This window comes from Gymnogyps californianus, chromosome 17, assembly GCF_018139145.2.
Source record: "Gymnogyps californianus isolate 813 chromosome 17, ASM1813914v2, whole genome shotgun sequence".
Taxonomy (NCBI): domain Eukaryota; kingdom Metazoa; phylum Chordata; class Aves; order Accipitriformes; family Cathartidae; genus Gymnogyps; species Gymnogyps californianus.
Window position 1 is genome coordinate 8,321,094 of NC_059487.1, and position 69,534 is coordinate 8,390,627.

The following is a 69,534-nucleotide window of genomic DNA, read 5'->3' on the forward strand; positions in this document are numbered from 1 at the left end:
GTACTGATCAAACACAAAGAAAATGTGGCTGGCAGCGGGCTAATGACCTACCCACTGCGAGACAGCCGGCTTAGACCTTTGAAAGTCCCTGCTCCTAGATGCCTCTTCCAGTCTCTAGACAAATTGCATCCTTAAAACATCCTGTCTCAAAGGACAGTAAAAAGTTATTTATTTTTCAAGGCACAGAAGTCCACAGAGATCAGATGGTGGGCAACGCTGCCCACCAGCGAAACCCAAACTCCCAGACAAAGCCAAGGTGGAGCCTTCATTTCTGAAGCTATACAAGCACAGAAAACGTTGTCTTGACATTGATTTCCCTCATAATTCTCAGAGTTAGAGGTTGCACTCCATCAAGTTCCTGCTAACATTTGTCACCTCCACAGAACTATTGGATAAACCCTTTTTCCAGCATTCCTCAGCCTGTGTTGGGAGCTCGTTTTCCCGAACAAAGACATTTCTCCCAGCCGCCTTCTTCCAGCCTTTGTATTGTCCTGCCCATTGCAAGGCAAGCTACAGACCTCGCTACACACATCCGCAGGAACCGCCCCAAGCTCTGCCACTGAACTGTTCTGTAACTTCAGCAAGTGACTGAAACTCTGCCTTGTTACCTCCATCATGCAACACTGACAATGCACCTTTTGCAGCTCTTGGGGTGATACGAAGCTTTGGTGGCCATAATTGAGATGAAGAGTTAGGTCAGTACAAATCCTAACTCGTGCTTCCTTACATTAGAGATAAAACCTTTCACTGACAGAGCTGGTATTTAACTCCTTGTGAAAACCCTACTAGTAAACCCACTTACCGGTAAGCACTCAACAGGATGGATAACACTGATACGACTTGCCTGCAGTCCATGACGGGCCCAGGAATATGAAACTCCAAAGCTACTGGCACAGTGATGTTTTAGTCAGGTCTGCCACAGGAAATTTTAAAGGAATATTGGCAGCTGCCAGGCAAAATCCATTCAGGACAATCAACAAAAAGATTCTGAAAGAAATTTACAGTCTTCAGTAAGCGATAGACCAGTAGCTCACAGAATTAAAGTATATTATAAGGAAAGGTCTATAAAAATAAGCAGTGATGAGTTAAGAGGATCATTTGTGAAGAAATAGAGCCCATGAAGGACAACTTGGGGATTATTTCAGCTAAAACCAGGGATCTACAAGTAGATTAATTTTAAATACAATGGAAAACACAGAACCAATCCACTAAATAGAAAGTGTGGAACTGAAGAGAGGGCTTTGGATTCTGCTTAAGGGCTGTTTTATGCCCCTTACAGAGAGGCTCACAAGGACTAAACACAGCAGAAACTTTGCAAGTCACTTCCCAGCTCCACTGCCGTGCATGAGCAGGGCGTCTTAGTGAAGCATTATCATCCCCACTTGGCAGAAAATTTGTGAAGACCAGTTGAGAGGTCTCCAAGCCAGCCAGCTGCAGCTAAAGTGTTGCATACTAACACTCTTGGCTTCCACTCAGACCACAAGAGCATTTAATTTCAGAGAGCAAACGGAGAGCAGAGAATAAAAGCACTGATTTCAATTGCGTTCATAAAGCAGACAGTGTCCTAAGCTTTAGAAAAGACAGAGCTACAACATAATCAACGAGGTCAAAGATATTTCCCTGAAAGCATGCTCCTAACATTTGACCTCAATAACAGCAGACTGAAAGATAAGTTCTCTTTCAAGATAGGCTTGGTCAGATTCATAAAGACAAAGAAAATCATCATAATAGGCACAGAAGAAAATTCTGAAGCAAAATTGCCTGAACGTAGAGTGAGGTTCTCTGTAAAGCCTCATGCCCTCTCTCAGTACCCCACAATTATATGGCTAGAGAGGGCATGTACCAAAACAGTCACAGTACATCATACTAATGAAATTAATCTGGAAAGCATTACTTCCAGTTCCGTTGCTCTTCCTTTTGGTGAATCATGTCATCTCACTGGGCCTGTTTCCCCACCTGCAAACAGCATTAATAGTATTTATTTCACACATAGTGTGGTATGAGATTCTGCTTATTACCTGTCTGGGCATGGCTCCGAAATCTGCACGCCATGAGTTTTTCAGCATGCCAGTCACGTTTTCTCCTTTGGTATCTCCCAGGCACATTTTGTACCTACTAATCCTACCCATCAGTCTGTTGTGCCTCGCTGTGTCAAGTGTCGTACAGATGTCTGTGTCCATCGCTTCCTGTGTGCAACTCTGCTCACTGCATCATCACCTTAAAAGGAGGGGGGAGAAACCCCACTACATTTGTCTGACAAGATTTAGCCACACTGGCTGATTTTCATCAACTCATACTTCTCCCACTGCTTTGTGTTCTCATCTCATTTTATCATCACTAGATTCTTACCTAGCCTGACTGAGGTCAGACTCCCTGGCCTACAATTTCCTGAGTACGCCTGTGCTGAAGGGGCAGCTCAGCATCTTTGCAAGTGGGTTTGGGACGGATTTGAAGGGTAACATTTTGTGAGAAACAACACTAGGTGATGGCATTCATTTAAGACAGAACTATGCTACAAGCTACATATGCTGTTGCCCAACTTCCTACCATCTGTACACCAAACTTTCAGCTTTATGTTAAATAGACATTAATCCCATGCTTGTATACTTAGATGGAGGCATGAGATAACACATATGTTGCTCTTGAGATGCACTTCCCCCCTCACAATTTGTGCTTGTGACTGTAATGGAAATATATATTAAAATATATGTTTCTGTTCTTGTATTTGGCTTTTCAATGCCACCCACAATTCCCAGTGCCTGCATATTCTGGCTTCTCACATCCCACTTGTCCGCTTTGCTTTGAATGCTGCCTGCCACTTAAAGTCCAGCTGGCCAGAGTTTAACCCTTAACTTTCAAGATCCTCTCCCAGGCTTTCTCTAAATCAGCCCCGTTCAGCTCCACAGCCCCAACAGGATACTGCAAAGCATCCCGGGAGCACTCTGGGCGCTGGATCCCACCCGATGCCAGCACCGCCAGGAGGAAACAGCCAGCACAGTAACCAGGGTGCTCCCTCTCCACCTTCCCCTGCCATGAAGAGCTCATCTCACCCCTTGCCATAGTTTCTCAGCAGTCAAACTTTAGTGAAGAGACTGAAGCAGAGGGGAGCAGGGCAAACATCTGTGGAGCAACAAGCTGAAGGTCCTGGAGCAGGCTCTGATGCTGGGAGTCAAGGGTCAGCACATGCCTTGGGGTTACTTTCCCAGGATCAGACCAAAGCCTGGAAAGTAAACAGTATAAAACCCAAATATAAGTAGGTAGCACTCAGACCAGCTAAGAACCATCCGCAGAGACTGTAGTTATCCCAGTCACAGCGGGGGATACCTGACAGTTGCCTTTAAACATCAGTACAGAGAAAACTCTTCCAGCTCGTGGCTATTTCACAGCAACGACAAGGGCTGAGCTGTGGGGATGGTGCAAAGGGTCTATGTGTTTCATGAAGTTATCTCAAAGGGAACAGATGTGCCGAGATCAAAGAGCACCTACTAGCTCAGCCATTCCTTGTGCCCTTCAACTGTGGTGTCTCCTTTATGCCACATACCTGCCTGCTTTTCCCAACAAAACTGAAAAGACTGGCACGCTTTTAGGCTCCTTTGATACATTGAACGCATTAGGCCTATAAGCCTCATTTTCTGCAAAATCTCTGCAAGTGTGCAGACAGATCCATTAACATTCACCATGTCTCACATTTGCATTGCAAAGCGGAACTGGTGCACCCAGCACTGGTAGACCAGCGCATGCCTCATAGCCTTCAAAACACACACACACACACACACAGAGGAGCAGAATCCTACTGGCAGTAAGGTGCATTGGTGCCAAGAATTTGGTTTTGGTCCAAGAACGGAAAAATTTAGTATTTTAAAATCCTCTTAGGTGTGTCACTTCACTAAACTATTCTGCAAGGCTCTGTGTTTCATTAACAACTCCAAAGTCTGATTTTCTCAATACTTTTAGCTCTTCCAGAGGTCACCAAGGGAGCATGGATCTCAGTTGCACAAGGATGCTGTACATTATCCTTCAGTTTGCAAACGCCACATGGCCATATGACATATCAAGTACATCCCAACTGTCCTGGTTTTGGCTGGGATAGAGTTAATTTTCTTCTTAGTAGCTGGTACAGCGTGTTTTGGATTTAGTGTGAGAATAACGTTGATAACACACTGCTGTTTTTGTTGTTGCTAAGTAGCGCTTATCCTAAGTTAAGGATTTTTCAGTTTCCCATGCTCTGCCAGCAAGCAGGAGCACAAGAAGCTGGGAGGGAGCATGGCCAGGGCAGCTGACCCAAACTAGCCCAAGGGATATTCCATACCATAGAACATCATGCTCAGCATATAAAGCTGGGGGAAGAAGGAGGAAGGGGGGGGCACATTCGGAGTGATGGCGTTTGTCTTCCCAAGTAACCATTACGTGTGACAGAGCCCTGCTTTCCTGGAGATGGCCGAACACCTGCCTGCCCATGGGAAGTAGTGAATTAATTCCTTAGTTTGCTTTGCTTGTGTGCACAGCTTTTGCTTTACCTATTAAACTGTCTTTATCTCAACCCACGAGTTTTCTCACTTTTACTCTTCCGATTCTCTCCCCCATCCCAACCGGGGGGAGTGAGCAAGCGGCTGTGTGGTGCTTAGCTGCCGGCTGGGGTTAAACCACAACACCAACATAAGCAAATGGAAGTGCATGGAAATCTGTGTTCTGTGGCTTTGTAAAAGTCTCCACATGTGCGAAATGACCTGACAAGAAATGTAACCTCTGTAGTGGTGAATAAGGCTTCATCCTTAGGAATTATGGACTAGATTCTCAACTGGCATAAATCAAACACAGCTCTAAGTGACACCAAAGGAACAATATATAGTAGCTGACAAAGAGTTGTAACATGAAATCAGAGACAGGCAAACACATAACCAGAAAACTGGTTACTGTTCAATCGCCCTCCTTCCCAGCCACATATCACACACAGATGCCCCAAATATTGTCTCCTCTCTTCTTTGAAAGCCACATACACCCGTTCTTCCCAGCCCTACCTGCTCCTCCCACAAAAACTGAACGTTAGCTACCAGTTTGACAAAAACACTGCAAGGTACCATTCTCCTTGGCACACAGCTTGTTCTAACTCATATCTTAATAAGCTACAAAAGAATCAGTATCTTGTTGCTCTAAACATCATGGAAAGACAGGAGAACTCACATCAACCCCTTGCAGCAAGAGCTCTGTGTGTTTCCTAGCCCTGAGAGCAGCGCTGCTGGGAAGGGCTGCAAGCCGAGCCCTCTGGCACAGACGAAGCCACCCAGCCCCACGCCAAGCAGCAGTATAGATTGGCCATTTCACAATCTGGAGTGAATTCCTTTGATTTTTGTTTTATTTTTTTCTAATGTTCAAAGTCTACTTTGAACACATGCAGACTTAGTATCTTACCAAGTTATTTTATTTTAGGACAACACATGGCAGATTAATTTCCATTAGAAATGCATCAATTTAAATAGATCTTTGGCTGGACTTTCAAATTGTTCCTAATTAATATCCCCTTTGAAATCTATCAACCTCCTTTGCCACTACCTCGCTTTTCTGCATTAGAATATAAAACCCTAGTATTTCAAGGAAAAGTCACTTTTGCATGTAGAGTCATTAGACATCACTTCGTTATCGGGCTCAATTTTTCAGCCAATTTTTTCTCCTCCTCTCTGAAGGACTGCCAGGCCAATAACTTTCTCCCCTTATCTTCCTACTCTTACCGCTCTTTGGCATTGGTGTCATTTCTTTCCCACATTTCTTTACTCCACAGCTTGATAGTTTTTAATGAGTCTTTCATGCCTGTGGTTTTATCTAGTATTAATTCTGTACCCTGAGTTCCTCTCCCTGTTGTACAGATCAGGTTGAACCACATTGTAACCAGTGGTCCTCCACTAGCGTAAAACCAGCAAAGATTATGGTGCCAGGCTTTGTTTTCAATATAAAACTGTGTCAGTCATGATTAAAAGACAGTGCCTTGGCAACTGGTGCATAAGCTAGCTCGGTGTCTCAATCAGGTTTCTAGCAGACCATTTTCCCTAATCACAAGCCCACTTAAAAACCTCTTTGTTTGCTGGCGATGGGAGAACTGTTGACTGAACGGAACTGGAAATCGGGCTCCCCTTCATGAAGCTGCTTCCGGGGCAAAGCTGCCGGGTGTCATGACATTAGTGCATCAGGGAAAAAAAAAACAAACAAACAAACAAAAAACCCAAAACTTTTCAGCTACAGCCCATCGAGGAGGTGGGTGAAATCTGGACATCCCCAGCAGCTGAGCTGGTGCTTTTCACAAGCACCATGTTCCAGGGAGTACAAATGGAGAAACTGGGACATGACTTTCAGTTTGACAGGGAAGGTGTCTACTGACAATGAATGAACCTCCCTGTGACTTCAAGCTTTGCTGGGGGAAAAAAAGACAAATTTTAAGTGCTGTGGAAATAAAAATACCCCATCACTTCATTTTATCCTGTCACTCTGAACAAATGCAGTGCTTGTTTTTAAGACTACTTTTCAGATGGCCATATGATTTCTGAACAGAAAATCCACAGTGCCGAGCACTGACAGAAAAATCACTGCCTCTAGCTATTATCTAGTCATATGGAAAATATTTGACTGAGGAAATAGTGTCCTTCATTGGAGAGCTTGAGTGATAAGCTGCAGGCAGAAAAAACAGAATCAAATCAGTGTCAAACCGACATTCACTCCCAAGACATGTGAGCATCCTACTTGAGCTCAGTAAAAGTCATTTTGCCAACAGGCTTTGAGCCTGTTGAAAAGAAGTAGGAAGTACAATGAAAGGAAAAAGGTTTTTTAAATCAAGCACTGAAAAGCACCAGAAGGTGCCTACAACCTGCCCTGAGACTACAAACTCAGGAACAGCCAAGAAGCAAAATACAGTGATTATACCCTAGGCTTGTACTACAAGAAGGAACATTTGGTTTTGATCATTCCTAGCAGGTAGAATTCTTGGTGGCAAAGTCCTGTAGGTTTTGAACTTCTGCAGCTATATGTTGCTTCCAAGGATCTCATCTTTCTTTCCCCCAAATCATGTTTATAGAACTCAGTGTTTTAATACATCTCAAAAATGACTTCGTGGAAAACAGGTTTTCTTCCTCAGCTTTCCATTGTATTGCAGCTAAACCCAAGTAGAATGATGGCTACACACCACGTCTTCATCTCTCAACCCCGCTTCTGCTTACCAAGTTCCCTGCAGAGCAAGACCAGACAGACACTAGGTTCTAAAGGTATCTAGACCATTGCAACATTTGACAGGCTGTATTTTAAGCAGTGAGCACTGAACCAGAAAGAAAGACTTTAACTCCAGCTGCAGGGAACAGAACTACACTAAAGACAAATTTGTGCTAAAAGTTTTAGGTGTGAGTTACTAGGATTTGAATACTGCGCCTTCCTTCTTTCATTATGAAAGGAAGTTCTTGGACAGGAGCATCATTTTATTAAGCAGCACATAATGCTCACTGCAGTATACACAGCAGCACAGTTGTCATGCTCTATCTCACAGCATTAAAATGAACTATTCTCCAAGCAGGAGAAATCTTCATATCAAAGGTTCAAACACCACAGGCTTCGATGCTGCCAGAAGAGATTCTTTTAATTTTTGATAGGCCTCTAAATATAGTCCAAGACTTTACGAGTCGCAATGGAAAGTGAATCAGACTTTGATTCCTGAAACAGGCAGAAGTCAGTAAAAGAGTCCAAGTGAATGGCAGTTTTGAAAACCTAGACATGGCAGACTTTTCACAGAGCCTGGCAGTGATCTGTGGAGTAGAGAATGCATTTCAAATGAATCGGTACTTCTCTACCTGAATATTGAAACGCAGCAGTAAGAAAGGGATTCCTGAGACTGACTGTGCATGTAAAGCACCTTTCAAATTTGAACAAACTCCGAAGATGTAAGACTCTCCCTGGTCGGACAAGGGCCACACACAGAGCAAACACCCCCTTCTACCCTTAAGTACTCACCCATTCTAAATCTTATTTCTATTACTGATTTACATGGAAAGGTTTTGTGCTCTCAAGCTGAAATGCTCCACTGAAGTCCTAGGAGTAGGAGACAGAGCCTAATGGCATCCTCTGCTCAGCTAACGCCTCCCCAGTTCTGCCCTGGAGCAGCGCCAGAATAGCCAAACCCCTGAGCAGCACAGGCACTGCAGCCCGTCCCTTTGGTACCGTAGGGCACCACAGCCTCCAGCACCAGTTCTTAGGGCATGGAAAGCCTGGGCAGACACTGAATAAAACATCCCCTTAAACAAGGTACAAAGTTTCCTTAAATCCTTATCAACACAAGACCCAAAATGCCGGATCATCTACATGGAAGCACTGTCTATAAAAATCTGTATAGCAGGAAAGAGTATTCCTGTAATATGATGCTGTTCTGCCACTAGGCTTCACCTTATTCCTTAAACGTAATTTCTACCCTTCCTACCCTTAACTATAGCCTCGCTCACACCGTGTGTTCGCTGCAGAAGCTATACATAAATCTTCTCTCAGAAGCTGGCGAAATTGATCTTGCTCTCCCAAGACAGAGTCTCACTGTGCTCTGTCCTCTCAGCATGAAAACAGCTAGGCACAAGCAGTAACCGATACCAGAGTGCCATCTATAGCTATTTCACATGACTTCGCAGCAAAGCAGAGTAGAAAAATGCACACACATGCTAATCCCCCTTCCTGGCATTAGGAATACCTCTCAGAGAAACTTCTGTCATTAAGGTCTGGAGAATAAGAGAATTTAATCATAGCAAAAGATGTAACAGTAGCTGCCCTAAGAGGGGCTTTACTTCTCCCAGAGTGAGAGGCAGAGTGTGGGGAATAAAGCTCCTCTCCCCACTCTCCCCTAAAAAGGACAGGCAGAGCATATGCATACAGCCCACTGATTTCTGCTGAGGTGGCCCAAAGCCAGCTTATAAAACAGGCTCGTTACAGCTATAAGAACACATCTTCTCATTTAATACTGTGTGAAAAGATGCTAGAACAGGTTTGCATTTTTAGGGCCAGGAACCAAGCATAAAGCAAAAAAAGAGATGGAAATGGCATTCTCCCCTCAGTGCACATCCCAGGACCGATAAATGAGCCAACCTCCACCAGCTCTTTCCAAGGGAAACTGAGTTCCTGGGGAGGCGTTTCACAGCGGCGCTGAGCTGATCCCTCCAGACAGAAAGGCTTACGGCTAACCCCAGCAATGCAGCCTGAGGAAACAGGTTTTGAACAGGCGATGTGGCAGATGGCATCCTTGTCCCCTTCTGCCACCGAGTCAACCCGTGCTAGCTGCGGCCAGTAAATCCATACAGCCACCCTCCTCCTTGGGCACACCCAAGCACTGGTGCTACCAGGCACAGAGAGAGCCATCAGCGGCACTCTGCTGATTCCCTCCACCATCCCCTTGGGATCACAACACAACCCTCTCCATGTGAGGAATTACAGGCTCCACTCCATGCTTGGCTGTAATGGAGAACATGTCCAAAAAACCTAGCCCAACAAAAATCCCATCACTTCAGAGTTAGACAACCCCATCTACACATCCCAACCAAGCCAGCAAAGTGCTGTCAGGTGTCTGCGGGCTTCTAGTGTCAGAAACTGCCGAAGAATAGTTATATAGCTATTTCCAGGGGTTGCATTCAGCATTCCCACCCAGCCATGCTCCACCTAGGAATGCAGAGGGAATCTTCGTGCCAGGACTCAGCTCTTCAGGAGATCCTCCGACCCTGTGCTAACATGGGTGTCTAACAGGATTCCTCTGTACCCTTTAAGGGACCACATAGATTCTTGTTATTAGTCAGTGAGCTTCTACCAGCCTCTGTGGCCCCACTGTGGGACCACACGCATGCCCACCGCTCCCGGTGGTGCAAGGGACACACACAGCAGACCACACAGGAGAGGAAGAGGCCTCTCCTCTCCATCACAGAGCTGCCTTGTGGGAAGGTTCACCACGAATATACTAGTTAGCATAAGTGCACTAAGACATGTAAACAGGCTGTTCCTTTTTAGACTTGCTGCTTGGTAGCATCTATTTTGATTAACAGTTCATTTATTAGGGTTTGGGGTTTACACATGCCACTGGCAAGGATCCACAACGGGGTCACTACAGCAGCTCAGTCTTGCCTAACTGGAAGGTGATGTGCAGAGCAGACACATGTGCAGTGATGGAGAGATGTGCGGAGATCACTGCTTCGGTGAAGACAGTTCACCAGTACTGGCTGTGCTTTAGAAAGGTGGTCTGCAAAAATTTCAGGTAAGGCAGTTAAATTAGAGCATGTTGCACACAAAGCTACAAAACAGATTTTACTTACTCTGGGGGAAAGCAACATTTTTTACTAAGGAGTTGATGAGCAGTTGTGGGTTGATTTTTCTTTTTCTTTTTTTAAAGCAGGTTGATGATGAAAAAATCTCAGAACAGTATGACTATCATGAGAATGATTTCTAAAGCAGGAAGCATGACAGCCCCACACCCACAACAGCAGAAGCAGCTGCCACACGCAAGTTGTCAGCCACACACTGCAGGTCTGATCCTGCACTACTTAAAGCTACTTGGAGCTTTGACATTGTCTTCAACGCAGTGAACTGCACAATGCAGAATTAACTAAAAGCCCAGTATAAGAGAGGAAAAACATATGGGTGGTATTACTCAAGTCAGAAGGTATTTCACATCCTCGTCTCAAAGCAGGAAGTGCTAGAGTCCTGCCTGAACAGAAGTACCAGGACCACTACCATTTACACTCAGGATCTGCAGCATTAAGAAAGGATCCCACCAATAAGAAATATCAGTAATTAAAACAAACTCTCAGCTCATCTGAGCTTCCCTGCAATATGACTTCAGTGCCTCCCAGATTCTGAATGCTAGAAGAGAAATTTCTTCTTGATGCTAAGGGGAAAAAAAAAAAAAAAAAAAAAAAATCAGAGCAGGTTGTTTCATTTTTATCTGGAACATTTCCACCTGCCCACCTCTTTTCTGCACAAAGCCTTTCCAAGTTCAGTGGAAGTCCATGCCTGGCTTTAAGCACAGGCAACATAGGAAGCTGCTGGGTGTCAGGAAGATTTCCATAGCCCCTTTGCCTCTGCTACTGCAGTGGAAAGCCAGACCCACTGCTGCCAGCTGAGAGAGGATCGGGAGTAGGGGCAGCTGATTGTAGTGGTGGACCAGCAGTCGCCATAGTCTCTGACCCTGCTGTTCCTCAGGGTAAGAAAACGGCAAACCCAGCTCTACGGGAAGGCATCTGTGGCAGCATGGCCCAGGTGGGGGAAGCATTTTGCCTGCATTTGAAAAAGCTTGGAGCAACTCTGGCTCACAAAATGGCAGAAACCAACTGGCAGCACCCCACTGTCCCTGAGCGAGGCAGTGCCTCCCCTGCTTGCAGGGACTCCTAAGGAGATGAGATCCTTTCTTTTGCAGAAGTCAGGGCAGCAAAGCAGCTGTTCCCAAAAAAGCAACAACTCATAGCAATGCCAGAGCTCCCATAGCCTGTCTCATACTGTAAAAGCAGCAAAAGCAGTGCAGGAGGGGAAAAATTATAAGGATTGCTCCACTTTGGGCACTGCTATGTGCCATAAATTCCTGGTTACAGGTCAATCATCCCCACAGCTCTACATGGACAGCCGGGTATTACAACTGCCTTTTCTGACTTCGGCACAGAGTCTGGCTGCAGGTAGCTGCCCATCAGCACACCGTCTACCTCTAGGGCTACACAGGTTACCTTGTCGCAGGGCTCTAGATTCCCGTCTGAACCAAGGACCCACTACACAGTATAAAATATGCTAAGATATTTTCAATGCAGAGAGCCTTGCTTTCCACACATTAGCACATTGAAATCGGTACAGCAAGCCTGTCAAACAAAGCAGCTGCTCTCTGGCTCTCCTACACCTCTCCTCAGATGGAAGAGCTTCAATTATGTGGCATGTCTGCAGGATTTTAGAGTTAAAATCGCTGCTGCCATATCACATACTTTAACCTTTTGCCTTCCTTTAGGCACTGCGTAAGAAGATCCGATGCACTAGTCTGTTCATTTTCATATGGTGGCTCAATGCAAAAGGTTGCCCTCAGAGTTTGTTCTTCACAGCAGGGGTGTAGAGTACAAAACCAGAAAGCTACTTAATTACTGATTCCCTGCCCCTACATTTTCAGACTGGCAAGACAAGTTAGAGAAAATATTTTCTAGGGGAATATGATCAACTGTAGGAAAAAAATAATTAAAAGTAACTGCAATGTCCAATTTTACTTAATTTTATACCAGAGCTCTAAGACATTTACATACTTACAATGTTTAGACAAACATGACCACACCCCATGATTTTCAGAAGGAAGCATGGAACATCCTTCACAAATAACAGTCAGGAATATTCGTAGCCCGACTCAGTTGCTGCGTAGATACCACAATAATGGCCATGCTAAAAGGCCTAATTAACTCCCACTGATTTCAGAGAAGTAACTAAATTAGAGCCAAAACAGGTACATCAACATGTTACCTTAACTTGCAGCCACCTCCTGCTTTTCTCTCGGTCACTCTGGCAACATACCAATTATCACGATGCTCAGATTAGCTCCTGTTTCTAAACAAATATTGGAAAGGTGAATCTTTTCCCCCAGAAAGATTCTACAGCATAATTAGCAACATGTACTAAATGCTTGTAATCCACAGTCATCTTCCAGAAAAAATAAATTTAAGGAGCTGTCGGTTCAAACCGTCAAATCTAAACTACTTGACAGTGTATTGAACCTTTAAACTTCTGTTGAGAGCAAAAGACACAGCAGACACACATATAGATCTGTAATCGGAAATGTCAGACAGTAAGACAGCATAAAGTCTTGTTTTATATGCACCAGAAATACATCAGCACAAGAAGCATAGCAGTGTAAGGTAAGATTTCCTGCAAGAATATTTTAGTTACCTTGAGTCTGAATTTTATAATCATCCCTGATACTTCCAGTAACCTCAACAGATCATAAGATTAGAGGACTTGTAAGCATTCACCTGACATGCTTTAACACAAAAAAACAAACGAAAAAAATAATCTAGTTTGGAACTTGAGACATTATCCTGCTCCAGAGCTAGCAGGATGAAAAAGGAGCCAGAAGGCCTAACTCAAGTGCCAAAAAGTACATCAGTAGTATCACACATCTTCTGTGAGACGCAGGTTACATCAGGAAGCTAGTTAGAAAAAGTGCGTATGACATCAAGAGTCAAGGCTGGAAATTAACGTAGGTTAGCTTCATATCGCACATGAAACCTGCTCTCTGCCCCACGTTAGTCTGTCTGCTGCAGATTGCTGACATATTGGCTTACATGCTCTTATGGAACAAACTGAGTCATGCTGCTAAGACTTGAAAATAAACGTTTTTTAAAAAGCTCTGCATTCTGCAGGCAGTACATCCAATTTCATAAAGCTGAGGCTCATGACACATACACTCTTGCCCATTTTGCCCCCAAGATTACCTTTGTGCGTAAACTCATTTCTGCATGCAAAACGCAGTTGTGAAACAGACAGCTACATGCACTCAACTTTAAGAAAAGTTAAGCCTTTTCTTAAAGGCCTCTTTATTTTTAAATTCCTTCAAAACATAAATTAATTTAAACAAATCAGATGCAAAACACCTGCATTTTAAATTAGCATATATTTTACTGTATCAATCACAGCAACCTCATACAGTAAGATACACAAAAATAGAGCATGGTATCACTTCAATTCAACACAGTTTTGTACTACAGTATTCCATGACATATATACACAGGACTTTTCTTTTTCAAAGCAAGTATAGTCCCTGCTATGTTCACCGTAAAAATTACGTGGCATCACAGTTTTAGTTATTCACTGTAGTGTGAGTAGCCATATGGAAATTGAACTAGTGAACTAGAAGATACACTGTATAGCAGCCAAACAGGCATGACACTTCAGAAGATGAACAAAAACAAAATAACCACCGAAATGAAAACCACCCTTAGACTGTATTTTAATAGTAAAATTGTTTTTAAATTCTTCACTATATACATAATGTATCTACATTTGTGTCATTTTTATATATATATATTTATAAAAAAACATACAAGATTTTGAAAACCTTAAAATCATTCACCTAAACAATATTCACCCCAACCTTCAGGGTCAGCAAGGCAATACTTGCCTATAACATTATGTTCAGTTGCAGTCGCTTGATTCAGAAATTTCCCTGATCGCTAAACACAGGCCATTTACTTTGTTTCTTAGTGCAAACTGTACAGCAACTTATTGTTCTCAGCCCTCTGTAAGACTCGGGTTTCATCTTATTTCCATAATACTTCTGACACCCATTTATGGCTAAAATTATTTTAGCTATTTTACAACGTTAGCCTATATAGTTTCCCCCTACCTACCTCAAGCCCTCCCCCCACCCAAAAAACATAAGACAAATGATCATTCATGCATGTTTCTGTCACACAGGGATCAATGGACATTTAAGTTTAGAAGCCTAGACTCTAACAGTGTTTAAAAAAACCCTAAGTGAATAATTTTAGTGCAAAATGGACTACATAGTTTACATCTCAGCTAGAGTTCTTTACAGATATTTTAAACACATTTAATTCTGCACATCAGATTAGGTTGCCTGATACTTTGTTCTAACTAGCTACTTGGAATAAGGAAGTTAGAAGGATTCTTGTGGGTTTCCTTTTAATAAAAAACCAAAGCCTATTCATAATCAGGTGTTGTTTGGGGGTCAAACTGTACAGAGCCTAGCACAACGGAGTCCTGGTTCTCGGCTAGGGTTCCTATGTGCTACAGTAATACAGATAAATATTATTATCTGATTCACATCCATAACTGACGGGTTTACTTTAACAGGGGTCACAAATGAGCTCTGATTTTTAATCAGGCCAGTGCTTTACTTGCTGGACTACACTACAGACTTCGCAGTGAATTTGGAAGCAAGCATAACATTTATACTTACAATTTCCATAACCACAAAGGAAAAGCGTGCACTGAGAACCAAAATCCTGCAATTCTTAGACAAGACTCCACTTAGACTAGTGGTAGCCTTATCAGAGGGAAAAAAAATGCCAGATTAAAAACCAAAAATTGATCAGAGCCAAGAACATCAGTCTGCCACAGTGACTATAATAAGCTATGAAACACAGTACAAGGAAAAACAGAAAGTCACCTGAACAAATAACCCAGAGAGACTTCATAGTTATAATGATTCTACCACTTTTAAGAACTCAACATATTAAATATTTATTAAAAATAAACTGTTTCCAAATTACCTATTTACAGTACAGAGAACAGTACTTAATACATGTGCAACAGAAAGTAAAGAAAATCAGTACTCATCTGGAGGGACAACACTCTAGGCATAGTTTAAGTGACATGAATACAGGTTCACCTTTTGAAAATACCATACAGTAAAAACCAGTAGGATGATATTGGCAACATCAGAAAATAAAGCACGTATTGTCCGGACTCCGATTACATAAGCTTGAGATAAACAACTGGGGGATAAGGGGAGAAGGAAGAAACATAAAGACGAAAGGAAGAGATGCTGTGGTGTTTGCATTTTGGAGATCAAGAAATGCAGACACACTTCAAAAAATAGTCCTTGTTGGCAAAACAAGCCATTCACATATTTCTTGCACATTTTGAAGTCATACTTTATCAAAAACTGGCAGTAGTTTCACCACTCATAGAAAATTAGAATCTTAATTTTCAGACCTTATTTTCAAGCCTTGCATGGTTTTATTTGGGCAAGGAGATGACTGCAATGCAATAGAAAGGTAAGACGTCACTTTTCTAAAATACAACAGCTGCCAAGTTTTAAAGAAAAATGTGCTCTTCTCCCCTATTTAAATTGAAAAGTAATGATCATTTAGGAGTTACCTAAATTATAGCAGCATGAAATCTAATGTATCTGCAGCATCTGTGAAGCCACAAAAATCAAGAACTGGCACCTGATCACTGAACCAAGGTTCCAAATATTTGGACATGTCATTTTGGTAAGAGGTCAGTGTATTTTATCATCAGTGGAGTCAGAACATTAGTTAGGATAGCCCTTTCCCCTCCCCCTTCCCCTCCAAAACAGACTAATCAAGTCTATCTGTAAACTACATGGGACAGCTGGGACGATTTATAGTTTAACTGATTGTTAGGCATGAATCTGTGAAGCTCGCTTTTTCTACAGCAGGGATCGTAATAGTAAGCATTGAGGCAAGTGTCACATGAGACTTTTGAGCAAAACGTGCAAGTGTTTGCAGCTCCAGATCGGTTACAAAAGCCACAGCGCGAGGTGCCTGAAGGTTTGGATTTTGAACTGAATTGAGCAGCTCTCTCTTGACTCTGAGTCTGTGATGTGTACTGAGATTTCTCCCTTAAAGCAGACGCAGGAGACAAGCCATCATTTGGAAGTGGTTTGATTGAATAGGTGCTCTGTTTCACTGCTGGGTATTCCTGCCTAGAGTTGAATAGATTGTCACACTTTTGGCAAACAGAAGTGCCACAAGGTACGCCACAGTTTTGGCACTTGAGGGAAGCTGTCTCTTTGGCTAGGTGGGTGCGTTTGTGGTAAACAGGGTTGGCATCATTTTTTAACAGCCATACATCGGGCTTAATAGCTTCTTGTCTTTTAAAATTTAACATGCTTCTAGAATCGGGATCAGTATATAAATCTAAGTCCTCTTGAGCAGAAAAATAGGAGCTGTAAGGGACATTTGTTCTTAGCATGCCATTGTGATGAGATGAAGTTGGCAAGAATTCATCTGAACACCCGTGTGGGGAGCTTGACATTGTCAGAAGAGAGGGTGACGGACGGATAATTTCATCTTTAATGTCATCTTCTGCATCAACTAAAATTGGTTCTTTCCTGAGACTCAGTGAGCTCATCAAAGGTGGTTTCTTACTTTCCCAGTAATTATCATATGTGTCCACTGATTTAGAAGGCTTGCTCACCTTCGGCTTGAAATAATCTTTAGAGGCCCGTTCACTCGCTGATTTCTGGAGTACCATCCGTGCCATGGAAGTGTTTAAGTTTTCTTTGCACTCTACACGCCGTTTCATGGCTTCTGAGCAGCCTCTAACATCTTCATTGCTATTTTTTCGTTCATTTATGACATCAATCTCTGAATAACCTTTATCCTTCACTTGCAAGTGAATTTCAAGAAGCTGCTCACATTCCACTTTGGCCAAAAAGAGTTCAAATGAAACCATTTTCACTTGAATGGCATCAACCTGCTCTTTGAGCTTATACATTGTTCCCAGTTCTTGGACATAGCCCATGTAGTTCAAAATCTGCCTTACATCATCTTCAGCTAGAGCAGACTTTACATAATAAACAAAGGGTCCAGTGTAGGTCTAAGGTGGTGGTGGGGAGGGGGGGAATAAAAAGAAAACTAGGTTACAAATTCAGTGGTGGACTAGATGTTCAGATAATTCAGTGAAAGATACTATATAATTAAATAGAATAATAATGACAGTGAACACATGCAACTCCCATGGCAAGATGAACTCCATTTCTGTATCCCTCCTGTTCAGCAGATGGAAATTCCACATGAGGCAAATTCAAAGTAGGAGAGTTTTCATTCAAATTGAAATCCTGATTAGCATAATGTCCTCCCTGTTGATTTAAATCACTATGCTATACACTGACATTAACTTTTATACGTACCAGACATGTTTGCATTTACAAGCAAGTCTACCATGAAAGGCAAAAAGGCAGAGATTTCATGTATTGCTCCCGGACAGGCGCTAGCTAGAGATAACAGGAACTCGGAATTACACTGCAGGAGTACCAAAGTCCTCTTCAATTCAGCTTTAAATATACTTGAGGTGCGCACTTTTTTTGTGTACTATTACTATGCAGTTTCAAATGTCTGTTTTATTTAATTTTACATTAGGTCAAGAACTTCCACTAAAAAAGCCCCAAAAACAAAGATATGAGTTTGTGAGAGTTGAAATATCCTTAGCATCTGGCATGCCTAAGGCATGTTCTTAACCCAGTTTAAACTGTTTTGGATTGCAGGCAAGAGTAGCCTGCCCATCACATCTTTGTACAGAACAGGTACTGGATCCACAGGGCACAACCAAAGTCAGTATCGGCAGTGCATCAAGAGATATCCTCAATGGATCAGTCAACATTTCAAAGGCCAGAACTTAAGCATAACGATGAAGACGACTTATGGAGAGATCTTGAAGAAAGGTAGTTTCCCCTTGGGGAAACAGAGAACTCTCAAATGTTCTAATAATGTTCAAATTGTCTGCTAAATAGTGAAATAGTATCTTTTTAAGAAAAACAAAGAAAAATACCCATCACTAGTGCACACAACCTGCAAATTACTTTAGACACCTATACCAGCAGTGTTTTTATCCAGCTTTCAAGTCTCAAAACTGTTCTTGTAAGTCATCTGCAGCATTCACTACTGAAATGCTGCAGCAGTTTTGAATAAGCATATAAGAACAGGTCAAAGATAAAATAGAAGAATCAACAGCAGAGAACTCACTATCTGACTTCCAGCACCCAAGCCGAGCAATATACAAGTTCTTACTTTTCCCTCTGAGATCCTGGCATAGGTAAATAATTTGAAAGTACATTAAAATCAAAACTTCATGAATTGAGAACTGACAAGCAGATAAAAGATATTCTGGAAACAATTCTTTCAGAGAAGTTCCTTTACCATTATCATATAACTTGTGGGAACCTCAGCAAAGCATCCACTTGAAAGCATGCATTGGTTGTTAGTACTTGTGCTCCATTAATAGCTGTTGCAAGACAAAAATCAAACTTTGAGTGAGCTTAAACACAACTTGACCACTCACCCTAGTGAAAGCATCTCCAAGTAGAAATTAAGACACTGTAGCAGGGTAGGCTAAACAAAAACCTTAAATAAGCTCTTCCTCTATTTTATGGTTACATTATAAATGCAGATAGTACTTTTACTTCTGCTCTCGGCATACTCTCACCAGCACAGACTTCACTTATTTTACACAGAAACTTTCCTATGGCTTCTGTTTACCAGCTGTATATAGACAAATATATATATACACATCATGCTAATAGATGGGAAAAAACAAGTCTTTAAAGGAAATGCATGAAATGTGTTAAAAGAAAGAAAACCAAATCATGTTCTCACTATGGCCACACATAAAATGTCTTACCTTAATATTTTTGAACTCCTTTTTCCAGGGGTAAAGAAAGAGGTTAATTCCAAGTGTCTCGAGCATGCTGAACGCATTATGGAGAGAATGTAAACTTGAGGATTTCACAAATCTCAGTGAGTTTTCAGCCATCTCGTAAAATTTTATCAACCGGAATCTATAAAAGGGATCAATTTTGGGAAGGCAAAGTAAGGCTGCCGCTGCCACTCGCAAATACTCATCATTAATAGGACGCTGTTTGTTGTCAGAGGCATTCAGTTTGCATTCATGGAACTGTACATACTTCCTAAATAAATCGTCTTTGTATTTTGTATCCATTGAAATCAGTTTTTATCTCACACTTGGGCAGCTACCTCGTCTCTTTCATGGTTATTCAGCAGTAGGTTGATTATCTGGCATTAAGAATCTTCAGTAATGGCAACTCTTCTGGAATAAAAATTAAAAACAAAGACAAGTCATCACAGTTGCATAAATCCCAGACGTCCACAGCATCTATCTGCTTCACGGGATTCTATAAAATGGTTCACAGAGCAGCAGCTCCCAGAACAGCCTCTTTAAGTTTCTGAAAAAGCTCAAGAGTCTACAAAAATGCTGTTGTCCTGCTTTTCACTGTCATTCTCTACTCCTCTTCCAGTTATCCACCTAAAACAGCACAACAAACCTACATCGAGCAAGGCACTGGGAGTTGGATACAATAAAGCTGGTGTAGGCTCAAGCTCAGACTGAGGGTTCCTTGGCTTAGGGAACCAAGGCAAAAGTAACTCACAGCAAAACACTGAAAGAAGCAGCATGAGTTTTTAGAGTCTCTTCTCTGCATTTTATTTTGCCCTTTCAGTTCAAACAGCTTACACAAACATTATTTTAATCAAGTCACTGTTTGGTTGGTGGTTTTTTTTTTTCCCCTGCACCGTGATATAAAGATTAAAAAAAAAAAATCTCACAAAGAAGTTTAATTTTGCTCAACTTGGGAAAGCATCTATTTTTTTTTTTCTCTAGTGGCACAGGACTGCCCCTAGACTGAGCAGATTAATTAACTTTCCCTTTCGATTTCTAACATTTTCTAGGCTTTTGACTGCCACTCACATTCCACCTGATGGCACACGCAGGCCATCACTGTGCTGGGAGAGCTCTGCAGCCATCCTACAGAGAACACACTCCCCTGACTGCTGCAAACTACAAAGTTTCAGCTGAACGCTGGCAGCTGCAAAGAAGATTGTAATCTGTTCAGCAAAAAAGCTACACATGCCATTTTTAGCTGCTTTATTAGAAGAGAACAAAATCATTTCTGTTTTTACATCATGTATGCTTTTGTTCGCGGGGATAGTTGCTTGTACGTATATACTGATCTACATTTCCACCTCACTGAGCTCACATACTGCACGGGAAAAGCTGGTGACAAAAGAAGCTTCCTAATGCTACTCTACCAAAACCGAGGTAATTAACAGGCCAACGGACTCCATCTCGACTGCCTGAGGAACTTGTGATCAAGAAGCAGACCATAGGCTTTGTTTTTTAAATAAAAACACAATCCAGGGCTTCCCAACTGTGAACCAAGGGGAGGGAAGGCGGAGAAATCAATGCACTGTTTCGGTTGTAATCAGTCTGAAACAGCACTTTAGAAAAGACTTTCCACCCAATATTAATTGCAGCTGCTAGAATACTGATCAATGCCCCCACACACTCCTCTTAAAATGAAAAACACTGTTAAGAGCAAAATTAACTGAATGAAAGGAGCCATAACACAAAATACTGGGGGGGGGGAACAAACCACAAACCAACAACCAAGAGGCCAAGAAAACAAACAAACAAAAAAATCAACAGCCCAGTAGTTAATATTACTTGATGAAAGGCTGCGCTTAATGACAACACCATGTGGGAAAAGTTAACTAGCAGTTCAATTTCTGCTCAAAAGCACACTGCTCTTGGTTTTTCCACAATCAGAAATTGCACTGATGTCAAGAGACAAGCTGTGAATCACAGGAAATGTGGAGTTCTAAATTAACATCTGAGCATAAGGGACAGGAGTAAACCCTTCTCTCTCCCCGAGAGCCTTCCTCCTTAAGTTGTGCAAGATGAAGTCTGTGGACAAAGACAACAGAATGTCTGTTCCTTAGCAAGAAGAGCTCCATGAGAGAATTTCAGAGAACGATCTTTGTCTGGCACATCAGCAATAGATCCCCAGGACAAGGAATGATCTTGTGCTGACAAGGAGCTAGATTAAGTATTACAGTTCTTCCACCTCCACTGTTAATAACTACTAAACAAAAGCACTTGGTTACATGTACAAGATGTCAGGATTAGGAAAGTCCCCAGATGAAAGGAAAGTCCTTCATCAAGGCCCTACAGACTATGACACTCAAAGCCACTGCCAGCTCTAATGTTGACCTGTGGTTTGTACACAAATCAGAGTTCACACAGCCAAAAAGCAAAACATGACAAACCAAACACCCCAACAAGCCGTCGCAGAGCTGCTCCTCTGCACGCAGAGCTTCCCAAAGCAAAACATCCCTGTCCCAGGCAGCCCACCCAGCGCCAGGCAGGCTCCGAACAGCTAACAACCATGGTGACAAGGCTCGATAAAAACCTCAATATGTGAGCAGGCACAGATAAATATAGTTTTAAGAAGCACACTGGCTGACAGAATAGATAAGGTAACAAGGCTGTTTTGCTGCAAATTATTGACTGAAAACCTCAAGATTTCATGGAGATGCATGAATAATAAGTTCTGATCAGAGTCTAGTTTCTGCTGGTGAGACAAGAAAATGTTTCTATCCATCTCCTGGGTCAAAACCTCAGCTGAGGGAACCAACCACTCTGCCTACCCTGGACTGCCTGGCAGGACACAGCCATGCAAAAACCTTTAGGGCAGCAGGGGAGAAACACAGGACAGGTACAACCTCCTCCTAACCCGCACTAAGGAGACCAGAAATCCAGGCTTTCACCAAACATTTGAAAAGAAAATTATCCCGAATATAAGGCTATTTAATAGCACAAGAGCACACCGCATCGCTGAGGAATTTCAGGCCACAAAACAAGGGAGAAGGAGGGAACAACACAAAAATTAACACCCGCTTGAAGCCGTTTCGCTCCTTGGTTCTCCTGGGAACACTTGTTGCAGAGACGCCCAGCCCGGCCGGGAGAACGGGACGGCGCCGGCCGGTGCGAGGAGCCGCGGGCACGGCCCCGGCACACCGCCTTCGCCTCCCCGGCGTGAGCGGCACTCGCCGACCACCGAGCCCCGGGGCCGGCCCCACAGGGGCTTCCTCCAGCCTCTCGCCGGTAAAGGGGCGCAGCGCCCGCCGGGCCGCCGCAGCCCACGCGCCCGGCAAACCCGCCGCCCCCTCCCCTCAGCAGCCAGCCCTGCACCGAGGGCCCGCAGCCCGGGCGGGCAGAGCGTCCCACCCCGCGGGTCCCTCACCGCTCCGCGCCGGGCCGCGCCTGCCGCCCGGGACCCGCCGCCGTTCAGCCGGAAGCGCCCGGTGACCCGGATGCGGACTGCGGACCCCTCGGCCCCTCACACGCTCCCGCAACGTCCCAGTAGAGGCCACCCCCTAGAAGGGCTGCCGGCTTGGCCAGCGGCGGGGCACGCCCGCCCTCACGGCTCGGCCTCCCGGCACCGGCCCAGGGGCTGCCGCCGGCCAGCGGGAGGGGGCGGCTGACAGCGGCGCCCCGGAAGTGGATGGCGGGGAGGGCGGGGCACCGCCCCGCCGTTGGGAGCACTTCCGCCGCGTGACGTCAGTGGGGCGGGGCTTGAGGGGGCGGGGTGACCTGCTGAGGGCCCGCTCGGCTGCGAGGCCGGGGCCCGGGCCGGGAGCACGGGGCTGGTCTCGGCCCCGGAGCCGGGAAGGCACCGCCGTCTGCTGAGGTCTGTGGGAGCAGAACGCACGAACAGCCTGCCACCCGGCCCGCGGGGCTTTCCCCAGGCTGAGAAGGCAGAGGGAAGGGACGTAACCAGGAAATGAAGCGGCCCTTTAATTTGCGTGGGATGCTTTTATGCGCTAACTGTAACAAAGATCGATTGTTAAATCGTTGTTCTTTTATAAATAGTTTTTGTATTGCCTTGGAAATCAGAGAGAAGAGCCGTGCCGCCCTTCCCCTGGGAGGTCAGTAGTTTTTCCAGAGCCAGAACAGCCTTAAAGCTAAAGGAAGGAGAAAATACCATCACGTCCTGCTGCTCGGCGATGCGCGCACCCGTGCACAGCGAGCAGTATAACGGATAAGCGCGGACCGGGCGTAGTCGTGAGCCCGCGGTGGGACACCCACCCTCCCGCTGCCCTCTGTGGCTTTTCCGCCGTGGCGCTCGGCTGCTGTTGAGATCGCTCGCCTCCCAGGCGCGGTGCAGAAGCGCTGCCCGCTCTCCCCGCCGAGGGCGGCCCCTCCCGCCGGCCCCGCTGCCCGCAGGGCGCGGAGCGGGGTCCCCGCCGCTCCCCTCACGCTGAGCCGCCGCTGGGCACAAACCGGCGCCGCCGTGGGCGGGGTAGCTTCGGGCGACGCCCACAGAGTGTGCCACGCCCACCACGCATGACCACACCTCTGGAGGGCCGGTGTCTCGGCGGCAGGGGCGGTGCTGCGCCTGCGCACGGGCCGCCCCCCGGTTGGCTGGCGGGGCGGGGCGCGGCGGCGGGAAGATGGCGGTGGCAGGGGGAGGCGGCGGCTCCTGTTCCCGCTCCCCGGAGCGGCGGCGGCACGACCCGCTGTCGCGCTTCACCTGCCCCGTGTGCCTGGAGGTGTACGAGAGCCCGGTGCGCGTGCCCTGCGGACACGTGTGAGCGGCTGCCGGCGGCGCGGCGCGGTGTGGGGGCCTGAGGCGGCGGCGGCGGGGGCGGTTTGGGGCCCGCTCAGCCCTCGGCGGGAGGGGAGCTGGAGCTGCGCCCGCAGGCGCCTTCCTCGGCCGGGGGCTGTGAGGCCTTGGGAGGGAGCCGCGGCTCGGCTGGCCCTGGCCCTGGCCCCCCCTCTTTCGTTCCCTCGGGAGCGGGTCGGGCCGGGATGGGCAAGGCCGCAGCCTGCGCGGCGGAGGCTGGATCCCGTTGGGGGGCGATGCCTGAGGACGAGGGGGCTCCGCAGGCAGCTCCGCTCCTCAGCAGCGTCTTGTAGGTGGCCTGGGGCTTCCATGAAAGGAAAATAAATTAAAAAAAAACAGCGGGGAAAAAAGCTAATGTTCTTTCACTTTCGATTCCTTTCCCTTCTGAAAGACGTGGAAACCGAGGCAGCAGAGCACTGTCCAAAAGCTAATAACACTGAGCATGACGAACTAGAATCCTACTCCTCCCTTCGTGCACAACTGTCAACAGGCTGCTGTTTTATTAGATATCATTTCTTGAGATTCTGTTATCACTTAGGGCACAAGACATGGAAGGGCTCTTGATATTTATGCTGCGTGTCCAGGAGGGCTGTTCTCACCACCTGCTGTTTTTCTCCCACCCTAGCTTTTGCACTCCGTGCCTGCAGGAATGTCTTAAGCCGAAAAAGCCAGTTTGTGGTGTCTGCCGCAGTACTCTGTCGCCTGGTAGCAGAGCTCTGGACTTGGAAAAGCAAATTGAAATGACAGAAACCACTTGCAATGGCTGCAATAAAAAAGTATGAAAGTATTTGGAAATTAAGTGCATGAGGTGTGCCTGCTCAGCCATACTGCTTAGAGGGAAATAAAGTGCTTGCTCTTCAGCTTTCTGCAGAATCAGGTCAAAATGTTTGTTCTAGTAAGTGCCAAAGATATTTTATATAGGCAGCACCCAAATGTTGACATGCTTTCCACAGTTTTTTATTGTTACCTCTTCAGGAAGTGAATTTCAAATGAAAGATACTGATTTTAAAATTATAGTAAAATACTGGTTCTGAAGTTGCTTCTGTGAGCATGTCTCTGTGGGAGGACCATTGTAACGAAACAGTGGATGTGGGGTTTAGATAGCGATCTCTTTGGCTCTTAAACAGAAATTTATTTGATTTGTTTGAAATAATTATGAGTCAAAGTTGTCTTATATGAGTGGTATATTCCATAGACTTATTGTTTGTTAGTGACCGGCATGTTGAATACCTGTATGGCATCCTTCCTGTCATTTCCTTTCTCTTGGTAAATTTGGGCTTCTTAGCGTTAATTGAATGTGTAAGAAAATACCTTAGCAGATGCAAAACAATAAGAAAAGGATAATTAGACACACTAAGGTGAGGATAACAGTTCAGTTAATTTCACTTTTTATTTCTGGGTAGTGTCTTCATTCTGTCTTCGTTCCAGCTGATAGAAAACTATAGTGCCTTGAATTACAGGTTTCCTTATTGTAAATTTTAATTTTCTTTAATGGGATTGAACAATTAGCAATCTATCTACACTAAGATCTGTACTAAAAGCCAAATTATTTTCCATACACTGTCTCTTCTCCTAAGTGACCAGGTAAACTGGCTTTATATGAAGCACTTTTTTTTTTTTATACTGTAGTATAGGTTAAGAAAAGTGAGTTGTCCTGAACAGTGTTGTATTTGTAAAATATTACAGGCAGCAAAGTTATAGGTTAACTATTCTGTAATCTCAAAGCTTTCCGCTTTGCCGGCTGAAGTGTTTAGGTTTTCCTGCTTTAACACTGTGTCCTGGTTTCGGCTGGGATAGAGTTAATCATCATCTTCTCAAAACACAGTGCTGTGTTTTGGATTTAGTGTGAGAATAATGTTGATAACACTCTGATGTTTTGGTTGTTGCTAAGTAGCGCTTATCCTAAGTCAAGGACTTCTCAGTTTCCCATGCTCTGCCAGCAAGCAGGCGTACAAGAAGCTGGGAGGGAGCATAGACGGGGCAGCTGACCCCAACTAGCCCAAGGGATATTCCATACCATAGAACATCATGCCCCATATATAAACTGGGGGGAGTTGGCCGGGAGGGGCGGATCGCTGCTCAGGCATCGGTCAGTGGGTGGTGAGCAATTGCATTGTGCATCACTTGTCTTTTCTTGGGTCTAATTTCTCTCTTTTTTTGTTATATTCCCTGTCATTACTATTATTATATTTTTATTATTGTTGTTAGTATTATATCTTAGTTTACTTTAGTTACTGAACTGTTTTTATCTCAGCCCACGAGTTTTACTTTTTTTCCATTCTCCTCCCCATCCCACTGGGAGTGGGGAGGAGTGAGCGAGTGGCTGCATGGTGCTTAGTTGCTGGCTGGGGTTAAACCATGACATGCTCTCTGCAGAAAGCTTCTTTGTTTTACATGTTTACTGTTTCTGCTTAAAAGTGTAGAAGTAACTGCGAATAGTATTAAATTAATCTTGCTGTGCAATTGTTGCCTGCACAGATGTATCTCTCAAAGATGCGTAGCCATGCAGCTGCTTGTTCAAAGTACCAGAATTATATAATGGAAGGTGTGAAAGCTGTAACTAAAGAACCACTTCATAACACCAGGTAACTAGCTCTTCTCTGGAAATACTTGTCTTTTTTGTCACAAAAAAAAAAAATCAAGTAAAAGCAGAATTTACCTCTTCGCTCAGTTTGGGTGTTAATTGTTTTAATCCTTTCACGCAGTTAAAAAATAAGCCTTAAACCTGCAACTGACGGTGCACAGGCAAGCTATTCTGCTTTCTACTTAGTCCATGCACAAGACATCTTTAAGATCAGGGTACTCAGTAAAAGTAGGCTATTTTTTAAATAAAACCTTTATCTTTCTGTCTCTTGATTATAGTAACTTATAATGAAGGGAAGTCAGAATTGATTGCAGTGCACTCGTCTGCATTGTAGCATACTGGGTGGTACCCTGTGCATTTAAAAAAAAAAGGTGATAAATGGCATTTATAACATTTGTAGAAGAACTGTTGTTCTCTGTAAATATGGATGATATTAAGAGTTCCTTAAGCTATTGTTAGGAATTTACAAACTGATTGTTAAAATTAGCTTGTCTTAATTCCATAGAATAAGATTATTGCTTTGAATAATTTCTATTCTTAAGAGCTGGTAAGACAACTTTTGAGTATTGAATCCTAAAGTTTTTACTTTTAACTTTCTTACAGTGATAAATAACCTCTTTTTCTTGCCCCAACCAGGAACTTCCCAAATCGCTTTACCTTTCCTTGTCCGTATTGCAGCGAGAAAAACTTTGATCAAGAAGGACTAGTTGAACACTGCAAAACATTGCACAGCATGGATGCAAAACAAGTGGTAATAAAAAGTTGGTGCGAGAATTGCAATGAAGTCTAGTCTTAAATCCTTTTGAAACAATGAATTAGAGACTTACTTTTGAAGTTAAGTACATATTTATAATTATTCCTGTTGAACTCAAATGTGGGTATGCTGTTCATGCATTTAGCTTTTACATAATTTTGATGTTGGTTTTCGATACATTCTCTGGAGGTGACTAGTCTCTATTCCTATTGCAGCTAGGTCACATCCTCCTTTCCTATTTGAAAAATGGCAGACATTCAGAGTTAATTAGGCACAGTAACAAACATCAAATTAATAAAATATAATTTCAAAAAGATGTCAGACATTTAATTTCCCCCTCTGCTGTTTTGAGCAAGAAGTTATTATAAACCATTGGGAAAATGCTTGCAAAAAATAGTATATCATTCTAGTAATCTTTATCTGCTGATACTCCCTCTCATATAAGAGGAATTGCAAAACATGGAACTGAATTTGAATTTTTCATTTTTCTGGAAAGTTTTTGGAATTCCAAATTATTTAGAAAAATAGTTCCTTTTTTCTCTTGAAGAGGAGTGATCTTTGCAAAGGAGATGAAGGAAACTTTTCTGTTACTGAGAAATAGAGGCTGAAATCTTCTAAAGCAAACAGCTGTAGTGAATTCTGATTTTTCAGAACGTAGCAAGAAGAGTAAGCCATTCCATTTCAGAGATCTAAGACATGAATTAAAATTATTCAGGGTTATCTGAGGCTTTTGTATTAAATGTCCCAGCAAACTATTTGACATCACTTTGCATATAGAATAGCGATTGTGACAAACCTTGAACTTCAGTCTTCTATGCCGTCTCTGTCCTGCCCTTCCTACTGTAAATGTTAAAGCACTTAACCATTGGGGCTTAATTGGCTTTTTTGGGTTTTTCTTGAAGGTTTGCCCAATTTGTGCCTCAATGCCATGGGGAGATCCAAATTACAGGAGTGCTAACTTCATGGAGCACCTTCAAAGACGACATCGCTTTTCGTATGATACTTTTGTGGTATGTGTTTCCTCACCCTTGGAATACAGCCTGATGACTCTTAAACCCCAGCTTTTTTACGTAGCCACTGCTGTGAAATCTCATCCATGCAGATGGTATCATGAGAGAAATTGGATATTGGCAAGTCGAAGGAAAAGACAGCTTTTTTTCTTTGGTGTTCTTATTTGGTGTTGTATTAACCAGCATGGCTGTTGCAGTAAAAGAATTTCTGTACCGTTTGTTCGTAGGATTATGACGCTGATGAAGATGATATGATGGCACAAGTTTTGATGCGTTCTTTGCGGGATAAATGAACCAACTAGAAGATTAACTTTAAAACCAAGCTTCCATGAGGGGGAAATGCCCAGCATCCTCGCACTTCTCCCTGTACATCCCAAGGTGATCTCAGGCATCCAGAAATACGGAAGACTTTAATCCCTATCTCAGTTTCAAATCCTGGTTTGATATTTCTGTACCACTCAGTCTTTTGTTAACATGGTCTGTGCCATTCAACCCTGTCAGCCTAATTTTCTTACTTGGTTCACACAAAGCTTAATTGTAGATCAACATGGAGGAGACAAATCTGTTTACCTATGCATATTTCTTGGTTTCTTTTGCAGTTGTGTTCATTTGACTGTCTAAAACCAAAAACATTCTAAATGGAATGGCCTGAACTAGTTAATAAATATCCCTTCCCAATCTCATTTACATATCTTACATGATAGTATGAGAGGTGTATTTGTAGCTCTCTTTTCCTTTAGTGAGACCTCTAGGTGCTAACTGTAATTGTCAGACCAGCTCTCATCTAAAGTGACCTATGATACCTGTGATTTCATAATGTTTCCCAGTGTTTAAATTCTTACAGGCAGCCTATCAACTATATGGAAAACATGTCTTCAGTATGAGTCTTCAAACTACAAACTTTCTTAGCAAATCTTTGCACCTGTGTAAGCAACTAGTTCAAAATATTTTAGTTCTATGCATGATTAATTACTTTCTTCCATACTTTGACCATAATTTCTAGCCTGGAAAATAGACTTTAATGTTGGTCTTAGTTAAAATGCATCATTTTTAACTGTCTTAGCAAATATTAATCATATTTGCTGGCTTTATGATTAAATTGGTGGTTTTGAAACTGGTTTTCTAGTGATTTTAAGCCTTATGCTCATAGGGGAATTCAGAAGGTTTTTTCAATACCTCTGCTTTCTATTTAAGCTAAAATTTTTGTATATATTCCTAGTTTTTCCATCTCTCAAGGCAAGCTGGTAGCAAAACTTACCAATAAATCATAGCACTTGCATAGCACTACCTTTCTGCAGTACAGATTTGAACAGGCATTTTGAATTTCCGTTCTTCATTTAAATGTTGCTAAAGTAGCTGAAGTTGTACTTAGATTGTTTTCCATATAATATGTATAGTATGCAGGTACAGCTTTCCAAGCAAAAGTAAAATATAACCCAGAAAGCAGGATGACAATTCCAGTACATGGTAAATAGATACTCTAAAGTCTACACTTTTACTATAGAGATTCCTTTGTAGTTTAACATTTTCATTAACTGTACAGTCAAGATGCTGAGATCTAACGATCTAAGACATCTGACCAGAACTTGTAAATCACAGTAGTGATGAGATGTCTAGTCTAACTTAAGCATGTTTAATTGGAGCAGTGGACCTGCACCACCACAGAACTGAGTACTAATTAATTTATTTGACCAGTAAACTTAGTATCATTGCACTCTGCAGACTGCAGCATAGCCTTACCCTTAAAACAATGAAACGCACCCCAGCTAAAACCTCTTGATTAAACTTTGTGTCCAGCCAGACCTCTAACATACTTAAGTTGAACTTGGTTTTAGTATGTTTTCCACAACTTGGTATGGGCTATTACAGACTTAAGTATCTGCTTGGTGACTGGAAGCTCAGTCTTGGGGCGGGGGGGAAATCTCATGGTACTGTGGAAAAAGTACTGTGTTTGGGGTTGGTTCTTTTTAATGCTTGATCTGCAAAGAGATTACAATGTATTACTGGTTGGATGGGCATTTCTGGGTTCTGGCTAGAACGCAGTTTGGTGATACCCATTGACCGGAATCTAGATTCTGCTACTATTCTAAGTGCACTTCCATGTAATTCTGATAAAATGTTTAAGGAGCAGTTAGAAGCTTCCGAGCAATTACTTTGTCATGTTTTTGACTTTTGAAGACAAATAAAGGTCATTTAATTTATAAAATCCTACCTTCGTGCCAGCTCTTGTCATTTCTTCCTCGTGGTCCGTACGTTTCATTTCGGCACCTCCATAAAAACACTTCTTGCCAGCTGTGTAACGCTGCAGGGAGCACAGTAGACATTGAGAAATGCAGAGACTTCAACTTTTGGCTTCCATTAAATATTTTGTACTGATTAGTTGCAACTTTATTTGTAATCTTTCAAACAGTGGACCATGCAGGCTATGAAAAATAGTTCAGATCGAGTTCAGAGCAAGTTCTGCTAGAGCTGGCCAGAATACTGCAGGTGCAGTCTTGTATGTCAATACTACTATAAGCCATAGAAACAAACCCCCCAGTTTCTTGTTAGATAGGGAAAGTGTGACTGTCCAGCAGGGCTTTTCTGTTGAAATCTTTACAGCTCCCATCGCTTTAACTCCTCTGGCTGTCAAGTTTGTGCTGTTTACATCCTCATGTTGTCCTCGGTTTAGGTAGCTCCGAAGGAGGAGGTGAAGGCTGGCTTGCAGCAATGACCGGTCAGAAATTGCTCATGCTGAGTGGTTGTACCCTAACTGTCTGTGCAGACCCATTCCTTGGCTGTACACCTTGGGTTTGATTTGCATCAATTTATTACTTGGGAATTATTTCACAGAAGGTACAGACCAAGAGTATTGACTGGAAAATGCATGCTAGTTCTACTTTAACTCTGATGACATTAGTGTATGAGTAAGCAGCAATGTCCTGGCACCTGCTAGCTTGGTAACAGCAGAATTCACAGCGCTGCTTTCGATGCTGTGATGAGCATCCATAGAACTGCTCGGAGATAAACCTAGCCATCAGCTTCCACTTACTCCAGCTGCTGAAGAGCTTTGTGTCTCTATGCTGCTGACTTCATCAACTTAACAAATACAAACATGTTTACACACGCTGTGGTATGTCTTACTGATGCTGGTTGATTTAAAAAGACATTCTGTTGAGAGGCGCGTGTGTTCTGTGTATAGCCTTGGTTCATCTCATTTGTGTGCAGAAACTAGTGATGAAAAAAAAGCCTTATTACAGAACAAGCTAGTTTGGGCTTCTAAATTCAGTGGAGTGTTACTGCAGAAGAGTGAAGTACTCTGCCAGAGCTGCTCTCACCTCATCAGCAGCTGATCTTGTAGCCGCAGCAAATCCCAAGTGCCCATTGTTGGTGATAATGCAATCGGGCCACCTCGGACCTGTGAAATTCCCCGTGTCTGGCACAGGGAGTCAGCCTTAGGAGGACGATTAGCGCAGAGGGAGAGGAACAGAATGGGAGGAGACAAGCTTGCAGTTGAGCTATTTTCTCAAATTAATCTGTCTCTGGTTAAAGACTGGCCTTAATAGGTCTGATAAATTGTTGTCAGCATTAATTGCCTAACGCAAAGGCATCGCTTCATCTGGAATTACAGCAATAAATCCCCCTGCTCTCCTTACACTGGGGGATGAGATCTTGTGAAGGATCCTATCTATAATAAAGCATAAATGGTGTATTCTGGGTCCTCATGTCACCTGATTGACAAAGGCACAGCAAATTTTCTTCGAGGCCTTTGGCTAGCTATACTGGATGGTTGCTGGTAAGACCAGCGTAAGAAGGATTAACCTCTCACACAATACCAGGGCTATGTTAAGTCATGGAACACGAATGAGGGATGTGCTCGCAGTCTTAAAGATTTTCTTTGGTTTAAGTATACTAAAAATGACAACAGGGCATTTGCCTGTTTTGCGGGTGGGTTTTTGTTTGTTTTTCTAACACAGAGCTTCATGTCACAGTTGCATTGGTCTGTGCTTCATTCTTCAAAAGCAACTCATTTTTTTATGGGTAAACTACATTATTCTCCAGGTGATACAAACGAGGACTGTTGAAACCACTATGAAAACTTCCTTTTCCTTCCCCACTCCTTCCCCAAAACTCCAGAAAATACTCGGCGCTTAGTGAAAATAAGCGTGGTCGCTACAGGCTTGGGTCTCTCTTCTAGTTCTTCTCACATTTGTTCTGTCTTTACCTAGTACTCAGGCACTGGGCTTTAAAAAAATAATACAGTGGAGCTTCTGGGAGCTTAGTACCCCCCTGCAATGATGTTCCCTTCCATAACCTGAGCACAGGGGGAATAAACCCGCCCTGGTGGCTGCAGCAGCTGGAGCGGCGGCCGGCACGGCGTGCGCCGACAGCAGAGGGAGGTCTTGCCTTTTGGAGAGAACGGGGCTCGCACCTCCCGGCCCTGTGCCCGTCCCCGTCCTCCTCCACCGGGCTCAGGGGCCTGCGGTGGGCTTCACGGAGCTCCTGCGGTCTTGCAGTGAGGGTGCACGCCTCATCCCCACACCTCATGGCCAGAACTTCCCTTCACCCCGTCAGAGTCTCCCTTGGCGGCAGGAGCTTTGCTCTGCAATCGGGTATTTGAGATGCTTCATGTAGCCATGGGGCCAAAGAAGCTAAAAAGAAGAATTTGCAGCAGACTTGCCGCTCTGGAGGTGGTTAGCATGTGCCTGTGAGCTCCCTGGGCCAGTCCATGTGGGTCTGGGACTGGAGCTGTGCCACGGGCTGGTGGCAGGGCTGTTCTGACCATCCTGGGGCTCAGCAGCTGCCAGAGCCTGGTGCTCTGGTGCAGGGTGGGACGGCTGAGAAACCACTGCCATTTCCAGCCCATGAATCATTGCAGAGCTTCCCCTCCCCTCTGGTCTCCTGCCTCTGTCCCGTCACTTGCTGGCTCACGGGCACAGGCAGGTCAGGTCAGCTCACTCTCTCCCTTGATCTCGATTTTTCCTCTAACACATGCAAGTTTTTTCCACACGCAGTGGTTGGAACAGATCTGATTATTAACATTTCAGAAAGAACAGAGGAGCAGGCTTTGCTGCTTGAAAGAAAACCACCTAGTTGGGTTCCTCGTACAAGTGTCCCCAGCGTAACCACATCCGCGGCAGGTGGAGGAGCGTGGGGGGGCACCAGCAAGGCGCCGGGGGAGGCACCTGCGGCAGCACCCGGGCTGATGCCCCCTGCACCATGCGGTGCTGCACCTCTGGACCCCCGCAAGAAATGGGGTGGACCTGGCCTCTGTGATTTGCATCCCCCAAGGCCTTCACGGGCACATCTTCCCCTGCACTTCAGGCTGATCCAGGGATGAGTTGTGCAGATAAACACCTGCTGAAAGCCACAGGCAATCCTGCAGCAAAGGAGGGACGGATCCAGCTCCAGAGCATGTGGCTGCAGGGGGAGAGTTTGCAAACACGTCCTGTCTCCACAGGACTGTGTGTGGCCGGCAGGACAAGCTTTCCAAGCTGTTCCTGCCCTGAGGAAAGACTGACAGTGAGCTCAGCCCCCTGCACTGCAGCCATGCCAGTGGAAAGCTTTGCTCCCCACTTCTGCTTTTCATGCGGGTTGTGGCTAAACAGTAACATGCGGTCAGTGGGGGCTGGCGGAGCGGTGTGTGACAGCTGAGTCACGAGTGGCCCAGCACCACAGGCCCTTTTTTGAGTGGCAGGGCCGGGCACAGGCCCGGAGCAAGGAGGCATTCCCAGCAGGTCCTGTTCCTCCTCCTCCTGCAGCCGCCCGCCGCCAGCAGCTGTCTTGGCCCAGAGCTGAGCACTGCTCCCGCAGCAGGTGGCTGGACCCGTGCCCTGAGCCTTTCCAGCGAGGAAATCCCCATGTGAGCCGGAGGGATGGGGTGGGCTGGAAGCCTGGGCTGGGCTTTTTAACTGCCAGGCCGGGGGGACCGCTCCGGCTCTGCTCACCACTCGCCCAGCACCTGCTAGCAAGGCCTGGGCACCTTCCCGTGGGCACGTGTCCCCTGGGGAGCAGAAAGCCAAAGGGAGTGTGTGCCTCACTGGGGCTGTTTGACCCACACTGCCATGCCCATGGGGAAGGAGTCAGGGGAAGGCAGGAGAGAAGAAAACCAGAGAGCAGCTTGCTAGGGGAGGCTGCGCTGCTTGAAACCTGCCCAGCAGAAGGGAGAAGCATGTCTGGGCAGGTGCTCCTGACCCCTGCCTGGGGGAGGGAGTCAGTAAGGGCTATGCTGGATCCATCCCGCTCCTCTGCGAGTCATTGCCTCTTCTCAAAGGATTAATAACTTGTGGCAAAGCGTGCTCCCCCCGCCGGGCTGTGTCCCAGCAGTGCTTCAGAGCAGCGGGGCACGGCGGAGGCTTGTCCTAATCTGCACCGCAGTCCCCAGCGGTGGGGCAGAGGCAAGGACAGCCACGCGTGGGGGGCTCGGGGATCACCCTCCCGGCACAGCGCCTTCCTCCAGCCCCGCTGCTGGACTCGGGCACAGAGGCCGCGGGTCTGTCGCATGGCTCCTTGCCCTGCTTCCCTCCGGAGCATCGGCTTGTTCCCGCGGGGAGCGCGGCACAGGGAAACACTCCGTAGAGAAGCCAGAAATGGCTCGTTCATCGTCATCATCATCGTCGTCATCGTCATCGTCATCAGCAGCAGCAGCAGCAGCAACAGCAACAGCAGCAGCAGAGGTTTATACGCCGACACCCGGGCAGCAGCGCGGCCGTCCCGCGGGAGCGGAGCCCCGTGGGCAATCCCCACGGCTCGGCTCGGCGCGGCCCCGGCGGCCGCGGGGCCGACACCTGCCGGGCGCCCGCCCCGCCCGGCCCATTGGCTCCGGGGCCCGGGGGCGGCCCCGCACCGCCCTCCCCGCCCCCGCGCCGCCCCCCCGGCCCCGGGCCCATATTAGCGGGCGCGGCGGCGCGGCGGCCCCGCAGCGGGCGGCGGCACCGGGGCTGCAAGATGCCGCGCTCCTTCCTGGTGAAGAAGCACTTCTCGGCCAGCAAGAAGCCCAACTACAGCGAGCTGGAGAGCCAGGCCGGTGCGTGGACGGGACGGGGCGCGGTGGGACGGGCCACGCACGTGGGGCGCTCGGCGGGGGGGTGCGGGGGCTCCGGTGCGGGCACGGGTACGGGTACGGGTGTGGGATCTTCTTATGTCTCCACACGGGAGCGGGTGGGTGACTGACCTTTTGCAGGGGTGCGGGGGTGGTTTTTTTTTTCAATTTCGTGCATCTTGGGTGGGATGGGGCGCGGGGTCCCCCGTGTCCCGGGATGTGGAGCCGCCCCCTGGTACCCCGGGGTGGGCGGAGGCGCCGGGGGCTTCCCCCATGGGGTGGGCACGGGCGCGCGGGGAGCTCCCCATGACAGGGGTGGGCAGGGGCGCGGGGTCCCCCTGCCCTATCCCTCGCAGCAGGGCGGGCAGGGGCGCCGAGCCCCGGTGGGGTGGGGTCGGGTCTCCTTTGCCCCGGGGTGGGCTGGGGCTCTGAGCCCGCTGTGGGGTGGGCTGGTGTCCCTTTGCCCCTCCAGCTTCGGGGTGGGGCGCGGGGCTCCCACGGGATGGCCTGGGGTCGAGTCCCATTGTCCCGGGGGTGGTGCGGAGCCCCCCGGGAGTGGGTCGGGGCTCCCTCGCCCCCATTCCTACGGGGAGCATCGGGCCCCCGCTGAGCGCTGCCGCCTCCCGCAGTGCTGGCCGCCCCGCTGCTCTACGAGACGTGCCCGCTGCCCGTCATCCCCCCGCCCGAGGTGCTCGGCCCCGGTGCCTACTACCCGCCGCTGGTGTGGGACGCAGGGCTGCTCTCCAGCCTCTTCCCCGGCGGCCCGGGCAGCGAGGCGGCTGGCGGCGCGGCCCCTGCCCTGGACCTGACGGCGCTCTCCAGCGAGGAGGATGAAGGCAAGAGCTCGGGGCCCCCCAGCCCAGCCTCGGCCGCCGCCGAGCGCTTCCGCTGCGCCCAGTGTGCCAAGGCTTACTCCACCTTCGCCGGGCTCTCCAAGCACAAGCAATTGCACTGCGACGCCCAGGCCAGGAAATCCTTCAGCTGCAAGTACTGCGAGAAGGAGTACGTGAGCCTGGGGGCTCTCAAGATGCACATCCGGAGCCACACGCTGCCCTGCGTCTGCAAGATGTGCGGCAAGGCCTTCTCCCGGCCCTGGCTGCTGCAGGGCCACATCCGGACGCACACCGGTAACACTGGCTCTCACCCCTCTCCCTCCCTCCCTTATCGCCTCCCGCTTCCCAGCTCCATGGCCCCCAGCGAATCAGCAGGCTGGCTGTTATCTGGGAAGATAAGGGCTTCCCAAACCCCCTTGGCACATCTCTCTAAAATGTCCTTTAAATATCCTCTTGGCTGGAACTGAGCACGGGGTCAAGGCTCGGCTCGTAAATCTGTGCTGCCGCTGTTAGCGCCGCGCCTGCCTGCGAGCCAGCCCATCGGCCGTGGTGTGACGGCACACGGTTCAGCCCAATTTCATAAACCGGGGCTATGAGACTGCTGGAGCGCTCCCTCCCTATGCGCTGCCATGCCCAAAGCATCCCTCCCTGCCCGCGCCAAGGGCTCCCCAGCCAGGCCAGCACCCCAGACCCGCCTGCCCGCCGCCGCGGGCACCTCCAACCTGCTGCCCCGCTCGGCAGCGATGAGCTTGGCTCAAAGCGCACCCGCTGCCGAGGCGCACGGCAGCAAGGCGCGGGCAGGCCTGCGGGCAGGCCTGCGGGCAGGTGCTGGGGGCGCGGGGCCGGCCACCCCCGCACCTGTTGGTGCGGGTCCGGGTGCCGCAGCTGCAGCCCACCCCGCTGCCACGGCCTCCCGTACAATGCATCTCCCGAGCATCCTTTGTGGGGCTGCGGGGATAGTGTAATTGTTACTTGGCACTGATTTCACACCCTCTTAACGTACTAAAGATGATGGCTGAAGGAAGCCGGGAAGACTTAATTGTGCTTTCCAAATTGAGCATACGCATTTGTTTCCTCCAAAAGAGTCTTTCTGGGAGGAATTCGCCCTGGCCGGGCTTTTCAATGCGAGCCAGGCGGGAGAAGGGGGAGCGTGGGGTTCGGCGGAGGAAATAGCTATACTCACCCTGGCGCTGGCGCCTTTCAGCCGCTGCCTGCTATGATATAATTAACACATAGTGCTTGGCTTTCCTGCCTCTCTGCAAACGGTTCGCTTGGCTCCAGGCAGGAGACGAATATTGCGTCTTCGTTTGTATGTGCAACTGCCTTGCTGCTTGCAGATGTTTCCAGCATTAATTTTCCGTGGCTCATAGGAGAGGTTTTTCTGGGAGTAGGAAATTCTCAAGTCCGCGGCTTTCGCCGAAGTGAATGCTGTACATACCTCGCCCGGCTTTCCCTCCGAACAATAACAGCCAGCACTTCTTTTCACTGTGCTCTTCACAAACTTTGGCTAATGAATGGCTCCTTCTTTGATATTCCCCATGTGTTGATGCACTGGTTAATTGGGAGCGTTTCTCTTTGTCCCACAGGTGAAAAGCCCTTTTCCTGTACACACTGCAACCGGGCCTTTGCTGACCGCTCTAATCTCCGAGCCCACCTGCAGACCCATTCAGATGTAAAGAAGTACCAATGCAAAACCTGCTCCCGGACTTTCTCCCGTATGTCGCTGCTCCACAAGCACGAGGAGACGGGCTGCTCTGGCTCTCGCTGAGGACTCTGCTCCCCCAGGCCTCTCACCACGCAAATACCTATATTATAACTAGTTTCTGTAGGAGTTAGTTTCCTCCGTCGCCATCGCAGTGTGCACCGGGCCGGACGCAGCTACTCCGGCCCTCGAGACCCTCACACTCCTTGCTCGGTGCCTCCTGTGCAATGCGAAGGCCTGATCCTTCTCCCATCCCGGCGTCTGAGGGTGCAGGGTTGGACTCCGGTGCAAAGCGTGGGTGGCAAAGTGAGTGCGTGAAACTCGGGGGGTGCAGCCCTGAGCCCCACACGCTGCTGCTGCAGCCCCTCAGCAGGTGCCCCCGCTTGCCGGAGGCACTCGGCACCTTGCAGGGTTGGACCTGCACCCTGGCCCCGCCGCTGGTATCCAACATTGTGACCATGTAGCTTGGGGGGTTGGGGTTTTTTGTGTTTGTTTTTTTTTTTGTTGGTTTTTTTTTTACTGTAACCACTTGGTAACTTTTAAGAACCAATATTTTTTTAATGAAGGACAAAAAGTTAACCCCCCTGCCCCGAGTGTATATACGCTGCCTGTAGAAGGTGTAACTATGCAATAATACAGTATCCCAGTAGTTGTGAAGCAGCTGCTTCTCCCCAGCACAATGACAATTTGCAATGCCTGCGAGATTAACAGTGTCCATAAAAGGCATGGGTAGCCATTTCAAACACCAACCCTGTTTACAGAGCAGCTATGTGCTCAAGCACCTGTTAATATGACTCTTAACAACTGCTTTTCAAGAGAACTGTGACTAATAGCAGGCACTTGTCAGCCGATACAATGGTGGCCTGTCCCAAGGCTGCCCATCGACAGGTGTGTGCCAAAAGCCCTATTTATGGGTATTGACAGGTGCCTCCTGAATGCATCTTTCTTTGGACATTGTTTTCATGGAATCATTACAAAGAGGATGTTTACATTTCAAAGGTACACTGGTATTTATATTTTTGTGCCACAATTTTGTACTGATGAGACTTTTTATATAATTATATACAGTTTATTGATATTCAATAAAATGGTTAATTTATAATAGGGTTTTGTGGGTGCTTAGGGTGAATATGCAGCAGTGGGTGTGGGTGGGGAGCACTGCAGGGATGGGGGTGCTGGAGTTGGCTCTCCTGCTCCCACCCTGCACTCCTGGTCTCTGGCTGCAGGTGAATGGCAAGTGGCAGTCACACGAGGGGGTCTGCAGAGCAGTTGCCTCTCGGGGGAGGAAAAGGCAGGCTGAGTCGGTTCCTGCCGAAGGGCTGGGGCTGGGGAAGGGGCAGTTGTGCAGGTGACGCAGGCTCGGAGGGATCAGGCTGCTGGGGGTGCGGTGGATCTCCCTGGCTCCATGTGGGAAAGCGCAAGGGCTTGCCCTGTCCTTCCCAACCTGCCCGGGTGGGTGCTGGCTTCCCTGCGGGGCTACTGGAGCACCCACAGCCTGGGCTGGGGTGCTCCCCTCAGCACTCCCTGGGGAGCAGGTCTGTGCCACAGCACAGGGGGCTGCCCCGCTGGGGTGGTGGGGCTGCCTCCAGCTCTTGGCAGGCTCCTGAGCCTCACTGGGGGTGACTAAAGCACCTCGGTGAGCTGAGCCTCCGGGTGGGTGACCCTATGTGGGTGGTGTGGCAGCGGAGGTGACACATCCTGTTGTCACCGCAGAGCCCTTCAGCAAGCGCAGGTGGGGCTGTCCCCTGCGTGCCCACAGCCGGGAGGGGACCGAGGGGCAGGTGCTCCGGGATACCCAGGTACCTGCCTCTAGGATTTCCATAATGAAACTGTCCCAATGCCCCCAACCACCTGCCTTGCACCTTCCTAGCCACCTCCGAATTTGGAGTGCTTCAGGGACAGTGCAGCCGGTCTTGCCGCCTGCCTCCCCCAGGGGCTGGGATTTTATCCTTCTCCCCCAACATTTCCTCGGTGCCATCTCCAGGACGTTGCTTTTAACCAGGGAATAAAAGCATGCGCTCGCCAGCTCTCATCGCCCCTCCAGCCCGCTGGCGTCCGGCTCCCTGCGCCTCTCCCAGGGGCTGTTGCGGAGCAGGAAGATGTGTGTGGCTGTAAAAGTGAGCAGAGCTGCTGCTCGGCCCTTCTTTAATTAAGAGCTTGCCCAGTATAAACTGACTTTCCCAGCCGAGTTGGACTCATTACTTGATTATTAAGCAGGGCAGGAAGTTTTGGGTTTGCTCTTGTGTGTGCTTTTTTCTTCCTTTTCCCAACAGGAAGCGGGGGAGGGGCACTAATTACTTTCAGCTTTCCATCCATAAAATCCTGGAGCCGCAAAAGCAGCTAAATAGTTAAAAAAAGACCAATTTTGAGAACGGACCACCTGCAGGAGCTGGAAAGGAGGGTCGAGGAGTGGGTAAGCAGGGAGCAGAAGCCCGCTGAGCCCCGCTGGCCGGGGAGGCGGCGCAGGCTGTCCCGCCAGCCTGGGTCGGTGTTGGCTTTGCAGCTCTGACATGCAAGAGCCCTCAGCGTTAGGGCCCTGCAGTGTGCATCCAGCCGCACCGCACGGGCTGTGCCTTACCCCCATCCACGTGTGTCACGGCTGTCACCGATTCGGATGGGGACCCTTTCCCGTGTCATTCGGGCTGTTGCTTCGTCCCTGCACTGGCACCCACTGGGGAACCCTGCCAGCTCCCTCTCAATGGGCTTCGACTAATATTGGTTAGGCAGGCAATGAGAGTTGTGAGAAACCCCCGCCTTAGCAATCTTTCCTGCTCTCAGTTGTGTTCCTGGCTTTGTCCAGAGTCTGGCTGGGACGCAAGGCTTTTAGAGAGAAGGTATAAAACGGGTGGAGGACAGCCTAGGCTCCAACTGACAAATCCCGCTAGCATTCAAACACAAATGCAGCCTTAAAACACTGGAAAAAAGAAATGCTGCCTGTTCTGAATCACAAAAGCGCAACCCACTGGCACTTGGGCTGCTGCTGCATCTGCTTCCTTCCCTGCCCTGCCCAAGCACCCTGCTCCCCGGGGACCCACGACTGCTCAGACTGGAGCACCCTGCGCCCTGGGGACCCATGGCCGCCCAGATGCTGTCCTGCAGCTTGGGGCAGTGCCTCTGACCTCCCCAAGTTATGTCCAGGCCAGCTGCTGCCCCATCACAGGGTGATGGACGTGACCCAGATCCCTCCTCTTCTGACTGGCTACTCATTTTCCTACTGCAAAAATATTTCTGATTTCTACACTGAGGGCTGTTGGGGTGAGCAGAGGGCTGGGGCCCACGACGAGGACACCCTTGCATCCAGCTCAAACCTGCTGCAGACGTGAGCAATCCCCTCTGTCCTTTCTCTGCCCCCATACAACTTTGGGTCTCTGTGATGGAGAATGGCACCCAGGAGCTGGGCCTGAGGATGATTTGCAAGTGCTTTTTCATTTTATTTTTGGAAGGAACCCCCCCAGAGCAGCATCCCTGGCAGCAAGGGCAACTGCCACCAGTACCATGGTCCCCTGCCCTTGGTCCCCCTGCGCTTGCCTGGGCAATGTGTGCTGCACGGCGAAGCCAGAGGGTTCATGGTGAAACCTCAGCAGTTTTTTTCCCTGTTTTTTTCCCCCTCTCTGGTTTAATGCCACAGGAACTAAACACACCGTAAAGCCCGCAGCCTGGCTGTTTCATCCAGGTAGCGCAGGCTGCAGTTTCGGCAGTGGGGGCGGCGGAGGGGGGGGCAGCCGGCGATTAACGGGAGGAACCATTTGGTGACCACCTTGTGTGACCATCTGTAACAGATTACGGTGTCAGCACTCGTAAAAGCCAGGATTCAATCAAGCGCCTGGCAGGTAGCGGGGGGGCCCCGCTGGCAGGGGCTGTGGTGCCGGGGTGCAGGCTGTGCCGGCTCCGGGCTGCCGCGCTCCCCGGGCGGCGGCACGGCCGTGGCGTCAAGCGTTTGAACTCCGCCATTTAATTTCCACGGACCTCCGCAGGACCTTTAAGCAAGCACGTACGTCCCCTCGGCTCCTGGAGCCCTTTCAAAGGCTCCGGCAAAACCACAAAGTGCCTTTTCTTCCCAGAGAGGACTAGTTTTTTCCCCCCCTCCCTGACCCGATGCAGAATTAAGGGTGTTTAGAAACCCACCCTGCTGTGGGACCCCCCCGGGGCAGAGAGCTGGGGCAGACCCACACGGACATACTGGTTTAAAAAGGGCTTTAAGTCTTCCACGCTGCTGTTTGAAATCGTCCTGTCTCTGCAGGCATCCGGAGCGTCCCAGAGGGGACGAGAAAGGAAGCGGGTGGATTACAGACACCTTTGCAAAGGGTAAGCTTCATCTGCTTGGTGATTTGGGGGCTGCAGTTCCCGAACTGCCTTTTTCACCCCTTTCTGTCCCCACCCCTCTCGGGGACAGGCACGAGGCATGCCTGGCCCTCGTGCAGTAAGGGCGAAGAGCAGCTCTGGGGCCACTCTGCACCCAAAGTCCTTGGCAAACCCCCATGGGGCATCTGGGCATTGGGAAGAGGAAAGCGGGAAAAAGAAGGTGGTCTGGAAAGTGTTTAACACAAGGAACACGCCGAGGCCGTCTCACGCTCAACTGAGCTGAGGGCTCCCTGCAGAGCTCACCTCGAGGCGGGGAGCTGGCGGCGGGTGGGGGACAGCTCTGCCACTGCCTCCCAAAATGCCTCCCCCCACCTCCAGGGCAGTAGGAAGGAAAAAATTTTCCACTTTCTTCTCCTGTCATTGCAAAACTGTCCCATAGAAATGTTCTCTTCATGATCTCCTGGATCCCCCACAGTCTCCGGAGGAGAGTTTCCAGCATCCAAGCGTGCAGCCCTGGGAGAAGGCAGCCAAAGCTCAGCTCCTACAAAGTGTAGCAGCCTAATTCTTCTTTTGGCTCTTACCTTACCTAGAAAAAGCTGAATAAACAAACAGAAACAGGGCAGGATCCAGGGAAATGCCCGTTATTAAAGTCAATCGCTGGACGGCTGTTTCTGATTTGGGGAAGAGAATGACCAGAGCTTTGTGGCAGAAGCTGGGACGGCTTGTGGGGCAATCAGCAGAGACAACATGGGTTTCCCACTCGAGATACCTGGGACTGCGGGAGGCCTTGGAAGATGTGTCCATTTATCCTGGGCTGGACAAGAAGGGCAGCAGGTGCCGGTGCAGGGCTCAGCAAGCCCCTGTCAACAGGCAGTCCTAGTGAAAGCCTCTGTCCATTAACAGCTCGCCATAAGGAGCGGGGTTCACAAACAAGCTGCAGGTGTAGCTATTGTTTTTCCTGCTCTGGGCTATTGACATGAGCAATAATCTCAAATTAATCTTTAATCAGATGATGAACTGATAGCATGGGGCTGGGGACGTGCGAGTCTTCCCATGGAGACAAAGAGCACGGCAAATGCGGGGAGAGGGAGCCAGGGAGACCTGGGGAAGGGACGTGAGGCTGAAAGATTAAAATAAAGATGATTTCTCCCTGTGGATGCAGGTGGTCTGGGGTGCAGCATCACCATGGTCTTGCCGCCGGCTGCACTCGCGTTTCCAAGGGCATCACCTCTCCCCGGCCGTGCTGCCTGCAAGTCCCTCCCTGCCTGCCCCGGCACCGGCGGGGCGCGGGGCGATGCCCGCCCCAGGGCTGCACCGTGCCCCGGCAAAGCATCAGCCACCTGCCAAAACAGCGTGAGCGCACGCCTCGCTGGCTGAAAAATCAGGCCATAAATCCTCCCGGCGGAGGCCGGCTTTCTCCTGGGCAAAGCGAGCACAAACTCCTCGCCCCGAGCGCACAGGGCAGCTCCACTCACCCTGCAGGGTTGAGAAACACCTTTCCGGGGCTGTCTCACCCTCCAACTATTTATGTCCCCTGCGCAAATGTTGTCGCCGGTGGGAGGAAAGGCAGCGCCCAGCTGCGCTTGCAGGGGTTTGGGAGACCGCGGAGGGACGGACAAGCCCGATGTTTTTGTGGGTTAAACGGTTGTTTCTTCTCTCTCACTCTCAGCTGGTCCCGACGATGGTGAAATCTTTGGGGGCCGCCGGCGCTGCCCCCTCAGCGAGCGTGAGCTAGTGTGGGGTGGGAGCGGGTCTCTGTCCCCGGGTGGGTGCAGGCGGATGGGTAACGCTGAGCAAACAGCCAGGAGCACCCACGGAGCACCTCTGCAGAGACACCCTCGCCAGAGCCCCCAGCACTTCACAACCCACTCCGTTAACAGCAGTGGGTTAAAAGTGAAAGCCATAAAGCCGTTATATTTAAATTTTTCACCTGAGGATGAACACTTTGGCACAAGGGACACAAGCACGCACAGCAGCAACCCATGTCCTTCCCACAATAAGAAGTGCGGGAGTTACCAGCCTGTGCCGACAGCTTTACAATAGCAATGCTGTGCTGTAACTTATTGGAGATCTGCCTAGAAAATCATCAGAAAGTATTTTAAATCCAGCATAACATACATATTTATGGATCACCTTCTGTTTTACTGGGCTCCCTGAAAGCAATGCGAGGCCTGTTTTACTTTTCTCAATAAAAAGGCTCACATTTCACATGCGAGGAGATTGGCGTCTCCCAAGCTAATTAATCCGGGTTCCCCTCCACCTCCGCATTTTCCACGCAGGGTTATGCTGGCGACACTTTGTCTGTGGCTGCTCCGGGGAGGATGGTGCGGCACATTAAGCCTCCTTTGCCGGTGATGCGCTGGAGGCAGAGTGGGGCAAGGCGAGGAAGTGGCGGCGTGTCGCGGCACAGAGTCATGGCCCGTTATAAAGAGCTTCAAGGGCCTGCATTATGTCATTACTCAATTAGCCTGTTGGTAATAGCACTTCATTAGAGAGACAGTTCCTATTCACTGGCCCTAATCCACTTTCTAAAGACAGGGCTGGAGCCATTGATCGCTTTTCCCGCTTTCCCAATGAGGCAGAAAGCGGGTTTGGAGAGTGGCCCTGTGGCGGGCAGGGTGGGGGGAGCGATCCCACCACTGCAGCCCAGGCAGCTCCCTGCCACCCTAAAACCAAGACATGGGTGGCAGCACCCAGCCCCGGCAGCTTGGGGATGTGCGAAGTTGCAGAGCACCTGTCCTTCTCACCGACCTCAGAAATCAGGCTGTTAACCAGGGAACAAAACAGTTTTGGTGTCAAACCATAGGCAACCGCAGCTGGGGACGTGACCCCTCCTCACCCAGCCGGACGCGATGGGTGAACCGGTGCCAGGGATGCTCTTGGGGGACCAGCTGTGGGGACGGGCACCGCCTGCCCAGCCTGAGCCTCACTTCGGTCCATAGTGGGGGCAGAAAGAAAAGCTACTCTTTTATTTATGATTTCTTTTTTTTTTTCCTTTTTTTCTCTTTTTCCCCCCCTGCTCCGCTCTGTGACATGCAGTGCTCAGTGAAAACCGAAGCAGGGTAGGAAGTGGCGCGAGAGCCGCGCGCAGGAAACCGATGTGTGTCAGGAAAGGATGTCAGCGCCGGCGGTGGGACCGAGGGGCCAACAGCCGGTGTGGGAGCTGCCCCCGCCCCGCCAGAGACTCGACGATGAGAGGGGCAGGAAGCGAAACGGAGCCCTTCCTCTATAAATAAAGGTATCTGCTTCCAATTGAGGCAGTGATAGAGCAAACCCGGAGCTCCCAGCCAGCGCAGAGGTGCCCAACCGGGGTAGCACCACAGGGCTGGGAAGTGTTCCCCATGTCCTGCCCACCCCATTGACTTCAAAGCCATTGGGCTCCTGCACCCCACAGGGACCTGGTCCCCCAAATCCCCCCACCACGATGGCCAGAGCGTCCTCAGCTATAGCCCCGTGTGAGGCTGCCGCACGGCTGGTGCTTGGGCCTCATCCTGCCGCAGCCCCCAGCAGGATATCAGCCCGCAGGCACCTCGCCCGCCCCACGTCCTCCTTCCCTGGGGCATCCGTCAGCCAGATGCCCCCTTCATGCCGTGCTGCCACGGCAGGAGCTGGGCTTGGGGGTTTTCCCTCCCCCCTAGAAAACAACTATTGCTCAGACTTCAGAAAGATGCAGCCTAAGCACAGAAGTTATTTTAGGTCAAAAGAAGTACCGAGGTAGGAAAGTTTACTGCCCTGGTTACGGCAGCTGCTGTGTGTGATCAATATCATCTAAATTTTCCCCCCCAAAACCCTCACTTTACAGCAATAGCCTTCCATCGTCACTTCCACTGGGCTGGAGGGCAGCAACGTGGGGCCCCCATTTGCTGGAAAAATTAATAGTTATTAGTACTTGTGACTCAGGCGAGGACCTGAAGGCCAGTCTTTAAATGCAGAAACTGTGGTAGATGGCAACTGGTTTCCCTCAAACGGTCTTCAGAGCATCCCAGGAGCCAAAACGGTGTCTGGCACATGCCTGAGGGACAGGGACTGCGGTCCTCACCCGCTGCAGGGGAGGAAGGGAACGCTGGGGCGTCACACACCATCACCCATCAGAAAGTCCAAAGCTTCCACAATTTAAGCAAACACCTTGTTTTCATTCAAACCTTTTTGCCATTTCGTAATACTGGCTACTTCTCTCTGAAAGGAAGTAGCTGTCCCATAAATAAAGGAAGGTGGGAGGGAGCGTGGGAGAGGCTGCAAGCGCAGGCAAAGCAGATGCAGAAAGCTTTTCCCAGCGTGCTCCAGCTCACGGCCGGAGGATAACATCAGTAAGCAAAAGAGCAGAAAGGGGCTGCGGCTCACACGCGTGCCAAGGAGCCCCTCACACATGGCCATGGCTGGGGCACCCCCAGCCCTCCCGTGGTCACCCTCCGAGCATCCTGCCTGAAAGCATCCTCCTGGCTGGCCAGCCCAGCGTGGTGGGGGCTTGCAGAGCGGTCCCTACGGTGAGCACCATGCACCAAGCCCCAAGCCTGGGCTCCTGGGCACCCGGAGCTGTTTCCCTACTGCAGCAGGAGCCTCGGATGGTGGGAACCTGCAAACCCACCTTGTGACACTGAGCAAGGGCAGGTTGGCAGCGCAGGGAGCAGCTGGGCAGGTGCAGGCATCGCATCCCAGCTCCAACATCGACTCTGCATCCTCAGTCGGGGCACATCATCTCCACATGCACTCTTTTCCATGCACAGTGGGGAATATCATACCGCAGCTGCAGCTGTAAGGAGCTCTCTGGGCCCGGTGGCACAGAGCAGGCGTGCCCAGCAGACAAGCCAAGTCATGAGAAGGGGCACCAGGACCACCACCCTCCCAGGGGACCCTTGCTGGCAGCCCCATGGGGGGGCCTGGGACCCACTGGCCCTGCGTACCTGTGGGTCGGGGCTCTGCCAGCTGCAGGTTTCTCTCCACTGGCCTGGCCTCAGCACTGAGCCATTAATAACCAGCTCTAGTTGTGTCTTTCCAGCCTGCAGCCCCTATTTTCTTTCAAAACCAAGCTGCGATGGGAATGAATTATCTCTCTTCATTTTCATTTTCCCTCTGTCTCTGCTGCTGGCAAATTAACAGCTTCCCTTCATGCCAAACGGTCTGCAGTTTATCTCCCGAAGCACAAGTTTCACTCCCAATCTGCACTGGGGAAACTTAAAGTAATTGCAGAAAACTATTCTGAAAGCGATCCAGCAGCAAAGAAGTCAAATAAATAGGGACCATATGCACCACGCCAGTCAGAGGCGCCGCACAAAGATGCTCTCATTCGCAGTGCTCAGTCCCACCCTGAGCCAGCAGCGTGGCTCGCCTGCCCGCACACAGGGCTCTGCTCTGGTACGAAAATTTTCTCCGGGGGTTGTTTGCAGTGCCCCTAGCTGACCGGCTTTGCAGACCGAGTTTTGCACGCACACTTGCCGGGTGTGTTTTCGCCCAGGGTTTAGCTGGCTCTTGGTGGAGGACAGAGAAGAGAGCTGGTTGCTAACCTGGGGAACTGCTGCCAGCAGGTATTTAAACTGGCCTCTGGGTGCAATGCTCTGGGGAGGATTTCCAGTGCATCACGAAGGACTCTTGACAAGGGCCCCATTTGCTGTTAGGCTGCGTGGGATCTTGCCAACATGGTCTCATTCTAGCTAAGGCAGAGACTCGAGCTTTCTCAGCTGCACCAGGCTTGGCTCTTTGCTTCCCATGACCCATTTCCCCCATTAAATGGGGCAGACACTGTGAGGTCTGTCAGCCCCCAGCCAGGCTCCTGGTGCCGGGTCTGGGGTGCGCTGCCAAGCAGGATCTGGCCTCAGCCCTGCACCATGAAGGTCTGCCATGGCCCTTGGTGGCTCTGCAAGGGTGAGCAGAGGCAGATGCAAAGCATCCCCTAAAGCAGATGACACCAGGACCTCTGATCCCTGTGCAGCCCAGCCCTGCCTGGTGATGCACATGCATTTCGGGTGCCCTCTTGGTCCCCGTTGGCAAGGCCAGCGCTGCCTCGCTGCTCGGTGCCACTGGGGCAGCCAGCCCCGTTCCTCCCCAGCCGCGAGAGGTGGCAGCCAAAGGACTCATCCCGCAGCCGCCTTCACTCAGTCCCTGTTTTACATCAAGGAGCCCCAGCACAGATCAAAGCGCTCTGAGGTTTCCCTTGCGCAGCCCGAAGTGCTCTCAGAGGGCGACGCACTGCTGTCAGCAGCCCCCAGCCGCGGGGACGGGTTATCCCCACCCCATCTCAGCCACCTCCTTCTCACCGCTCCTCCTGCAGGCAGGCGGGTAGGCTCTTGGCCGGGTCTGTGGACCCTCAGCATCGCTCGGCACCTAGCTCCTGCACCGGCTGCCCACCACGGTGCCTGGGTTTGCAGCGCTCCCCTGCCCCTTGCTAAGGCACTGCCGGGTCTCCTCTTGCTCGGCATCGCCTGTGCTTGCCCATGGATCGAGGGTGACGGCAGCGCTTGGCACAGTAATGGTGACTGCCACAGTGTGGGAGCTGGGGAGGGTGACGGTGCACGGCCCTCCTGGGGGGCGTGAAGTGCTTGGACGCCTGTTATCACTGAGTGTCGGGGAAAATACTGTGATTAGACAGAAAGAAGGAAAATAATAACGGCTAATGCTTCCAAAAGTAATTTGGGGAGCCTCAATTTAGAAAGCCAAAATTGAGCTTCCTTGAAGAGGCTGTTTTCCAGAGGCTTCTCCAAAACGTCTGGAGGAGTTAACCGTCATTTGGCACCAGCAGCATTTGCCATTTCTGCAAGCTGTGGCCGGGAACTGCTACTTAAGATGCCTGCCTGCCTGCCTGCCTGGCACTGGGGCTGCCCATCACCGAGCGGCGAGGAGTCATCTCGCAAAACCCTTGGGCTTTCAGATGGGTCAGCCTGTGCCAGCGATACCGGGCTAGCGTTACCCAGGGCTTGGGATGTTACCACGAGTGAGGTGTCTGAAAATAGTCCCTGGCACCCCTCCACGCTGCTGGGCCGGGCCAAGCATCTCTGAGGCTTGCTTCCAGCTTCCCCATAGCCCCAGTGGGAAGAGGAGCCTCTCTCCCTCTGCACTGCCTTGGCCCCCCTCTGTCCCGCTCCCCCTGCCTGGGGCAGAGCCCCCCGTCCCCCTGCTGCCGCCCAGCCCCGCAGCTCTCCCGATAGCCATGCTGAAGGCAGCCTGCGTATATAAAATTAGCACCCTCACAGGAGGCTGCGAGGGGAAACCTGCCCTGGGCGGCCGCAATGGAAAGCAGATGCTCTATGATTAAGCCCACATGCGCAGGGCAGCACCGTCCTCCGAGCGGGGCTGCAGTGCCCGGGCCGGGGGATGGAGGGCACAGGCTGGAGCAAAGGCTGCTTTGGGCAGGGACGGCTCGGGCTGGGAGCCGGAGGAGGGGCTGGATGCAGCCTGGCTTTTGTGGGCCAGGGCTGGGGAGGGCTGGCAGGATGGAGCCAGGGGAGCTGCTTCTGTGTCCCCCATGAGTGATGTTCAGGGTGGAAATGGTCTTAGACACAAGTGCAGCTCCCCTGATGGCAATGCCCCACGCTTGCGGGAGCCAAGCTGAACTTTTCGGCTCCATCAGGCCAAGAGAACTGTGTGAGATGAGGGCTGGGGAGCTGCATCCCGACAGCTTGCGCTGCCGGGGATGAAGTCCTGGAGGCCAGGAGGGCGAGGAGAGCCGTCCCCAGCGCAACTCCAGCACAGCATCCCCAGCACTAATGCCATTTGCAGCCCGCTTGGAGGAACAAGCGTCCAGCTCCAGCCAGCAGCTCGACTCCCCAAACCTTCCCCCTCCACGCGGCCTCGGGTCACCGAAACGCCGTATCTCATCCCTGCAGAAAGGGATGTAGCGGAGTTTCAAAGTCCAGGGGCCAGTGACCCCGGCCGGGCCTCTCCTGCACAGCCGTGTTGGGAGGTGCAGAGGGAAGACGCGGGTTTGCGGGTTTGCCGTCTGCAGTCAAAAGCCCAGCACGAACAAGCCATGTAACCTGAGAGCGATTTTCTAGATAAGATGTAGGCAAAGGCGGGGGGGGGTTGCAAGGTCAGGTCGCAGGGGGCTCGCTGACCCCTCTGAACACCAGCCCAGGACCCCAGCACCAGCGGGCGAGGGAGGATGCTCATTGGTGTTGTCGGCTTCATTTCTTCTTGTTTTCTTCCCTTTCATGGTTTTGTCTCTGAAGGGGGCAAGTCCCCACTTATCTCCTGCCTCTCCAGTCTCCCCAGTGCAGTTTCTCCAGCCTCATAATAAGGGATGGCCATTTCTGTTTCTTCTCAAGGCATTTTTCCACCCACCCTCTCTGGCCCTGGTGGGAATTGTCAGCTTTGAGATAACGAGAAGGATGAATTGTTCATACAGGATGTTGCATGAAGCCCAAGTGCTATTTGCAGGCAATTTTAATAAGTAATAATAAGGAGAGAGAACTCCAAAGGAAGTAACCTGGTACAGCAGACAAGGCAGATTTATCAAGGCAGGGAGGAAATACTCCCCAGAAATGAATCTGGCATGAATTCCTGCACACCAGTCCCACGATCCTGTCTGCCACCACAGGCAACTCTTATCTGAAACAGTCCAGTGTTTAAAATAGACTTGAAAATAAATAGTCTTCCAGTGCGACTGATCCTCCAGAGCCTGCAGTTCATCCCAGCAGCATTTACAGTTTTCTCTGGAGTGTTTCCGACATGTACTTCAAGGCCTTCCAACTCTTTTCTCCTCCCCTGCTTGTGACATTAATGAACCTTAAGGGATTCTTAAAGCACGTTTTATGTGGATGTATTTTTAAGCAGGAGAAGGAGAGAGCGGTTCCCAGCCCTCCGTGCCTGGGGTCGATGGAGAGTCGCTTTGCGAGGCGCACTCCAAACAGGAATCCATCAAACGCCAGGGCTAAGTGTTGCTGCGGCAGCTCTGCTAGCCGTGAAGTTGTTTAATGTTCATTGTTCACAGCTGTGTCACCCTAATAGAGTATTTTATTGTTTTTCCAGTTGTACTTAAAACCATCATTCATTATCCTGCCCAGCCAGCGAGTGCCTCACCTTTAATTGATGACACCAGACGAAACGCCTGGTCAAAGTTTCCAGTGTCTCCACCACAACTGGGACTGGCTCCCTGCCACCCCAGACCCTGCCAGCACGGTTCAGCCCCGGCAGGTGACCTGGAGGGTGAGGGGGACATGGCAGCCGGGAGCTCCAGTCCCCCATGGTGCGGCTCCCAGGGGAGCAGGGGCTGCTGCAGCGGACCCTGCACAGAGCAGTGGTTGTACCCGGGCTGGGGCACCAGCTCGGTGCAGAAACCCTTAGGAGAAAGCAGACGCCCTGAGGTGCCAGGGATGCTGCAAGCCACCCGCCGGGCTGTGACGAGGACAAGCCCGGGTGGCAGCAAAGCCCGTGGGGCCATCCCTGCCCGCCCGGAGAACAGGGTGCCCATGGCCATCGCCTTGCCCTGGTTGAATCATCCCTGACCAGGGCCTCTTATAACCCACGAGGGGCAGGCGGAGGCGGAGGCGAGGTCCAAACAGCCTCGGTGCTGAGCATCCCACTGCGCCCAGTTCTGGCATCAGTGTCACCTCCTGTGGGTACACCTTGCTGGGTCTAACAGCCCCAAAACGCACCTTTTTGGCCAGCGGAGCCATCTCCCTGCGTTGTCCCAGCACACTGGGCTGGCCCGTCCCCTGTCCTGCCCCGAGCCCCCCCAACGCCCGCCCGCCCGCAGGCCCTTACGTGACGTTCGCATATGACAACTAATTGCAGTGACTAACTTTTTTTGCTGGAAAACAGCCCTTTTCGCAGGCGGGGAAGTCTCTCTGCTCTGTGTAAGTCCTGACAGACTCTCCACAGTAGTTAAAAGGGACGGCATTAAAGAAAAAGAACTTAAACAACCCCAAAGTGAAGGGCCTGTAATTTATTTACTCCCCCCAATGAATGCTGGTTGCAAATCACTCTGTATAAAAATAACTCCTTTCTCCAACTTTTGATCTCTGATATTCCTGTATTTCCCTGGGGAAAATGTAAATCTATGAACTTATTACTAATGTTTCCTGTCCCTGACAGTGGAGCCAGTTGATATTTTACTTGAGAAGCCGGAGAGAAAAAAAAAAAGCAGCATAAACTTAATGACTGCGGACTGTTTCCAATCTTAGTTTCACTTTTCAGATGGAGAGTTTCCATCTTACAACAGGGAGAGGGAGATTTTTAAATAAAACATGATTTAACTTTAGCCAAACTTCCTCCTAGTGTTTATGCTTTTGGCTCGGGGCTTGATCCATTTAAAGCTGGTTCCTTTTGAAGCAGCCCCGGCTTATCACCGCGCACCGACACGATGGCTTGGAAATTGTCTGTTCCACTTCTGGATCTGAATTCCCCAGCCTCTGCCTGCCTTGTTGCCCTCCTGCCTTGCCCTGACTCGAGGAACGGCTCCTGGCTCCTGCTCACCTATGTGGGCAGCAGGCAGCGGGCAGCGGGCAGCGGGCAGCAGGCAGCAGGCAGGCGTGGGTGATGGTGGTGTGGTGGCACCTTGCACTTGCTGGGCATCCCCTCGGCACTGCTGTGGGCACCCGGCTTGGCCATGTAAAGGGTGGCTGTATAAAGCAGCTCCATGTCACCGCTGTCCCTGACCATGGTCATTTTGTAGCCCCAAAGCCATGTCCACGAGCAGCTGGTGGGGAGGCGCGGGGCAGGAGCTCAGGGGTCCAAAAAATGTTTGGAAAGTTTCCAAATTGTCTCATTTTGGCATGTTCCCCCCCCAAAACGAAACACATTTCTAGTTCACAACAGGCTTTACTTGGAAATGTAAGCTCTTTAGCGGGAGGCTCTGCTCAGCCTGCTGTGTTCCTGCCCAGGTACAGCATGATCTCTGTGAGGTTTTTCGGGTTTTTTCCTATTTCAGGATAGGAAAAAAAAAAAAATCCCCCAGAAAATCTCAGAGCACAGGAAGATCATTTCCTTGCAGCGCCGGTGCTGGGAAGATGGCTGCATGCAGGCAGCCCAAGCCTGGCTGCCGCGAAAATGGCCTCTTTGGCTTCTCCCTCCTGGCTCGGGCTCTTCTCTCCATCCCGCAGAGCCCTGCCAGAGCCAGGAGATCTCCCAGTCCCGGGATGGCTGGCGTCGAAGCGGAACATCAGCTCCTCTCCTGCGTGCTCTGCCCACACCTGTGGTCCCCTGCCCTTTGGAGCTGCCCATCCCTGCCCTGCTCAGCCCCCGCTGTGCCTGCTCGGGGCTGGGTGCTGGGGGGACCTGGGGGTGCAGGGGAGACGGGCGAAGCGGAGGCAGCCCGGCCCCACAGCCGCTGGCCGGAGCGAGCAGCAGACCTGACGCCAGGCGTGGAAGCCAGCTCCCGCAGGAGCAATTCAGGCGCTGTTTTAACGTCAGCCAAAACACAGGGAATAAAAGGAACTTTAATGGGGTCTAAGTTGAGCTGTGCACCCTGGAGGATTCCTGGCTGCCTCTGTTCGTGTCAGATAAATAGCCCTGTGACTGCAGTAATGTTTAACATCCCCTCTCATTATCTTGCTGGCATCCCCGGGCTCCTGCAGGGATTGCAGCCAGGCCCCGGCCACATCTTTCCCCCCAGTCCTCGTCCCACTAGCTGGGCTGCAGCAGCACTTAAGAGCATTTTTGAAATGCAGCCTGATCCAGAGCTTAGGAGAAGAGGCTGCAAGCTGAGCTCAGTGCTGGTCCCATCACAGGGCGAGAGCCCCAGGGCTTGTCCTGCCACCAGGAGAGCCCCTGCACCCTGTCCCTGCAGGCCAGCCCTCTCCCGGTGCTGCCAGCTGGCCAGGCAGAGATGGTGTTGGCCTCAGTCCCCTCCTTGCCTCAGTTTCCCCATCTGTAGTACAGCCTTAGTGAACCGGACTATTTTTTTCTAAAGAGCTTTGAAGTTTAAAGCTTAAAAAAAAAAGCATCTTATACACAGGTGGTCAAAGTATTATTGTTATTAATAATTAATACTTATTAAGCCTAATAAGCATCATCAGCCATTCCAGCATCCCAAAGGGTCTGTTGGAAAGAGGGGTCCTTATGCCCTGTGTCCTGTGTCCCACACCCCACGTCCAGTGCCCCTGCCCCAGCGGGTGCCGTCAACCATCCCTTCTCGCCAGCTTCTGCCCAGCATCTCCCTTTCTGTGGGGAAGGGTTTGATTTTTCTAAGAGGAAGGGCTGGAGAGAAATACCACCTTTGGAAATGACCCCAGGTCCGGCATGGGTGCCTGCTGCCCTGCTCTGCCGGCGCGTCAGAACAAGGGAGGATTGAGCCATGCAACCTGCTGGCCCTTAAAGGGCTGCTTGTGCCGGGGACCACCGGCACTGCCGCGCTGGGGGGGGACCGTCCCCCCTGCTGCCACCGTGGCGGAGGAGTTGTCTCCAGCTAACCGCACATTCCTCACCCTCCCGGCTGACCCACGCGGCCCTCACCTCCCCTCGGCCAGATGATCCCTGCCGCTGCTCCCCGGGGATGCTGAGCATCGCCCTCTGCAAGAGGGGCTTGGGGAGAGGACCTGTATAGCTCCCGGGGATGTGTGTGTGTGTGTGGTCTTTCCTGGGCAGCTGAAGATGTGAATGCACAAATGCTTTCTTGGGGTGCCATCTCACTCGCCCCCAGCTCAATGGGGGACCCAGCGCTACAGAAGCAGGTGAAAACATCACCGAACTGGCCCCATTGCCTGGATTGTCCCCATGGGGTTTGGATAAGCCATGACATGCCCCTTCCAGGCAGGGCGACCCTCGCACAGACCCCGCGATGCCCCCGGGATGAGGGTGGAGGAGCCAGGACGGGGTCCCCAGGTGGTGGCTGTGGGTCCAAAGCTCAGCTCCCACCAAGCTCACCCCACAGGGGGGTTCGGGGGGGAGCCTCTGGGGTTCAGGGCTGTGGCAGCTCATCTTCAACATCTGTCCCAGTGGCCAGTGTCTCCTGAGCCCCCAAAACATGCTGGTCAACCTGGGGAAGAGGGATGGCTCTGGGTTACGTGGCTGCCCAGGCTCTGGGGTCCCTCTTTACCTCCCCCCACTCTCATGAACTCTTTCAGCTGTTTTTTGGCACTGCAGGCTCCTCATGTTCCACCAACCACTAACACGAGGCTGTGCAGGTCCGGGGTCCCAAACAAGCAGGGCATTTTCCACCATCTCCCCTCGTCTCTGAGCTCTTCTAATACCTCCCTCCCAATAACACTCCATTTTCCTCCCTCTCCAGGCTGGGCTTGGGGATCAGGCTCCTTAGGCGTGCTGACAGAGACAGCCATCCCACCACATTTTCAGGCACGTTAGGAGATGGTTGGAAATACCATGCTTTTATTTTCATTTCCCTTCGTCATAACTACAGCTCGGCATGAACCCAATTCCCAGCCGCGAAGCCTCCCTGCGTGGGCAGTGCTGCAGTGGGGTCCGGCAGCGCCCACGGCCACCCCTCACCAGCTGCAGTGCTCTGTCTGAATTATTCCATTGCGGGGGGCAATGGAAACCCAGTGCTTCTCCCACCTCTTGAGTATGAACAGCCAAGTGTGTCTCAGAACAACCCTACAGCTCCAGGGGCTGCTTTTAAGACAAATATTTCACTGTGGAGACCCATAGCAAACAAGCAGTCAGGCTGCCAGTACAAAGTTTTCAGGATCCCACCATCCGTGTGTCGATCTGTCATGCCCGCAGCTGTAACATCAGTCCTCTAACGCCGGGCAGCAGGGTGGGAGCACGTGAGGCAGCCCAGGGCTCTCGCCTGCGGTCCCATCCTTCTGGGAGAAGCCCTTTTTTGTCATCCAAGTCTATCCTTCCTCCATCCAATTTCAGGCCAAGTGTTACCCACCAGCCGCCCGGTTGGGGCTGCGCTGTCAGGATCACTGCTACGGGAGACAGCCCTTCTCTGGCACAGCCAGGGCAGGACATCAGTACGGCTGATCCCCCGACAGCGGTGGAGGTGACAGCGGGTGCCACTGAGTCGGAGGCTGCTCTGGTCCCCCTCAGTGCCCCCCACATTCAGGGGAGCCCATAGATACTTTTCACCCTCTTGGTGAGTCCCCAGGTGGCTTCCTGGCACTTGGGGACAGGATTAGCTCTCAGCACTTGCCAACTAGCAAATGTCCTAATTGTCACCTCAGTGGGGACGCGGGGCCAGGCTGGCACTTGGGGTGCAGTGCTGGGGGGCTGCCTGACCCCAGATCTGCCTACAGCCTGCCTGCCTGGTTCACTTCTCCTTTTGGGCATTTAACACCGTCTGGAAGCTGCATCGGGGGGAGAAGAGGAGACAGGGAGACAGACAGACAGACGGGAGCTGCTCTGATGTAAAACAGAGACGGGGAAGCGAGAGCGGAGCCTGCGAACACCCCAGTGAGCAGCCCAGCGCCGGGGACAGGGAGAGAAGCACGTTTGTGTCATTACTCATGGAGAAGCTGGCAGGGAGGCACACGGAGAGAGCCAGAACCCTGCTGCTAAAGCACTGCTGACTTCGCACAGGCGTATCAGGAGGGAGCGCCGCCCAACCGCTGCGCCAGGATCCGGCCTCTTCCCGCCGCGGGAAGCACAAAGCAAGCTCGAAGCCTGGAGCCAGGGATGCTCTGTGGCCCCGGGGCTCGTACGGGGCCTGACCTGCTGTGGGGATGTGTTGCAGCATCTCTGGCCGAAGGGAGAGAGAAGGAGACAGGCAGGGTGGCCCCGTGCTGGGGAGGACAGCTCTGCCAGCCCCATGCCAGGACCCCTGGCTCCGCACAGCCCCTGCTCCATGCTGGCCAAGCTTTCCTCTGCTGATCTTTACATACCTAAATAGGGCAAAGAAAGAGAAGGAAAAACCCAGGGGAGGAAATGACCCATCCCCAGCAGCCCTCAGCACGTTTCCTCCGCCAAGCAGCCGGGAAGGGCTCAGGTGGATGGCCGGGCTGTCTCCATGCTGAGTCCCGGAGCTCCGGCTCCTACTCCTGTTTTCCAGCAGGGAGACCGCACCTTGGCATGCGGTGGTGCATGAAGCACGTCGGCTCCCCAGGGCTACCAGCACCCCTTTTACCGTCTCTGCCTGGATCTGCAGCAGGAATAACCAGGCAGGTCCCTCTTCCAAGGACGGCGGGGCTGTGATACAGCCGCACGCAGGCTCATCCCCCAGCCCTTTGCAGCCTGGAGTTCCCTCTGAGGCCGTAAAAAGAGACCAGAGTCTCATTGCATCAGTTTGGGAACAGGGTGTGATTTCCCTGGGTGGCACGTGCCAGCAGACCGGCGAGTGGGGAGGTGGCTGGCACGCCATGCCCTCGCAGGGGAATGCACAGCTGCTGAGGAACAAGAGCAAAAATTCCCCTCCTGGCTCCTGGCAGGAGGGCGCTGCGGGAAGCAGCACTGGGAAGCAGCACCGTGGGAGCACATGGGGTGGGACAGGCCCACACGCGGCCGGGACTTTCCCAAATTGCTGAGGGCGACGGCTCCGCAGCCGAGGTGTGGCTGCAGGGAGGTGGCCCCGGTGTGCGGCAGCGGCTCGGGGAGGTGCCGGGGGAGGCTGGGGCCATGCTTGCCAGCGGCGGGGAGGGAAGCCCTGGCACCAGCTCCCGGGGATCAGCCCAGCCCAGATGCTCAGCGCTGGGCGTTTGGAGACAGCCCAAAGCTTTGCTTTTGTGCGTGTTTGCATCCTAGGAGGGGGTAAACCTGGAACCAAAACCCAAAAGCTTTGAGGATGCTCGTGGATGAATCCTGCGTGGACTTCATAGCCCAGCTCCACCCGCCAAGACCATCTTAACCACCACCATGGGCCTGGGGTCAGTTTTTAGCTTCCCCCCACACTGGTTAGTTGATGTCCAGGGTCAGTGACCCTAGGCATCCCTGCCTGCCAAACCTGAGCTGGCTCTTGGCAGGTCCTCAAGACAGCCTTGGAGAATGGATCACTCTTTGAATTAACAGCATTAAATTGTCCCAGGCAATTCTTGGACAAATCTAAATCCTCTTTTTGTGAAGGTGTAGAGATTGCTGCCTTAATTAGCAATCAAAATCACACCTCAGCACCAGCCCAGTGCTGTAGCTCTGGGCAAAGAGCATCATGGGGTAACCCGGGACAGTATTGCACCAGCCCCGTGTTAGATGGATGTTGTCTACTGCAGCCATTGAAGCACAGAGCAGCAAAGGCAAGCGCCACTCACAGTGACAGTGACAGCAGCAGTGATGGTGGGCCCCCCCAGCAGAGCCCTGCCGGTGCCCACACCAATGCTTTATGCCAGGACAGGGCAGCAGCGCAGCTGCAGGTCGCAGCTGGTGGCAGGCGGAGGCCGGGGGCATGTGGGGAAGCCCCCGCCGCCTTCCCCAATGCGCCCCGCCACCCAGACACGAAGGGAGACGATTTGTGAATGAGCCTGAGCTCAGGCTGGGCAGGAGGGAGGGAATCATTCCTGAGTCACCCACGGGCTGCACAAAGCGGGGCTGGGCAGGGATACGCAGGTCACCCTGCGCCGGCGCTCGGGCCCCTGCCTGCACCCGCTGCCTCTTCTCTCTGGCTCTTTCCCACCCCGTGAATAACCCCGGGAGCTGCTGCGGCAGGAGCGGAGGAGCCAGGGTTCAGCGGGAGGCAGCTGCGCAGCCTGGGCTGGGGGAGCTAACACAAGCCGAGGCTTTTTGCTGGTGCATTAGCCACTTGGAGAACTCATCGCTTCGCAGGCATCCCCTCATCAACCCCCGGTGGGGCACAGGGAACCACAAGTCGTCTGAGAGATTCGCATTTCCCCAAAATAAAATGCCACCTCTGTCGGCGGAGCTGGGAGCAGCGGACGAGCGGGGACTCCTGCTGCACCCCATGGTCCAGCCGGGGTGCAGCCCTCGCCCCAAGAGGAGCACAGACCCTGCTGGCGGGGGGGCGGGCGATGGAGTTGCGACGCTGACGTTAGCTGGAGAGCTGGAAAGTTTTCTACATACCAGCGTTAGCAGGAATGTTATTTACTGAGCGAGGGAGAGGTCTGACAGAGGAGAAAGCCTCTCGCCCGGCTCTTCCCCATGTATGGATGTGGACTGGCGTTACTCAGCAGGATACGGCACAGACAGAGGCACCGGCGCCGCGGGATGGCTCTCCTCGGAGGAAGCTGGACGCGGGACGGGTGGCACCTCCCCACGTCCCCGAGCAGCCAGCTGGGCTTTGCAGGGCAGAAAACCGCTATTCACCCCGCCACGAGCAACAAGCAACGGCTTGCCCTGAGCCGTGCCAGGGTCGCTCCCCGGGACCCCGTGGCCACCCACCCCGGCTCAGCTGGATTTTGTAGAAGCGAGGGGACACAGGTGGGACATGGCCACCAGCACGTGGCCCTGGGGACACGTCAGGGTGTGGGGAGTCTGCCTTCCCAGGGGGCAGGACGAGCGGAGCATCACACTGAAAAGAAACTCAAACCTGCCTTTTCCCTTAATAAGCCTCCTTACAGCTCAAAGCAAATATTTTTATAAAAGTGGGATTTCACTTCCCATTTGTATTTCTGACGTTTGGTGAAAGCCGACAGTGAACATTTTCAGAGAAACACTGTTTCCCAAACCTGTGGACTTTTCCCAGCCCCCCTATGGCCCCGGGGAAGCCCGGCCATGTCTCTCCTGCCGCCCAGGGCTGCCCGGGGGTGGGGGGATGCCCGCCGCCTCCCCGGCCTCCTGGCTCCCGCTCGGGATAATTATTGGTCATAGAGGGGGTGGATTTTCCTGAGTCACAGGCACATCCGAAGGCCCTGCTTCTCTCCCTGAGGACTTCAAAGGCTTTGCAAACGTAAATAGGTGCAGCCCCAGAGTTAAGTCAATAGAGCCTCCTCTGCCGGGGGGACGTGGGGGCTGTGGGTCCCAGCCACCTCAAAAGCACCCAGGTTGCTGGTGTCCACGGTGCACGGCCAAGAGATTGAACACAGGCACTTTTCCTCTCCCGCATCCAAATCCTGTGCTGTTTTCCCACCTTGGGTACTCTCACTGCTCCCCCTGCACCCTCATCCCTGGGCTGCCGATATTCCTGGGAGCAGCCCCAGCTGGCACCGGGAGCAGGCGGGAAGGGAGAAGCAGTGGGGACTATTCCTGAGCAGGAGGCATTCTGAGGGTGGCTGAGCAGATGTGAGCGTGTTTCCCAGTGGTGACTGGCAGGGGAAGTTCACAGCATGACTCACGCGCTTTCCCAAGTCCCTGAATCGCAGCATTGTGCTGAGAAATCAGAAACGCGCCGTCACCCTCCCGGCATGGCAACATCCCTCCTTGGTGCCTGTGCCACGATAGCGTCTTCGTAGCCCTGCGGCTCAGGCGCGAGAGGAGCAATCTGGGGAGAAAAGAAGCCGCTTCTCCTGAAGCAAATGCCTCCTCCGAGGGCCAGGCTCGGTGCTGAGCCACTGATATGCTTTGGCAGATCAGAGGCCCCAGAGCTCTCAACCATCTACTTTAAAATGCCTCTCTTTTCCTTGGCATCCTGGGAAGCAAACAAATTGCACAGGAGGGCATGCATACGTGTGCTCCCTCAGCAAACAAGTCAGGAAAAAAAAAAGAAACCAAGAGGAGCTTTTTCCCGGCGCCCCTCCGCCAGCACCACACCTCTCCCCGCACGCCGAGTACACAGTTTATTTTCCTTCCCATTAAAGTCTCCCCACCAGCCTGGCTCTGGGAAACTCAATTTATGCTCAGAGCTCTGGGTATATTATTCCTAGCGGGAACAGAGAAGGGCAGTCAGCGCGGAGGCGGTTCAGGCAGCCGAACAAGCCGGTCTTTGGTTTCGCGCCGGCAGCGCCGTGCGGGGACGGGAAGTCCCCGTGCAGACAGAAAGTCTGCAGCACCGCCGTGGCGGCCGCCCCGTGCCACCGCGGGGCCGGCCAGGGCCGGGGCCGGGGCGACGGTGATGGGAGGGTTGGGGGGGCTGCAGCGGTGCCGGGGCAGAGGGAGGGAAGGGGCTTGCTCTGGGGCTGGAGCCTCAGGTCAGCGCATGGCCCCGGCCGGAGCAATGGGCACCTCCTGTGCATAACGGCCCCATTGGGGTCCTCCTTGCCGGGGGCAGGCATGCCCAGCCCCATGGCACAGAGCCACCCTCTGCCAACCGGGCACAGCACGCCACAGCTAAAAAATTGGGAGGCTCAAAGGGTGGTGGGATGAGGGAAAGGCTCTTGGTTTTGTCCCCAAGAGCCCGCTCCAGCCCGCACCACTGCTCGGAGATGCTCCACAGGCTCTGAGCAGCCCTGTCCCATGGCCCGTCCCCAGCGAATGCCCTGGGGGCCGGGAGGACCCCGGTTGAACAGGACAGATCTGCGCATGGGGCATTCCCAGCACTGCGCCAGGTGTTTTCCAGCCGTTTCACTGTACCTGAGCTGGCTGCACCAGTACCTGTTGTACTTTCCCCCAAAAGAGCTGGTGCAATGGAGAGAAAAGCCATGTCCATGCCGCCACCACGGCATCCCACCTGGCCTCCGCCACCTCTTTCTACCCACTCCTCTTCTAGACCCGTTTTATGTGACCTCAGACAAGTTAACCCCCCAAGTGTCTGGCGTGAGCAGGAGGTGACCTGCTATCCCTGCAGCTGGTTTTTCCCCTGCTTTGCAGGGTTACAATAGCTCCTTGTTCCTCTATACGCCCCACTCCTCTCCTGTATCACATCCTACACGACCGCTTTGCAGTGACCTCATCTTTCTTTTTTTCCATGCCTCCTGCTGAAACCAAGGCCACGCTGCTGCGTCCCAGCCTCTGCCCCACACTGTCTCCTGGGCATGCCAGAGGGGACAGGGGTCCCCGAGAGCCGGCCAGCACCCTTGCCCCAGCACCCACAGGGTAGCACTGGTGTCCAGGGACCCGCACAACTGGAGCGTGCAACCTGTGAAGGTTTGCAGTTGTGGCTAAAGGGCCATCTGTGAAATCCATTTGCAGCTTTTTCCTGGATTTTTAACCCCTTTATCCCTACCTAGCCTCATTCTGTCCCGTGATGCTGAGCAGCCCTGCACACAGGGCATCTCTTGCCCAGGTGCTTTAGGACAACCTGGCATCTCTGGCTGGGCAGCTTTATTTTGGCTTGGCAACATGGCCCATTTCCAGGGCGCAAAGTTTTTTCTTCTTGGGACCTTTCCTGTGCCCTCGCCCCCTCCCAGCTCTTTCATGTGGTGTTCACAGGAGCCCAGCTTGCATGAAGCAGGAGGAAATCACAAAGGCTCCAAAAAGAAATCCCAGGTCCCTCCCCCAGGGCCTGGGACCTTCACATGTGGCTGGGGCTGTGGTTAGCCAGAAGAAAACATTTGTGGTAGCCAAGGGCTGGTGAGAAACCAAGAGAGCCGTCCACTCCTCCTGGCCGCGCTCATTCAGCCCAGGGTGCTGGGGGAAGGGACCGCCTGGCCATGGTGGGTGCCAGGAGCGGAGCGGGGCTGGACTTCTCCTGCCTTACGCCCAAGTCCAGCCTACACACTAGGCTGAGTGCCAGGGACAGGGACAAGCCTCCCCTTGGGTGCCACCCACCCAATTTCTGCATGCCCAGAGGAGCCCCCTCAGTGGCACACACACCCCGGGGTGCCACGCTGCCTGTGGTTGATGGTGCCTTCAGGGGGGTGGTGTTTAAGCACAGTGACCCTTTAGCAGGAGCTCCAGGGCTTCATTGCTCGCAACCTGGCACAGAAGCAGCTGAATGCCATCTGCCTTTGAGCTTCCCACTGGAATAGGACCTTCCTCTGGCTCTGCCCCTGTCAGGCATCACCTGGGGAGGGAAGGTCTTGGCTGTCCCAAGGGCAGACCAGGGCAGGCAGGAGCACTATCCCAAGGACCATGCTCCACCTCTGCAGCATGGGCACCTCAGGGCAGCTGAACCTCTCCGGGGAGATGCTGCATGAAATTCCCTCCCAACCCCTGTGCTGGCGAGTCACAAACTCGGTGATGTTGCAGGGGCTAGGGCTGTCCCCATGTCAGCAGGGGATGCAAACACAGAGTCTCTCCTGTGCCCCCCCCGGTTAGGGGACACCCATTAATACCTGCATCTTCAAGTGAACTATGAAGATACACTCGAGTGAGCACAAAGGAGGAGCCAGGTCCTTTTAAGGCTTTCCTATTTAAAACCACGAGGCCTTGGGATCCACACAGGTGGTGGTGGGGTTTGCCTGTGACCCCACTTTTTGCTGTTCAGATGGTGCTCGCCTGGTGCCCGCTCATGCAGTGGGGAGCTGGGGGAGATGTTTTGCTGTGGGCGTAAGCCTTGGAGCGGGGCGGCACATGCCTGCGAGCATCAGCATGAGCTCACGTCTGCCGGCAGCGACGCAGCCTGAAGGGCCTTAAGTAGGTGTTGAAAATTAGGAGTTTCTTTCAAGAAGCTCTCAGGGTGGGAGGCACTGCGTGGCTCAACAGTGATTGATAGCCTGTGGCTACCTCGCAGCTGGGCATTGCCACTCCTGGCCATGAAGACCCTGATGCCAGCAGCATGGGGGGGGTGGAGGCTCTGGGGGGCACGGCCAAGCCCTGCTCCCCCCATGCACGTGGCTGGGCATGTGGCCACTGAAATGCTCCTCTGGCCCTCGCCACCCAAACATGGGGCTGGGGAGGAAAAGGGAGAGGTGCCTCTGCACCAAACCGTGGTTGATGGGGACACACAGCTGACTTCTCCTTGCTGCATGCCCCATGGGAGGTGGGCACGGTGCTCAGTCCTGCTCCATGTGCTCCAGAGCCCGGGCGCTGCCCTGAAACCCCTGGATATCCGTACTCCTCCATTACCTGTGATGGTGTGTCCTCAGGATGCTCCATAACAAGAGCTGCCCCACTTTCCTCTGCTGTTGTAGTTGTTTGGGGTTCATAGGTGATGCTTAGAAACTAAACCCCTGCCTTATTTCACAGCCAGTTCCCTAACATGGTGACCACGTTTGAGAAGCGGGGCTGGGCTGGCCCTTTGCCTGGGACAGGCATGGGGCTCCCTGCTCCAACAGTCGGGGCAGCTTCTCCTGCCTCAAAAATAACCTCTGTTTGCTCTCATTTCGATGTCTGTCTTTCCTGCAAATAGACCTGTTCTTGAATTCCTCCCAAGAGGGCCAGGTGAGATCGCAGGGAGGGGCTGTACCTTGTCATGGGTGCCCAGCTCTCCCGTGGGTGCTGTGAGGCTGTGTGTGCACGTGCCGTGGCAGAGCACGAGGGCCTTCCCGCAGTGTTATCCTGCAACCACAGCAAACAATCATGATTTACCCTGATAAAGTTAATAGCAGAGCGAGGGGAAGCATGCCAGCCGCTTCGCAGCCCCTTGGTCAGGCCAGAACTCGTCCTCTGGATGCACACAGTTTTGCGGGTCCCCATAGCACCAGTGCAGCTGCTCCCCAAGGGTTCCCCCCAAATATTTAATACACGAAACACAACTGGACCCTTCCTATGCGATACTGCCTCTGCAAGTGTCTGCCCGAAAGGACAGCCAGGTTTCCCTGTAAGGGGGAGGGTTTGGGTTGGACAGGGATGTTGTGGTTAACACGCTCCCCGGGGAGGTGGCAGGGACCCCCGCTCAGCCCAGCCGGCCGCAGACCCTTACCCGGGGCTTGGATTGCAGCCAGGTGGGGCGGAAAGCAAAGGGCGAGAAATGCATGGTGCAGAGCCCATGTGAGAGCTGGTGCGCAGCAGGATCGGACCTTCCCCTGGGTGTTTTACACAGCGATTCCCACATCCAGCCGGCAGCTCTAGGTATGGGTCCTGCCACGCTGTGGGGATCACGGTTTGCAGGGTGGTGGGATCCCCCGCCCTTGCAGGCTGCTGGGAAGGCGGTGATGTGCCGGGGGGAGAATGCCAAGGGCAAGTCATTCCCCACGCCGGGCCAAGTCTTGGGATTTCTGGGCTGTTTTCCATGCGTCTCCGTACGCTGGAGCTGTTGGCTTGGCTTGCAGAGCGACAGTGCAGGCTGTTTCCCCAGCCTCGGCGCCTGGCTGCAGCCCGGAGCACTCGACAGCCAAGAGCAATCCCCATCCCTCGCTGCGCGCCACCACTAAGCCCCAAAATATGCCGATAACAGCCACTTGTGCAAGACGCCGTTTGCACTAGCCTGCCCGGAGATTAGGTAACCCCGTCCTGAGACCTTGGAGCAGGTGCTCCGGCCGAGCCCGTGCCCCGCCGGCAGGACTCCCTGCTCCCCCCGGGCACACCAGCCTGGGGTTGTGACTTTGAGCCTTGTCCTGGTTTTGGCTGGGACAGAGTTAATTTTCTTCCTAGTAGCTAGTCGAGTGCTGTATTTTGGATGTAGTGTGAGTATAATGTTGATAACATGCTGATGTTTTAGTTGTTGCTAAGTAGCGCTTATCCTAAGTCAAGGATTTTCCAGTTTCCCATGCTCTGCAAGCGAGCAGGTGTACAAGAAGCTGGGAGGGAGCATGGCCAGGACAGCTGACCCGAACTAGCCCAAGGGATATTCCATACCATAGAACATCATGCTCAGTATATAAACTGGGGGCAGTTGGCCAGGAAGGGCCGATCGCTGCTTGGGGACTGGCTGGGCATTGGTCAGCAGGTGGTGAGCAGTTGCATTGTGCATCACTTGTCTTTTCTTGGGTTTTATTTCTCTCTGGTTTTTTGTTATCTACCTTTTCATTACTGTTATTGTATTTCATTTCAATTATTAAACTGTTCTTATCTCAACCCACGAGTTTTACTTTTTTTCTGACCCTCCTCCCCATCCCACGGGGGGGGGGGGTTAGTTGCTAAGCCCCTTCCCCTGGGCACAGCGTGCCCCCAGGGGGTCCCAGCCCTGGGGGCTGACAAGCGTCACTTGCCTCTGACAGCGCTCGGTGGGGCTGTGCTCGCTCCCACTGCTCTCTGCTGCTTGACCTCAGAAATATCCCGTGGCAAGGAGTCTCCCCTGTTCTGCCTGTGTATCGGCTTTAAATGGGAGTTTCAAGCATTACTGACTGCCTCCTTTTGTGCGGCAAGAGGTATGAAGTAAGTGTTGCTACTGGAGCCAACTGGGAATGTTTTAAAGAAATGCTGTTAACTGAAAACTATCAATGAGCTGCAATCAATATGGTGGAAAAAGGTTGATTTTGATTAATTTCTCTACTTGAAAATATGCCCCCACTGTTGCAGCTCTGTCAAAAATCTCAGTTTTTCCAAGCCCGAATGATTTCTTTTCCCCATGAAATATAAGCTAATTAAATGCACTTTAAAACATTCTGTATGTTCAAAGTGAAAACGAAATATTTCAGCAGTGTCTGAATGAGGATGGAAGAACTGACCAAAGCTGATCTAATTCAAGACTTTCTGTTGGGAATGAGCCTTGAAATTTCTTTTTTTTTCCCCACCTTTTGGAGGGGAGATTTCCAAAACCTCGACTGCTCTTCTGTTTTGTCAGCTGACCTGGACACCATGGTGGGTGTTTGCTGTCACCTGTTCTGCTCTGGAGGTGCCGAGCTGTGCAGAGGGGATGCAGCCAGAGGCCCATGGGATGCAGTGGTGGGGGGGACAGGGACCGGTGCGTCAGACTCATGTGGGGTCAGCACCGAAATGTGGCACTTGGGGCCACCTCTGCAGCCCTGGGGTCAGGGCAGTGGCTGCCTGGGGGCGGTGGAGGAGTTGGGGGTGGGAGGCAGGGGGATATTGGGATCCCACGGGGCAGCCGGGATGTTCAGGCAGTGCCGGTGCAAACCCGCTGGTCCCCCAGTCCCTGCCGGTGCAGGTGAGCCAGCCCAGCCGAGCGGCGCGGGGCCAGGCCTCGCAGGTGACTTGCCTGGATCTGCTGTTGGGTACGTGCCGCTGACTCATGTGTTACCAGCAGAGATGCCTGCTGGCGGATGTTTTGAAGGCAGGCCTGGATAAAAGATGATTGTAAGCACAGCCCAGACTTGAGGTTGTTTATTAACAGGCTCATTTTATTGCAACATCTCGGGCCTTTTGCAGGATGCTGTAGTACAGCAGAAAGCTCCATGAAACAGGCTCCAGAGAAAGCAGCGGTACCTGCCCTCCCTCTGGCACGGGAAAAGCCAGTGCCCTGGCCCTGGAGAAGCAGAGCTGCTTGGCAGCTCCTCTGCAGCAAGCAGACGTGGTGTGCAGCACCCAGGGACGGGGCTGACCTGGCTGTTCCTGGTGTCACCGCTGTGCCACAGCGCAACAGCAAGACCGACACTGCATGGCAAAGCTCCTTTCCAAAATTTTGGATTTTCAGTGAGCTGAAGCAAAGTCCCCTGTACCCTGGTGCAGAGCTTGTCCCCTCCCAGCACCCCATTCATGCGCTGACAGCCCCATCAGGAAGCTGGGTGCTTCGGTGCTGACCCCAGCCAGGCTGCGGTGCCTGCATGGGCTCCAGTCCTCAGACCAGGTGGGTGACACCTGCTTCAATATACACTTCAGCAGGTCAAAATAAAGCAAATTTGGACACTTCGGAAGGGAGAGCCACCCTGCAGGGAGACCTGGATAGGCTGGAAGAGTGGGCTAACAAGAAACTTATGAAGTTCAACAAGGACAAGTGTAAGGTCTTGCACCTGGGAAAACATAACCCAGGAGTGCAGCACAGGCTGGGATCTACACAGCTGGGGAGCAGCTCTGTGGAAAGGGACCTGGGGGTCCTGGTGGACAACGAGCTCAGTATGAGCGAACAGTGTGCTGCTGCTGCGGCAAAGAAAGCCAACAGGATGCTGGGTTGCATCAACAAGGGCATCACCAGCAGAGATAAAGAAGTCATTATCCCACTCTACTCAGCGCTTGTCAGGCCACACCTGGAATAGTGTGTTCAGTTTTGGTCCCCGCTATGCAAAAAAGATGTGGACAGGCTGGAGAGGGTCCAGAGAAGGGCCACAAAGATGATCAAAGGACTGGGAAGCCTGCCATATGAGGAAAGGCTGAGGGAACTGGGTTTGTTCAGCCTTGAGAAAAGAAGGCTTAGGGGAGACCTTATCACCATGTTCCAATATTTAAAGGGTGGCTACAAAGATGGAGACTCCCTTTTTACAAGGAGTCACATGGAAAAGACGAGGGGTAATGGGTACAAGTTACTGCTGCGGAGATTCCGATTGAACACAAGAGGAAAATTTTTCACAATGAGAACAATCAGCCATTGGAATAATCTCCCCAGGGAAGTGGTGGATTCCCCAACATTGGACACTGTTAAGATTCAGCTGGACAGGGTGCTGGGCCATCTTGTCTAGACAGTGCTTTTGCCAAGAAAGGTTGGACCAGATGATCCTTGAGGTCCCTTCCAACCTGGCAGTCTATGATTGAAATTTGGGGCTTTCCAGGCCTTTCCTGCCCCCCTTCCCGAATGCATATATCCGCCAGGTCAGAAGGAAGGCATGGGAACCCAATGCTGTCCAGGCTGTGCTGAAAGCACAGGTCAAAATGAGCTAATTCCTGTGGGGAAGGGATGGATCTGGCCTCTGAGGACCCTCCCATCAGCGCTAGTCTAGATAAACATCCCAATAAACATGGGCTGATGCAATTAGCACATGCAGGGGGACACCAGCCTGTCTCCCTCCTGCCTGGCGAGGGGGAGCGGCTGGGGAGGGTGGTGGGGTGCGGGGAGGGCCGGGGGCCTTGGGGACCTCCAGATCACCCTCCCCGCCGGCCTGTTAATATCCAAAGTGGCTGTGATAAGAAGCAGTTGCTGGGGCCGCAGGTGGGAAGGTGTCAAGTCGTACGCACGGAGCTATAAACAGTGCATGCCCATAAACCAGATCAAAGCAGAAAGAGTTTATTTTCAGAAGGTCTGCTTCCTCCGCAGGGCCTGGAGACAAAGAGCTTTTGGGGGAAGGGGGGAAGGAGAGGGAGGAAAAAAGGGGGAGAGCTAGAAGAGGGGAAAAGATTGCATCGGCCATGCTGATTTCTGCTGGGTGGATCGCACGCTCTTGGGCGATGCAGGCAGCTGCCCCGTGGATGCTGAGCGGTTCTTTGCTGTGGTTGGATCTGCAGGTCCTGTGTGTGCAAGCAGCCGGTGCCAAGGGGGACAGTGGTGGCTCCCTGAGCCCTCCTGCAGCACCCCCGGTGCAGCCGTGCTCTGAGGGGGATGCAGGGCCCCGGCCCCCCCAGGGCAGCATGAGCCGGCCTTCTGCAGGCAGCTGGGACAGGGCTGCTCCCTGCCTCCCTGGAGCACCTGAGCACGAGCCTGTAAGTCACAAGCCCTTAAGCAAACTATTGTGAAACCCTTGTTGGTTTGCAGAGTCCGTCCCCACCCTCCAGCCCCCAAATCACAAGGCTCAGCTACCGGAGCACTGGGGGGGGAAGCAGGCGCCCACGGCTCCCACCTGCCCCTCGGACAGGGAGCTCGTGGTCTCTGCAGGCAGAAGGAGGAGGAGGAAATCCAAGAGGGGGAAGGCAGCCGCAGCAGGTTTGTCGGCAATCAGAGCTCAAGAGGTCAGAGAGCAGATGTCGGGGTTGTAATGAGTGCGTGTTAGCTCAGAGACGCCTGTATCCTGTGCTGCCCGGGCTCCCCTCGCCCACTTATTTAGATAGAAAATTCCCACTCCTTTCCCACTGCTTGGCTCTGAAATGAGCCAGGTGAAGCTGTTTGAGACCTCAAGCTTGTTCAGTTTTAATTTTAGTTGAAGATAGCCCTCTGAATCTACCCATACACCA

The 69,534-nt window shown here is 51.4% G+C and overlaps 3 protein-coding genes across 4 annotated transcripts; 2 read left to right on the plus strand and 1 right to left on the minus strand.

Annotated features, from left to right (window-relative positions):
- Positions 1–16,044: 16,044 nt before the first annotated feature.
- On the minus strand, positions 16,045–22,648 carry SPATA2 (spermatogenesis associated 2). Of its 2 annotated transcripts, XM_050907572.1 has the most exons (4): positions 22,541–22,648; positions 19,406–19,548; positions 19,123–19,279; positions 16,045–17,322 (listed from the first exon to the last, which is right to left on the minus strand). In XM_050907572.1, exons 2-4 carry the CDS (start codon positions 19,438–19,440, stop codon positions 16,069–16,071), a joined length of 1,446 nt encoding a protein of 481 aa, XP_050763529.1. In that variant the 5' UTR covers positions 19,441–19,548; positions 22,541–22,648; the 3' UTR covers positions 16,045–16,068. The 2 variants fall into 2 exon arrangements, with proteins under 2 accessions (XP_050763529.1, XP_050763528.1); XM_050907571.1 differs by having other exon boundaries at positions 19,123–19,548.
- Positions 22,649–23,750: 1,102 nt separating this feature from the next.
- On the plus strand, positions 23,751–30,202 carry RNF114 (ring finger protein 114). Its single transcript, XM_050907552.1, has 6 exons — positions 23,751–23,887; positions 24,549–24,699; positions 26,402–26,508; positions 27,144–27,258; positions 28,164–28,271; positions 28,499–30,202. Exons 1-6 carry the CDS (start codon positions 23,751–23,753, stop codon positions 28,562–28,564), a joined length of 684 nt encoding a protein of 227 aa, XP_050763509.1. The 3' UTR covers positions 28,565–30,202.
- A 4,996-nt stretch (positions 30,203–35,198) lies between these two features.
- Positions 35,199–38,923, plus strand: SNAI1 (snail family transcriptional repressor 1). The gene is made up of 3 exons (XM_050907297.1): positions 35,199–35,277; positions 35,922–36,419; positions 37,712–38,923. The coding sequence occupies exons 1-3, from the start codon at positions 35,199–35,201 to the stop codon at positions 37,891–37,893; spliced, it is 759 nt and encodes a 252-aa protein (XP_050763254.1). The 3' UTR covers positions 37,894–38,923.
- The last annotated feature ends 30,611 nt before the right edge of the window (positions 38,924–69,534 follow it).

What these genes read in the sequence shown, in the direction of transcription:
- SNAI1 (XM_050907297.1), top strand. Translation starts at nt 35,199, where the DNA reads ATGCCGCGCTCCTTCCTGGTGAAGAAGCACTTCTCGGCCAGCAAGAAG. An exon ending in CGAGCTGGAGAGCCAGGCCG is followed by an intron (nt 35,278 to 35,921) that starts GTGCGTGGACGG and finishes CGCCTCCCGCAG; the next exon opens with TGCTGGCCGCCCCGCTGCTC. An exon ending in CCACATCCGGACGCACACCG is followed by an intron (nt 36,420 to 37,711) that starts GTAACACTGGCT and finishes TTTGTCCCACAG; the next exon opens with GTGAAAAGCCCTTTTCCTGT.
- SPATA2 (XM_050907571.1), bottom strand. Translation starts at nt 19,440, where the DNA reads ATGGATACAAAATACAAAGACGATTTATTTAGGAAGTATGTACAGTTC. An exon ending in AGGAGTTCAAAAATATTAAG is followed by an intron (nt 17,323 to 19,122) that starts GTAAGACATTTT and finishes CCACCACCTTAG; the next exon opens with ACCTACACTGGACCCTTTGT.
- RNF114 (XM_050907552.1), top strand. Translation starts at nt 23,751, where the DNA reads ATGGCGGTGGCAGGGGGAGGCGGCGGCTCCTGTTCCCGCTCCCCGGAG. An exon ending in CGCGTGCCCTGCGGACACGT is followed by an intron (nt 23,888 to 24,548) that starts GTGAGCGGCTGC and finishes CTCCCACCCTAG; the next exon opens with CTTTTGCACTCCGTGCCTGC. An exon ending in GCATGGATGCAAAACAAGTG is followed by an intron (nt 27,259 to 28,163) that starts GTAATAAAAAGT and finishes TTTTTCTTGAAG; the next exon opens with GTTTGCCCAATTTGTGCCTC.